Source organism: Myodes glareolus, chromosome 19 (assembly GCF_982192425.1).
Source record: "Myodes glareolus chromosome 19, mMyoGla1.1, whole genome shotgun sequence".
NCBI classification, from domain to species: Eukaryota; Metazoa; Chordata; class Mammalia; order Rodentia; family Cricetidae; genus Myodes; species Myodes glareolus.
The window spans coordinates 29483907-29555543 of NC_142044.1; the positions used below are offsets into that span (position 1 = coordinate 29483907).

The 71637-nt window shown below is 48.8% G+C and overlaps 1 protein-coding gene across 1 annotated transcript; it reads right to left on the reverse strand.

The window, feature by feature from the left end:
* Window positions 1-268: 268 nt before the first annotated feature.
* Window positions 269-46685, reverse strand: Ndrg1 (N-myc downstream regulated 1). The gene is made up of 16 exons (XM_087898831.1): window positions 46528-46685; window positions 35119-35199; window positions 34060-34095; window positions 22168-22273; window positions 20162-20282; window positions 17610-17672; window positions 16841-16901; window positions 15507-15593; window positions 13609-13665; window positions 11743-11846; window positions 10257-10313; window positions 9428-9479; window positions 8702-8749; window positions 7674-7709; window positions 5374-5425; window positions 269-2064 (listed from the first exon to the last, which is right to left on the reverse strand). The coding sequence occupies exons 2-16, from the start codon at window positions 35179-35181 to the stop codon at window positions 1823-1825; spliced, it is 1185 nt and encodes a 394-aa protein (XP_087754957.1). The 5' UTR covers window positions 35182-35199; window positions 46528-46685; the 3' UTR covers window positions 269-1822.
* Window positions 46686-71637: the final 24952 nt, after the last annotated feature.

The window sequence follows — 71637 nt, forward strand, 5'->3', positions numbered from 1 at the left end:
GGCATAGAAATGGTGATTGTTTAGATATATTGGGCTAAAGGGATGCAATATGTAAATTACCTTCACCTGTTTCTTCTTTCTTCAGTATTACTACCTGAAAGTTTGACAGACAGTGCCATTTCTACTGGTCAGTACCAATCTATGGCAAAGAACTTCAGACGTAAGGGGCACACAGGGGCTCTGGATGTCAAGGGTAAAGCTCCACCCCTTCCTGTTTCACAGTGTCCCACATACCCTCACAGGGAAGGAAGGAAAAGACACAAGCCACTGCAAAGTTACAAATTTATTGGTCTGGAAATAAATACAAACATCTCATTAAGAAACTGCCCTGGAAATACGTGTACAATGGTTCCTTGTCCTCATTCAGGCCCCCTGGTCTGGATTCCTGATCTTTCTATACAAGGCTGGAGGAAGCTTCCATGGTAGGAGTTGGTGGGTAAACTGGTCCTTGCCTCCCAGGCGTGATTACTTTCCTCTAGCAAGTCCAAGGTCCTGGAACTCACCAGGCCTTGGTAACTGACTCCCAACGGTCTGATCTGACCACATTTCCTATAGGGAAGTCCACGGTTAGCCACGGTGAGAATCAAAAGACAGTAGTACAGGGCGTGGGCATTAGGCTGGCATCGCCACTAACCCAGTCAGCAGAAGGGGCAGGAAGAGGGGCAGCAGGAGAGGCAAGTGAGTTCCCATGGAATGCACAGCTTCTGGAACCACCTTCTCAGCCCATCCCCCACCAGAGTACATGGTTCACTCTGAAGAACCAGCAATGGGCCAGTTGAGAGCCATTTAGCTATCAAGTTTAGAGCCAACCCCAGATGTCAACAACGGGAATCGAGGCTTGACTCCGTCACACAGGATTCCAGGTCACAGGCTGGTGTTCACTGAAATCACACCCACCAGATTCTAGCACTTGGGTTCTTCTATTAATTACCCAATCCTATGTCTACTGCATCCCCATTCCTTCCCAGCCTAGAGACTCATCCCAGACAAGGATCATTGTCACCTGTTGAGTTCTCTGTCTCAAGGAATGCAACTACAAATCAAAACCACCTTCCCCAGGGACAAAGGTGTTACCCACTCATTCACACTATGGGATGGGAGCCAAGGACAGTGGGGCGGATAGGCTGTGGGGCAGGGGTCTTAAACCACTGTGACACCCAATATTTGCTGGATTGCTTTCTTTACATGGCCCGGATTTTTTTTTTTGTACCAGTCTCCCCTGCAAATTAAAAGGTTATCAGAAAAACAGGCTATGGGTATTGGCATCCAGAACTTTAAATCTAATTCCTTCAAGTGAACTGTGTGGGTGTGGTTTCTTCTACCTGCCCTAGGTCCCACCTCTTTCCCTCCTCATCTTGTTTTTCCTTCTTAAAATAAGGCGCCCAACTTCCCTGCCTCACTCCCCTTTCAATTCACAAATAAGTTTGTTTCCAGGAATGAGTTTAGTGGGGAGGAAACAGGAAGCAGGGCGGGGGTGCTGGCAAAATGCCCGTGAACCAGGATGCTGGCTCAGCCTGGGCTCGGGGCCAGGCAGTGTTACAGCTCTACTTTCCTTAGTTTTGGCAGTTTGGTGTCTGAGGATAGAGAGAGGGGCCACGGGGCCGCTTGCTAACAGAACAGAACTCTGAACTGCTTCTTGCCTTTGTCCACCACCACCCACTCTGGTCCCGGGTAGCAGCCTGAACGACTTGGGTCTGCCACCGCCAGAGTTCATTTGTACAAAAGCAGCTTTGGATTAATACCGCATTAGCGCAGGGTGGCAGGCAGGGGTTGGGTGCTAAGGGAGAGCCCACCAGTCCAGGACGACTGATGCGCAGACTGCTTAGCAGGACACCTCCATCGACTTGGGCCCGGCATTGTTCCCAGTGGCACCCGAGTTGGGGGTGATGTTGAGACGGGCGTCTTCACTGGTATGGGAGCGGCTCCGGGACCCCTCGCTGGTGTGTGAGCGGCTGCGGGGACCCTCGCTGGTATGGGAGCGACTGCGGGGGCCCTCCAGGGATGTGACACTGGATCCAGAGGCTGTGCGGGACCGCATCAGGCGGGTCATGCTGGCAGAGGGCACTGGGAACATAGAACACAATGTGGTTAGGATATGGGAAGCCTGTATGTTGGGAGCCACCTGGAGGCACAGGTGGTCCTGCAGTTTGGAGGTAGCCACGTGGGGCTGAGCACCCTTGCCTGCACATGCTCAGACCAGCAGAATGGCATTAACCAATCAGGACAGCGTTCAAGCCGCTCCACCGTTTAAAAGCAGCTGCCTCGGGGCCCAACGCTCTCTCTCTAAGCTTTCTCTCGTCCCTGCACTATCTTCCCTTCCCCCAATTTTCCTCAAGGGAATGCTCCAAATAAAGATGTGACCAGAGAAGGAATTCTCGTTTTTGGTGGCGTTCATTCCTGCTGGACAGAATGGCCCCCCGCACCTGTACAGGTGTGGGACCATAGCCCTGTTTCAGCCATGGTGTCCTTCTAAGAACCCAAATGAACACCCCTTCCCTATTGCTTTCATTCTTAGGGCCATCCACCTTCTATGTCCCTCACAAAGGGCCTAGACATGGGAAAGGCATACAATGATCACATGGCAAGAGACCAGAGCCGCTATGGGTATGAGCCAGAGTTTGTTATGTGCTTATTAGCTGGGTGGCTGCGGGAGAGTCACTTCTGAAACTTTCCTGTCCCTGTCTGCAAAATGAAGACCTTCGTATGGTCACAGAACCTCTTCAGCAATGTACTGTTAAGAGGCAGGAGAACATGGAGGCCAGCAAGGCTAGTCTCTGCCCAACCCAGGGAGGATCCAAGGTCTCACCACATGGTTTCTGTGGAGATGTTAGCAGTCTGTCTGCCTTCTAAGATCCTGCTAGCTCTCAAGCTCCAGCAAGCCCCCAACTGCCCATGCCACAGCAGGACTGACAGAATAGGATAGAACAACACGATCCTCACCCTGTCTGGGGCTGCAGCGCTTCCCCCCAATCCATGCCCACTTAAAACCTCAGAATACGACCTTGTTTGGAACACTTCTTAGAGATATTTAGTTAAGAAGAGGTCCTTCTAGATTAGGGTGAGCCCTAAACCAAAAGCAGTCTCCTTAATTTAAAAAAAAAAAAAAAGGATGGAGACTAGAAAGATGCGGCCACAAGCCACACAAGGCCTCTGACTGACGCAGTCAATAGAAGTCTGCAGGCAAGAAAAGGTCTTGCAAAGTAAGCCAGCTCTGAGCACACTTTGGCCTCAGACCTGCAGCCTCTAAGCTTTTGGGGAAATGCGTTCTTGATATTTAAGAGCCCTATCTGGGGGAATCTCTTAGGATACTCATTGGGGGGACTAATGCCACACCCCAATGAAGCAGTGCTCTAGAACAGACACCCAAATTTGGATAATTGGATTAGTTCTTGCTCAGTGGAATTCCCTCCTTAAAGAGTCAATGTTGTTTTATTTCTTTCTGTCTTTCTTCCTTCCTTCCTCCCTCCCTCCCTCTTTCTTTCTTTCATTTCTTTTCTCTCTCTCTCTCTCTCTCTCTCTCTCTCTCTCTCTTTCTTTCTTTCTTTCTGGTAACGCTCCATTTAGCCCAGGCTGACCTCCAACTCTACGTGTCTGAGATGACCTTGAACTCACTGACCGTCCTCCTGCTTCTGCATCCCAACTGCTGAGGTTACAGAAGTGGACCCCCCAGACAACTGACAGCCTATTTTTAATTCAGGAAGAACTGGGGTCAGTGCACATCTGTGGCTCATATGTTTTTTACCCCGAGTCTCTATTTCTCCACCCAAATCCGTGAGTCTTGATGACCTCACCAGGAAATGGCAACTTCCTACCACACCAGACACACAATGGACGGGGCCAGCATCACAGGCATCACAGGCAGGCACTCTATGAGCTAGAGCCTCCTCTTTTGGCAACACCTTTGCGTCTGTGGCTCTTTCTATTATCTCTCCAAGGCCTATGGGAAGCTTTGTCAGACTGAACTGGGGGACGGATGTGAGACAGATTTTGGGAACAACCAAGGCTCAGCTTTTGCTTATTTTCCTTCCAGAACACACAGCAAACAGGCTGTGATACACATCCAGCAAGGGAAACTGGACTACCGGACAGTTTTCACCCATTTCCACTAGGGAAAGCATGCTGGGTGGAGGGGGAGGTCCACAGGCAAATGTGCTCTGTTGGTGAGGGACAGCTGGGGACGTGGACCTTGTCTGAGGCCCTCACATCAGGCTGCCTCACTCTGTCCTGCTGAGAAGCAAGTGCGGGCGAAGGCCCATGGGGAATTTATAGTGCTTCACCAAATAGGCCCAGCTGTTTCTAAATGGGTGAGTGGTGTAGGGAAGAAACAGGAGGTTAGACTTTTCCAGTGAAGAAGGTCACATGGACGGTAACCCTAAGCAGCAGGCAGGAGGAGCTGCATGAACCGTAACCAATATGCTAATCAACCAGTGTCCAGTGTCAACCAAGGCGACCCAGCCAAACCTGTGAGTCCTGGTCACAGCTCGGCATTTCTGAAAAAGAGGCCGCATGGGTGACACACTCACTCTAAGCTTGAAGCAGGAGGAAAGAAGTCCCTAAAGCAGGATGCTCAGTCCTTCAGTTCCCTGACTTAATGGTCTAGCAAAAAGGCATTGTGCTTTTGGTCTACAGCACTCTGGTCTGTCTGACATGGGGCTCAGGTTTCCTCAGCCTTCCAGAGATGACTCCTCTGCAGCCTGTTTATGCCCTCCCTTGTAGGATTACTGTGATGGTTAAAGGAAGGGAGTGGGAAGATGTACTAATCTTCCTCCCCACCTTTGCTACAAACTCTGATCTTCTGAGCAGATGTATTCAGAAATAGGGGCATTCCTTGTTCAGCTGCTGGCCATTGTTTTTTGAAGGGGAGGGGAATTGAAAGGGACAGTTCTAGCTCAGTATAGCGGTTCCGCTCTATAATCCCATCACTTGGAATACTGAAGGAGGAAGATATGATGAGTTCAAGACCAGCCTGACCAATAGGGATATTCTGTCTCACTCCTGCCCCCAAATAATCATTAAAGGATTCCCACGCAAAGCTAAATAAATGTCGGATCCACGGTTCATGCATATATAATGGCGTCTCATTTAGCGGGCTGGATGCACGATGAGGTCTCCTGCGACCACACTGCTCAGAGACACCGTCACCATCTTAGCTTATGTGAACATCCTGTGTGCTGTGTGTTGCCTGGAAACTAAATTGGTTACTGAGTCATTCCTCATTCAGCAATGCATGGTTGTGACGGCTCCTTTCTCAGACCTGCCTAACGCTTAAGAACTGAAGCCACCCAAGATGACAGAGCACCCCCCCTACCCCATATCTCTAGCTGTGACATCACCATCCCCACATGTGCCTGGCGCCCAAGGTGTCATACTTACTGTATCCCATGCCCTGCACAAAGTACTTGAAGGCCTCGGCAAGCTTGGCGGGCTGTAGGAAAGACAGAGTACACACGGTCAATTTCTGGAGGTCCAGATCATCATAGGCCACCTGTTTCTGCAAGCCAGAGCTCTGTCCAAGACAGAGCCACCCCACGTGGGCAGGAAGAACATAAAGCCAAGCGATGGCTATGGAGTCCAGAATCAGCTTTGGCCAGGAACAAACATCTCTAACCTGCCTCATGGCTGAAAAAGCATGAATAAGATGCCAGACTTTCTGGGTCAATGACCTCAACTGCATATAGGGTCAAGTCAGACTCTGGGCTTAAAGCCCAGTCTCACAAGCCACCTGGCCAGCTAGAGACTCTGCAGAAATATCTCCAGGAAACCTGGCACCAGACTGACAAGGTCAGTGCTCCTGAATGCACACAACATAGATGAGCAGATGGGGTGGCAGTGGCCTACCTAAAGACCAGAGCTGATAAGTGAAGGTCGCATGGGCGAATCAGTTCCTCCAGGCCAGGAACTATGTGCTTGAAGTGGTTCACATCAGGTTGATGGTAAAATGGTTGGGTGAGTAGAAAGAAGGACAGTGATGGGAAAATATTAGTGGAAAGAAAGGATGGAGGGTGGAGAAATGAAGGGAAGGATGGAGGTAGAGAGATGAAGGAAAAGGGCAAAGGGATAGAGAGGAGATGGAGGAAGGGAGAGATGGAGGAAAGGAAGTATGGAGGGATGGCAGGCAGGAAGGAAGAAATGGTGGAAGGAAGGAGGGATGGAGACGTGAAGGGAAGGACAGAGGGAAGAAAGAGAAGGAAACTGGGGAAGAAAGCAGAAGCATGAGCTAGAAGAAGGGAAAAAGAAAGAAGAGATATAAAAAGTCAGATTGCACACTGATGGATGAATAAAACCAGGATTGATGGGTAGAGAAAGGAAGGGGAGAAAGATGGATGGGCGAAGACATGGAAGAAAGGAAGAACAGAAGGAAAGATGAAAGAAATGGTTGGCTAGATGGATGAATGTCTATTATCACTAGCTGGGTTACGTAGGCTATTTCTGGTTAAATGAGGAGGCAGTGCTAAGGCCACCTCCAAAGTCACTGTTTCATCTGTGGGATTCATTCAACCTAACTGGGGACCAAGGAGGTGCTGCTAAGGGCACATCTGTGTGCTCACTGTGTGCCTAGTGGCTCAGTCTTCTCACAGTCAGAGGCCATGCGGTCACCACCCTGCATCTACCGGCACCAACTCCTGCCACTCATCAGCAAGGAGGCAAAGAGCCTGGGTGACTTTTAGCCTTGCAAAAGTTGTCCCCTGTAATTTTGTGAGACGACAAGCAATGGTAAAGCAGGGCATGACTTGGCTGCAGAGAGAAAGGACATCTGTTCAAGATGGGCTGATTTTGAAGAGGGGGCCAGCAGGGCACCACTGGCCACTGTTACCATAGGTAACATTTGCTTCTCTCCAGCCTCAGTTTCCCCTTAACATGCTGAGCTGAAATATCTGCACCTATCTACAGCCTCTGAGAACTACAGCAAAAGTGTAATCTGAACAAAAGTAAGAAAGTCTTTTGCAAACACGCCCAGCCTGGGAAGGGACAGTGGGAGGGTTTACATGGGAATCAGGCTTGAGGCTTAATTTTCACCAGTGTTTAAATAGTTTTAGTCCAGGCCCAGGCTAGATTTGTCCTGGTTGCAAGCAGATAAAGACAGCAGGGAGCAGGTCAAGGACTGGAGGGAGATGAGCAAGCAAGCTACACAGATGCAGGGATACAGGTTCTCACACACCTGGACACATGTGCAAGTAGGCACATGAATGTACATATGTGCACACACAGACACACATGTCCAACTCTTATTTGTGCATGTATACATACAGGCATGCACATACACAAAGAAAGATATGCCTACACACACACACACACACACACACACACACACACACACACACACACATTTTGGTGCCATAGTCTCTCTGTCCCTCTATTCTGGGCTTGAGCTCCCAGTAGCCCCTGGCTAGAGCAAGACAGCCAAGATTCTGACCCCATGGCCAAGCCAGGTCCATCTGGCAAATCTCTTAAGCCTGTGGACCTCAGGGTCACCCAATCCCCCAAGCTGCTTGATGGGGATCTAGGAAATCCACAGTTATAAAGCACATTTTATGAAGAATATATGCATAAAGTGCCATTGGATGCCACGCAGAGGGAGTGGGGAAAGGGGAGTTCTTAGGTCACAAAGGTGCACCCGCCCCCACCAGTGGATGGTGACAGGTGTTGAGTGAGAAAGCCACCGTTTCACTCACCTGAGAGATCTGCGGGAGGCCGCCACAGTCTGCCATCTAGAAGGGAGGGAGGCTGGTTAGCACTGAACACCTAGATCATAGCTGTGGCAGTCAGCTCTGCCCCAGGATTACCGACCTGACTCTGCTCTGGGTGGGTTGGTGGTGGGTGGGTGCTGCTGTTGACTGTAATCTATTGTCTTCCTTGGCAACTACTCCTTGAAGCTTACACACAGCAACAAACCCCTACAGACCACTCCATGCAACCCCTAAAAGCATACCTGGCTCAACTATGTCATTTAGGAAGCCAGGGCGGCTTAACTTTCAAGATCCTGGCCTCCAGAGTATAGCAGTGGGGAGATCCTCAGGAAGGAGCCTGAGCCTGTGGCACAACCCAGGCACAGCTGCCACACACAGGTGGCTTTAGGGGTGCAAACATGCCCTGACTGCATGCTGTGGGATTTCTGCAGAACTCTAACCCAGCACAAGGTAGCAATCACACTGAACTCAGGAAACATTGCCAGAGGAGACTGCTGAGCCTCACACCCTTTCACTACACAGGGGTGTGGTGTATCCCTCTGGTGCAGGGATGTCCTTGCCCCATCCTAGGAAAAGGAGACTCTGGTCCTGTGTCCCAGTCTATCTTCCCCCAGCTGCATGTACAGAAGTATGTAGCCCCCCTGCAGTATGGTCCCCAGAATGGACCACTTTGTTTTGCAGCCTCAGATTGGCTCCAAGCTTGCTTGCTTCCTTAACTAACTCCCCATCCCCATGTTCCTTTCTTTCTTCCCTTTCAGAGGCAGGGTCTCAAGTACGGTCTAGGCTAGCCTAGAAAAAAAAAAGTTGTGTCGTCTGGGAGGGCCTCAAACTTGAGATCCTCCTGCCTCTGCCTCTGGAATGCTGGGAACCCAGGGATATGCACGACACCCAATTCCAAATCCTCACTTTCAAGGCTCTAACAACAGTCCTGTGCTTCAACTAGCTCGGCTCAGGTCTGAAAACATTTGGGGGCCTCTAAACTATGCCAGCTGCAGCCCTGCTGTTGCTCATACCTTGAGCAGGGTGGTCTTCGTGGGGTCCAACTTGGAGTTGCATTCCACCTGCACAAGAGGAAAGACTAGGTAAGTACTTGACTCACAGCCAAAGTCAGGAGTGCCCTGGTCTCCCCTGCACTCCGCCCCACCATCTGGAACACCCCTGTTCCCTCAGTCATGAAGAAAGAAGGTGGGCATTGGTTTGTTAAACACGAGTGGTTTTGGAGCCTGGCCCTGCCATGACTAGCTCTGTGACCGGGAGACAAGCCAAGTAGGTTACACCCAGCTCTGTGGAGCACTGGAGAGGCAGAGCAATGGTCTGGACTCTGAGTAACAGTCTCACGTTACTCCCATCTCCCCAGGTGTGGGGATGTCCGAAAGCAGGCCAACCTCTCTGTGTCTCCCTAGCACTGCAGGTGGGAATTAGAGGAGAAAGCTCTGCGTGACCCAGCTTCAAGCATTGTTTTTCTGCTAAGGGAAAAGCCCACCTGCTGCCAAGACTGGGGAGAACACCTATCCATGAAGCCTAGCCTTAATCCTGCCATGTGGATGAGGTGCCCATGGACAGCTGGAGGGCAGGGGAGGCCGGTGGCCGGGCAGCCAGGACTGGGGGCCACACTGAAAAGCTGACCTGAGCTATGCTCCAAGCCTGGCATGACATTTAAACAATGTCCTTGCATCGGGAGGGAAAAACAGGGAGACTCATACAGGTGAGCATCTGGGGTCTGCTGAACTGATACTTACCACAGCATCCACGGCAGGAGAGTTGTCCCCAACCACCAGCAGAGCAGGGCACCTGCACAGGACAGGGAAAGAGGAGTCATCCCAGGATCCAGCTCCAGGTTCTGACATGCTAGTCTCTGGGCTGCGGCAGGATTCTAAAGGCTACATAGGTTTCCTGCACCTTTTGTACCTCGATGTCCCTACGCTACCATCCTCGGTTTTGAACTTTGAATAAAGAGGGCTAGCAGTTATTTCTACCTTAGTAAAAAAAATGCCAGCCCAATGACTCCTGTGTCTTAATGCTTTCGTTCCAACCCCCCCTCTACCTGGGGAAGGAGGAACAGGAATTTTCCAGGGATTATGATGAACCAAAAAACATCTGGCATGAATGACAAAAAAAAAAAAATGACACATGCCAGGTCCATAAGTACTTGACAGTGTGGTGCACAAGGGGAACCATAGAAAGACACCTTCACTGCCAGCAGAATGTGTCAGCTGCAACCACTGAATACTAACTATACAGAACTCTCTTCTGCCAGGTCCTGTATCTTTCAGTTCAAGGCTTTGGGAAGCACAGCCTATCTCAGTCACTGGTGCTGAACGTGCTTAACAGAGGCAGTCAGCCTCCTGATTCAAGGGTTCCAGTTATGGTCGCAAACTTCCTGCCCCATGTTGACTCCAACTACACAAGGAGAGGGTCAAGTCAGATCCCTTGGGTAAGATACGGTCAGCCATCTCTACCAAAGTGTTCCATCCTACGGGGGCATTTCTTGCACCCAGCAGAAGCCTGCACCAGCATCCCTGAGTGAAGCATGATAGCCTGGCCACAGAAGGGAAGGAATCCACTCACTGCAGGGTGACGGTGTGGGTTCCAGGCATTGGCCGCTCAATCTCTAGGTCCCGCCGGCTGTAGACAACATGAACATAGTTAGCATTGGCAGAACTGTCCCAGAAGCCACTCCCACCATGCCAGTACTGGAGATCCCACCCTAGACCATTCTAGAAGAAGACCCACAGATCATCTTTACGAGGTCATGTAGCTCTCAAGACCCCAGGACCACTTAGTGTCTATAGAAGTAATTAAGAGTCAACAGGTCTCATCTGTTTCTAATGAAGCCTTCCTCATTTTTCCTGGAATTTATCGGTGTTAATATTATTTCTACAGGGAAACAAAGCAGGTCTTCACTAGGTGTCCCTGACTCCCTGTCCTCATAGCTAGAGCCCCCACCCACCACCCACCATTGCAAAATCTCCAGAATGGCCTCCTGGCACCCCTCCCCTCCACTCCTAACTGGAGGATGTCCTCAGCAGTTCTGAAGCCTCAAACCTGCTCTCTATGTGTCCCAAAGCCTGCACTAGTGTCCCACTGTGCTAGCAGAGGTCCAGGCTGGACCTAATCCCTGCATGTGAACACCTGACCCCTCTGCCCTCTGAAGTTCTGAGACCAAAGCCAGCATTGCAGCATTCAAATCATACCACGCCACTTCCTAGCTGTGTGATCTTGGGAAGAAGACTAAACCTTTCTGTGCTTTTGCTTCCTTTCCGGGAAATGGTATCATTGACAGCCCCTTTCCATCGGCTGTTGTGCGGGCACCAGTTCATTCCTGTGATTCCCACTGTCCAGCCAGGAGCCCATTCCCCTCTTCTTGGTACCCATTTGTATCTTCAGACAGCAGTGAGAACGCCACAGGTCTCCTGCACTGAGACGCTGACAGGATTGCGAAAAGGGCACCAAAGCCCATCAGAGAGGCTTAGTTCATTGCAAATGCAAACTCACTGCGAAGAGGTTAAGTCCTAGGCACTGTCCTAAGTTAGATGCCTGCAGGGCTCACTCCTGGCCCTGTGTTGGAAGTGTAGCAGAGGTGACTCTGCAGGCTGCATGAGTGCGTGGTCCAGAACCTGTCACTGATGCTAACAACCCTGTGCAGTCCCCTCCCCAGGAAAGCTCTGAACAAGGTTCTCAAGCTTCCCAGCAGCCTCCAGTATTCTGCATTCCCACAGTATTTCGCTCTGTTGCCCAAGTCTACCCACAGCAGCTTCTACTCTTAGTCAGCTTTGGGCACATGCCGCAACTCTCCACCCTGACTGCTCAGCTGGGTCCTATTCACCTGGTCCCACAGTCTGGATAGAAGCATCAGCCAGAGCCTGCCTGGCAGAGCTCACTCAGTGCTAAGGGCCAGGCAGCATCCACCCAGCCGTTGTCCTCCCCAGACTCCACTCTACTAACCTACAGCTGTACAGCCCTGGCCTTCATTTCCACTGCAGGCCTGCTGCAGGAGGCGGGTGAGGACCCCTGTTAGACATGGCCGGGCCCACCCCTGCCCAAGGGCTCTTGCCTGTTGTAGGCGCTGATGAATAGGTGGAGGTTGCTGGGGTTCATGTCATTGAGGATGTGCTGGCGGTATGTGTGCACCACCTCCGCATTGTTGTGCATCTCCTCCTGTGGGGACAGAGGGAAAGGCTTGTCACCACTGAAGCCACAGCGGTAGGGAGGAAGAGCATGGCTGGGGCAGAGACAGCTGTGATCTAGGTTCATGGCATGTCTGTGGTGCCCAGTGCAGATGACTGAGTGACAGCGACGGGCACCCAGAAGGATTCTACCAGGGCGGCCCTGTTTTCCCTCAGGAGCCTCATCTAAACTCAGGATTCCTGCTTCACGGTAGACCTCCGAGCAACCTGCTCCTGTCACTTAGGGGATCAGAAGGAACGAACCTTTGCCAGCAAGGAGGCTAAGCCATGACAAAGACACCCTGGGGAATCTGACCAAAATGAACAGGGGCAACTTGAGGGCATCGGCCAGCCTCAAAGGACTTGAGGACAGTCTGAACTGCGGGATGACACCCTCGGGTTGCTCCGAGTCATTTCAGCTACAAGCCCAGAGTGACACCAAAGCAGAGGGGGATGTTTTCTGCTGCCCTGAAACTCAGGGGACATCAAAGTGTCGTCACATTTATTACCTCAGCAGCGGAGAATGCTCCATTCAGTAAACGGTGCATCACGGAGTCTGGGCAACCAAGGGGTTTTCCAGACATTGAACGTGAATGTGAGCCAAAAGTATACATCCTCTCTCAGGGCTGTTGGCTCTGAGTGAGGCCAGCTATGTGACATCAGACAGAGGCAAAGACCAGACCTCCCACCAGGACACTGCAAGGATGCCTGCTCTGTCTTCAGCCCATGAAAGAACCAGGCAAGGCCAGAGGCTTAGGAAGGCAGATGCTGCAGACAAAGCCACAAGTTCAAATCCCAGTCATGAATTTCTTGGCTTGGGAGATCTTACACAAGTCATCAGGTCTAAATTTTCCCACCTAAAACTGGAATGAAGGTATGGTCACAAAGCTTCTGAGCCGATTCTGTGAGCTAATCCCTGACAAATACTGGAGATGAGGTCCCACATACACAAGAAACTGATCCCACAGACATGTACACTGCAGACTTCATTCATAACAGCCCCAAACTATTACAAATAAAGGCCCAGCACAGGTCAATAGAAAAGCTACGGTATGTCCACTGAGTGAAATATTACACAGTGCCAAATGGATGATGGCGTCCAAAAATGTAAGTAACCTCTAACATAATTATGCTACAGCCACAGAGAAGAGAGTATGGGACTCACGGACAAATCTAGAGTGACAGAGAGCAGACCAGAGGTGCCTGGGAGCAGAAGAGGCTCAAGGACACGAGGGTGTGTGTGAAGGGCATTTCCGCCATCTTCTGAGGGCTGACGGATTTGATCATATTTATGTCGCACATTGTGCTTCAACAAAGACAGGTTATCAAGAAGCTCCATCCCTGGCTTAGGAGCCACTGGTTGTTGATGGTTGATGGAGGGAAGGAGGGGAATCAGTTTTCTTCAACGATGGTGCCCCAGGTGGGCTGCCCATGCCAGCGGAAAGACCTACCAGCAGGATTTAGTAATTTTTAAAAGTACAGACATTTAGTTGGGAGAAAGAGCTGGAGGGGAAAAACTCAGGGTACATTTGATCAAAAGACCTTGTACACATGTATGAAGTTCTCAAAAGGAGGTGGGTAGAAAGCAGTATGAATGGCTTGCTGTGAGCCAATATTACACAGCAATTGACAGACTCCAGCCTGGGTCACCCCTTGATGGTACCTTGTGTGTGCCACCTGCCCATGTGGCCCTGTGCTGGGTGCCACATGGTTAACTGCTCAGCAAGGACAGCAAGACACCCCCCACCACTCACCTTGCCGAAGAGGTGGGACACGACCATGTCTGGCAGGGCTTGGGTCCATCCTGAGATCTGTGCAGGGCGAATGTAGAAAAATTGGCAAACTAGAACTCAGCAGTAGAGAAAGAAAGCCAGCCAGCCCAGGGCCCTGGGGGCAGAGTAACACCTGGCTCCCCGAGCCTCACCCAGGTTGCCATGACAGCCTGGCCAGAGCTTGGCTCTAGGATGGATGCCATAGACCAGTTTAGTACAGGCCTGCTCACTAGCTTAGCACTATTGAGAGATAAGGGGGAACATTTAAAAGGTTGAGGCCCACAGTAGGCCTCTAGGGCAGTGGGATAGTTTGTTTTATTTTTGCCACCAGCCACCGGCTGGCCTACTGCCATGATTTGGTCTTGCCATAGGGACCAAATCCTCCAAACCTGTGAGTCCACACAAACTGTTCCTCAGCAGAAGACAGTTATCTCACACAACCACTTGTGTGGCAGAAGGGCTCCTGTCTCTGGTCCCCTCCTGAAGGTACAACCCAGGGCAGACCAGGCCTGGCTTTCCATCCAGTTCCTTCTGCTCAGAGCCCACAGAGAGGAGACATCCAGCAAGTGGGGTGGAAACACAGCCTAGCGAGGCCAAGCTTTCCCTGCTCCCTAGGCTCACCAAGGCCTCAGTACCGTGGCCCCATCACCCCAACACATGACCTCCCTTCTCCACAAGGCCGGGTGCACTCGGCCCTAACTCCTCCTCCTCCATCATTCCCCAGCTTCTCCCCTTCCGTCCAGCTTCTGGTCTGTGAATTCCTTGAAGTCTCTGAAGTCACTAATGACTCCCCACAGCACCTCCAAGAAGACTATATACAGCAGGATCTAAAAGCACAGCGGTATGCAGCTGGTGCTCAATAAATGTTCAGACCATGACATAAAATCCACTAGTTCTACAATAGGAGCTGTATAAAAGCTATGTGTGCACTGTAGGTACACAACAGATAAGGCAGATATCACAGGGGATAAGTGTTTGGGGAGAGGTGGTAAGAAAGATGAACATTTGACCTAGGATGCTGCCTGGCTTGACGGCTGGCTGAAGCTACAGAGTACCGGGCTGGCTGAAGACCCTGAACCTCAGGTCTCTTGGTTATAACTGGAGGTGTTAAAAAACTAAGTCATCAGGACATAGCAAGGCTCCCACAGTAAGGATCCAATAAGACAGCCAGGCATCGCAGACTCTGTCACTTACACCTGGCATACCAAAGCCCCTCGATATGTCCGTCCCTCTGGCCGTAACAGACATGGGGAATTCACTAAAACCACAGCCTATTTCAGCTGGAGGTCAGTGCCCCAGCCGTCCTTGTTTGGCTCAGAACAGCTAGGCAGCAGCCAAGTGGGCCCAAATGGAATGTCCCTCTCTCGGCGGGAAAATAAAATAAAAACCAGGAAGGATGCTTTGCTCCTGGCTGCCCTACAGGCAGGGACAGGACTATCAATGCTTTAGGAAGATCCACAGCATCTAGCAGACAGGAAGGGGGGTGGGTACAGCTCATGCCCTCTTCCTCAACAGCTGCCCAAATTAACAAAACCACCATCCCAATGAGAGACCAACCACTCTAGCCAGAGCGGCTTTATCCCACCCTGATTGGAAGCTTCTCCCTATCCTTGGAAATCACTGGGGACTTCACAGGAAAAAGAAAAGCATTCATTACTTAAAAAAAAAAAAAATCAACAGATTCAACAGGGACCCTTGGGACAGCAGCCAGGGCACAGCTACTTAGATCATCTGAGTAGCAGCAAATGGTTGCTAGCCTAAACAGGGCCAAGGAAGGTTGCTCTCTGGGGGTTGGGAAAAGGGACAAATGGGACCAAAAAGGCACTCCCCTGGGGGGAGGCTGGGACTCCACCTGCCTGCCTTGCCCTGTCAAGTCTCACCTTGGAGGCAGCCCAATCCATCCAGCCTTCCGCACAGGGGTTCACATTCATGAGCACGAGGCCCTCCACCATCTCAGGGTTGTTGAGCTGTAATCAGAGACACAACGTGAGCTATAACCAAGAGGAAAAAAAAACACTGAGGCTTTGAAACCAACAATAGTGGAAACTTGGGGCAGGCATGGACAGCTGTGGACAGCTCCCTGGCATTGTCAGTGCGTAACGGAGGGTCTAGCTCAGGCAAAAGTGGATCAGGTCCTCACGAGAGCAGAAGGAAGAAGCCGGAGAAGAAAGACCACGATCATGCCCCTTCACCTCACAGAGCCTCGGCTATCTCAGATGTCCAGTGGTGCAACAGCCAAGCCACACTAGAGTGAGAAGGGCCCAGTAATGCCCTCTGGCTCTGTTACCTGGAATGCGCCTGTATTTAGGACTCTAAGACCCATCCAGCATCTACTCGGAGCTGACGCCCCAGCTCATTTGCACTTTGACAGCATGCGTGAGCACTATCGAGGCGCTGCACTTAGCAGGCGTCAAAATACCTGAGTTGGATGACATGAGCCACTTTAGGAGAACTGGCAAAGTCATGAAGGTTACCCATAGTGTTAGCAGTGGGCATGTCACATTCATGTGTCTGATTCTTATGTAGACTCCACCAGGATCCCAGAGGACCTGGGTCACAAAACCCTGAACAAACACAAGGCAGGATCAGAAGAGGCTAAACCAGCCACGTTTCCTGCTCAGGAAACAAGGCCAGTGACTCTGTCTACTGGTGGCATTTCATCTGTTAGCGTGAAAGCATGAGGTCCATGCACAGGTACCCATGTGGCACATACCACAAGTGGCCCCAGTGGCTCTCCCTTGAGAAATGGAAGTACAGCTCATTTCCTTTTCCTGTTTGTTTTTTTTTTTTTTTTGATGGTTTTAAAATTTTACTCATTATGTATTTGTGGGTCTCTGTGTGGGTCTCATACCCGAGCATGCAGATAGACACACTCAGCATAACCATGCAGAAGCCAGGGCGAGGCACAAGAGTCTATCTCTGTTTCTCTCCACTGTGTTCCCTTGAGACAGGGTCTCTCATCAAATAGGAAGCTCACCTTTTAGGCTAGGCTGGCTAGCCAGAGACCTCTCCAGAGTCTCTACCTATCTCCAATCCACTTCATGCTGAGGTTACAGGCACCTGCAGCCATGCTTGTCTTACATGGGTTCTGGGGATTTGAACCCCAGGCCTCAAGTCTCTGCACTTGCATAGCAACACTCTTTCCTACTGAGCTAGCTCCCCGGCACCTAAATAATTTTTTAAATGTAATTTTACAAACTGTAGAGAAACTTACTGCAAAGCGGGTCAGGATGTAGGCGCCAGCTCCTGTCCCCATGCCGATGACACTCTTGAGCCTGGAAACCAAACGGACATTCAGGTCACTGAAGGTAGACGTGATAGAGCCCCTGCTTACCCCTATCAACTTCCCTCACTTGCTCCGAAGAGCTCTGCCCCTTAGATATCTTTGCTGAGGATGCCAACAAGCTAGCTCATGCCATGAAAGGCAGGTGGCCCTGGTATGCCCTCCAAGTCCAGAGTTGTGACCTAGGGAGCCTCATCCATCTTGATCCTTTCCCCTTTGCTGCAGCCAGGCTCTGAGATGCAGAGCGTTTACAGGAAGGCCCATGAAAAATTTGCCTCACTCCACTCCCATGCCTTATTCTGGACTTTGAAACTTGGAGTGAGAACAAATTGGGCAACCATGGGGTTTAACCCTAGGAGAGGCTGCAGTGAGAAAGGAAAGGGAGCTTGCAAGGGCAGAATGAGAGTCTAGAGACAGAAGCCAAGCTCTCAAGAACACTATTCCAGAAGGTTCTATGGGATAAAAAAGCAAAGACAGAGTGGGCATTGGGGCCACTCAAGAAACAAGACTATGATCATAGGACAAAGAGGGATGCTGAGTTGGGAGAAGCAGTGGGTACTAGCCGCAGCAAGCTCTTTTTTGGACTCATCTGAGAACTTCAACCTGCATTTTAGCAGTCAGGCAAAGGAAGAGAAGGAAGAGAGCAGCTGCCCTTCTGACCAAGCTGACAAGCTTAGAAGAAAGGGTCCCTGACTCTTACCCAAACTGGTGAAGGACTCCAGGAAGCATTTCAGCCAGCTGATCCATTGAGGGGTACATGTACCTGTGAGAGACATGGAGAGGCAGAGCTTGAGAACCCAGACCCTTGAAGAAACAAGTTATCCGTATCAGGATATTCTGAAAGCCCAGATACCAGCTGGCTCTTTCACGGAGCAATACAGGCATGGTATTCCCACCCCTCGGCATCCACTGTGTGAGGACACTCCCCCCTAACCCTGCAGCTTCCTCTGCCTTGGTCCTACACCATTCTTATCAGCTACTTGTGAACCACTTGGCCATCTAGACTCAGAAGATGACAAGCTGGGAGATCTGGCCTATCTCTGATGAGTTTCAGGGAAAAGATACTGGGAACAGATATGACACAGATCAAATGGCATCTCACAGCTGTGGGTGACGTCGGGAAGAAGGATCTGAAACCATGCAGTAGTTCTGGATGGGCACATAGGTCAGGTCCTCTGTGGGGAAAGGGGCCCAGGGGAGCCCAGCAGACAGACAGTACAAAGACTCATTGGTCAACAGAAAAGAGTGTGATGGGTGACCTGAGTTAGGAAAAGACACCAGGGAGGACATGGGTGCTGGGAGGATATGAGAGCAAAGGGAGCCACTCTGTTAAAGTGGTCAGGAAGGGCTTCCTAGAGGAAATGATGCTGAGACAGTGCCAGAGCCCAGTGGGGAAATGGATCCTCCACAGGGAATGTATGTGGAGGACTCGGAATGAGCTGGAAGGAGCCCAGATGATCTGACTTCACTTAACTGGAGCCAGCTTTAGGAGAAGGAGCAAGGACATGGGAATACTTTGAGAGAGGCCATGCCTCAGCTTGGAATCTCGCAAGTACAAAATGGAGAAGCCCCCTAACTATGAAGGATTCCACTTCCTGTCAGCTTCCTGGGGCTGGGCAGACAAGAGATGAGTGGCAGATTCCCAAGCAGGAAGTATATTCCAAAAGGGAGGAGACAGACACTTACTCCCAATCCTGCTTTGGTGACAACCAAGACAGGGAATGTCACCTAGTCTCAATTCTAATGGGCAGGGGGAAGCCACATCCTGTTCCAACCGCGTTCTTTCTACCTCAGGCACACTGAAGTAGCCTGGTAAACTTGGGGGCACACAGCCTACATCTTAATCTGCAGATAAACTTCACATTTTTCTCTGAGAAAGGCACGCCTAGGAGCATTATGAGGCCTTACTTGGGGAGTAAGTAACATGACCCCCTCCCCCATCTCGCAGACACTTGTCCAGTCTGACTTAGCGGAGAAAACCCTGGTATTGTTAGCTGATTAAGAGTTCACTGTATCCCATTGCTGAACAGGTTCTTTAGGCCTGGTCCTGTCTCTGAGGGGCTAGGTGTCCCTTCCCTTCTCTGACAAAAGTTAAAAAACAAAACAAAACTGGAACCAGTGACAAAAAAGGGCATCTGTACCCTGGACAAGGAACCTGGATTCACCAGAGACAGAAGCCTCCAGTTCAGACCAGAGGTGAAGCCCAACTTTCCATCCCTACTGTGTGGCCTTTCGTAAGCTCTGAAGCTCTCTCCATGCCTTAGCATCTTCACCAAGAATAAGCTGAAAATCCCAGCCACAGACGACTGGCTGATAAGGGTTAAGTGAAAATGACATTTGTCATTGGGAACCATGGCAGCGGTCATGTCCCTCCCTCCCCTTTTCCTTTTCCCTGTCTAGGGTTTCTCGACTGCCCCTTTGGGTTTGCACAGGAGAGACACAACTATCTCAAGCCAGCCTAGCTGGCATGTGGAGTCAGGGTTTACTGGACACAGAATCTCCATCTTGAGAGAGGAAGAATACTGGAGAATGATGACAACCACACCATGTTACAATGTATCCCATCAAATAGGGCTGGAGAGATTGTTCAGTGGTTAGAGCTCTTGCCCCACAAGCATGAGGATCAGGGTTTGGATCCTGAGAACCTCTGCAAATCCTGGGCAAGCTTGATGGCCTGCCTGTAATTCCAGCCACAGAGGGTGGAGACAGGGCATCTGTAAAGCAAAGCAGCTAGTGAGATTAACCATTATTAGTGAACTCAGGTTTGATAGAGAGACCCTGCCTCAATGAATAAAGTATATAGTGATTGGGAGTGATTCCCTACATCAACTTTGGTTATCTACACATAAATGTATGTAAGTGCACATACACCCACACATATAAAAATGTATACACACATAAGTGTACAGCACACATACACAAATGGAAAAAGGGACAAGTTAAAGGGTAAATGCCATGTTAAACACACAGTAGCCATAAAAAGTTGTTGAAATAAAACATATTGTCGAGTTTTCTTTCTTTCTTTTCTTTATAAAAACTTTTTTGTAATGAACCCAAACTAATCTCAAAGTAGTAAACCTGCTGCCTCAGTTTCCCAAGCACTACAATTCCATGTACGCACCACCATGCCCAGCTTAGAAATATTAAATCTAGTTTTTTTTTACCATAGCTAATTTTTATTTTATGCTGATTGATATCTCCCACTCCACCTGCACCCCCATCTGCTCCTGGGGTGAAGGTCTCTGCTCTTACCCCACTGGAAAGGAAGGGGCACCATCCTGTTGCCCGGGGGCATCCACATGGCAGACAGCAAAATGTTGTGTGATCTCCTGCATGTCCTCAGAGTTGAAGAGGGGGTTGTAGCAGGTCTTGTCTGCAGGACATGAGAAAGAAGTTAGGAGAGGGGGCTACAGCAAAGCACACTCAGTTACTCCTTCACTTAGCAGCAGCAGAGGGAGCTCCCAAGAATGTGCACCTCTGTGAGTTCGAGGCTAACCTGGTCTACACGCAGAAAGTTCTAGACCACAGTTTCACATACTGAAACCCTATCTCAAACGAAAGATTTAATTCTTCCCACCTCACCCCCAGGCCTCCCTCTGGTGACAGAGGCAGGAAGAAGTCAGAGCTAAGATCTGGTAGAGGGTAGAACTGGGTGGGCTTTAAGTTCCTTGATTTCCTCCTCTAAGGCAAGATCGCCACTGGGCTAGTAGTACAAGGCATAACCACTTCTCTGGGACTTCCAGGCTGTAGGACCTGGGACATCTCTCAAGGCACACATGATTTTCAAACAAGAAGTATCCACTTGGATCTCCCGGAATGACCCCTCCATACACACACTTGCTAGGGGGCTGACGCAAAAACAGCCAGCTGTGTAACTGAGACTGCCCTCGAATTCCTGATCTTCCTGCCTCTACCCATAAGGACGAGGACTACGGAGAGGTGCACCACTACCACCACACCTGGATTTTTGTTGTTTTCTGTAGCTCAGGTGGACCCGTAACTTACTATGTAGTCTAGGTGAGTCTCCAACTCGCAATGATCCCCTGGCCTCAGCTTCCCAAATGCTGGGATGACAAGCATAGGCTAGCAAGTCTGTTACTTCCTGTCATCTTAAAAGTCAATGAGCCAACACTCACTACAACACTGTGTATAACACAGTTAAGTTCAAAGAGCCCAAGTACCCACCATCCAGTGTTGGTGATTTGAATAAAAACGGTCCCCACAGGCTCATGTATTTGAATGTCTAGTCATCAGGAAGTGGTATTATTTTAAAAGATTAGAAGGATTTGGGAGTGACCTTGTTGGAGTAAGCGTGGTGTTAGGAGAAGGAATGTGTCACTTGGGGTGGGCTTTGAGGTTTCAAAAAAACATGCCAAGCCAAGTCTCTCTCTCTCTCTCTCTCTCTCTCTCTCTCTCTCTCTCTCTCTCTCTCTCTCTCTCTCTCTCTTCTTGCAGATCAGGATGTAGCACTCAACTAATTCTCCAACACCACTCCTGCCTACCTCCCTGCTCCCTGCCATGACATGGACCAAGTCTCTAAAACTGTAGGCAAGCTCTCAACTAAATGCTTTCTTTTTATAAAGTTGCCCTGGTCATGGCGTCTCTTCATAGCAATGGCACAATGACTCAGACATAAGGTAGTGCTGAGAGTGGGGTATTACTATACAGGCCTGACCATGATATTTGTTGAAGAAATACGACTAACAAGTGTTATTTCTATTCAGTAGGACTCAGAAGTAAAAGACTGCCAAAGGCCAGAGCACATAAAAATCTTGAAAATGTGGACATGACCAGTCATGAGCCAATCGTGAAGGACCACACACTGGAGGGGTGTGTTTATGTGAAAGTCTAGAGACATACAGAAAAAGACAGAGTGTCCTCAGCAGGGCTGGGGAGTGTGGGAGATCCGGGCAGTGGGGAAGGGGACAAGGCTTCTTCTCAGAGTCACTATAGTGTCCTAAAGATGTTTGTGCTGAGGGCTGCATGGCTCTGTGGTGATATTGAAGTCTGATGCACGCATTTTTCAAGTCACTATAACAGGTTGTTAGGTGGCAGAGTCACTTGCTTCCCGTCTCCAGAGCATCTTGTCCTAATAGCTTTGGACCACACACAGTGTGACTCAGGATTTTCCAGGCTGAGGCAGGAGTTCCTTCTGGAATAGCTCCAAGAAGTCCCCAAAGCCGAAAAAGAAGCTGACTACCACCAGCCCTCCCTTGCTGGCATTTCCCTCCCCAAGTGACCCGGCTCTCCAAACTCACGGTTCATGCCAATGTCGTGATACGTGAGGATGACTGGACGGTTGCCCTTGGGAGTCCCACACAGTGTGACATGCAGGGAGCCATGGAGAGTCTCAATGTCCTGCTCCTGAGGAGAGATCACAGACAGAGGCTCGTCAGGTGAGATTCACAGCAGCAGTGTGGCTGACTCATTGGCGGCGATGGACACCTGCCATGCTCCCAGCTGTTCTGAGGATGCCCCAAGTACACACCTCCTTTGGTCCCCCAGAGCTCTGCACTGCCAACAGGAGATGTCTGAGGTCAAAAGAGGCAGGGAAGGGAAGGGAAGGGAAGGGAAGGGAAGGGAAGGGAAGGGAAGGGAAGGGAAGGGAAGGGAAGGGAAGGGAAGGGAAGGGAAGGGAAGGGAAGGGAAGGGAAGGGAAGGGAAGGGAAGGGAAGGGAAGGGAAGGGAAGGGAAGGGAAGGGAAGGGAAGGGGAAAGGAAGGAACCCATTTTGGATTTACCACAGAACCTGCAGTGATCCACCTAAATCCTCTCTCTCCTGCTCCACCCTGAGGCCAGTCCTCAGTAATCCATAGTCCCCGCCCCCCCCATGCACTCCCATGAAAGCAAAGAACATGTCTATCCTTCTTCTGCCCTCAAGAAGACAGGCTCTACCTTGGTTCCAAGCCCCAGCTCCCTGTGGGCTGATTTTCCCTGCCATTGTCATCTGAACCTTCCCTTGTATCTACATGGTTGTGAGCCTCAATGACCTTTTGTGACCCTGACTTTGTCCCATGCCGTCTGTCCTCTTTGCTGTCAATCAAGGCTTCTGAGGACCCAAGACACAATCTCCCGGGAGCAACAGCTTCCTCCTCTGATGTGGTTAGCTCTTGGCTGCCCTCCCTAGGTCATCTGGGGACACTGAGGCCTTCCTTGTAGCTGGAGCATTTCTCTCCAGGCTATCTCTTGCAAGAACCCTGTGGGGCTATGTGACACCTCCATCTACAACTGGTGATCAGAGACAGGCAGGTGACACAGAGTCAGGTGCACCAGTCAACCAGCGGTGTTCCCCTGAATCTTTCACTCCCTACACGCACAGAGGTTGGAAACATCAGAGTCCTCTTGAAACCTCCAGGCCACTATAGACCAACTTGCAACAAATGTGAGACTAAAGGACACCGAAAATTCCAGGTGCCACCAATCTTCTCTCAGAATCTAGGACCCCCCACAGCCTCTTGAGGCAAGAGACAAGAAACAAGATTGGCCCTCATGGTCTAATGTGAGAGGAGAAAGAATTGGGGAGTCACTCAGGAATCATGGTCTGGGAAGTCACCTTAACTTGTCTTGGGAGCAACCTCCCTCCTGCAAGACTTTGGGAGACCAGAATAAGACTGTGAAGCCCATGGGGACAGGGATTCCCCGACTGGGGCACTCTTGGAGCACAAACAGACATGTATGCATATACAATAGAGTACAGGGCTGTGTACTTGTACAGCAGTGCTCATGCCTATACTAAAATAGCAGCCCACATGTGTGTCTAGGAGAAGAATGCATCTGGGTGAACTAGTACAACATGGCACATGGATGGACAAGTACAGCAGCAAGCATGGATGTATGACTAATGCGGCTCACACGAATGTACTGGAACGGCAGTGCTCACAGATTTATTGGTAAAGCAGCACACATAAATATACTTTTACAACACTGTACATGGACATTCATGTACTCGTTTTAAGTGGAGCAGGGAATGCTTGTGTCCTAGTATACAGTACGCATGGATGGCTGTGAACAGTACATATGGATGTATTGGTACAGCAGCACACATGGGTGTACGAGTAATGGAACACACGTGAATTCACTAGTACAAAACGGAATGAGCCTTCACTCCAGGGTCCCACCTCCAGAGTATGGTGTTTGAGTGCTATGCTTTCTTTTTTTGCTGTTTGCACATACTGGAGATGGAACCCAGGGCCTCGCTAGCACCCACAAGCCAAGTACTTCACCACTGAGCTACGTCCAAAGTCCCCAGTATGACATCTCGCCAAGGCTTCACCCGAGGTGATTGTGGTCATGCACATCTTAAATCCCAGTGCCAAAGAGGGTAATGCAGGAGGATGGGGAGTTTGAAGACAGCTTGGACTACATACTCTCAAACACACATGAACACACATACACTCTCAAGATCTGGGCCTGTCCCCACCAAGGCAGAGAGATGCAGAGGGTCCTAACCCTGAAGATTTCTAGAGTGAGCAAGCTCAGAGCCCTCCCCTCCCTACTCTATGAAATAAGAATTTGAACCTGTGGCAATGTCTATGAGAGAGTGATGATACACCCAGCACAGGCAGGCCTTGGCACAGGCACAGGCAGGCACTGACAGGCACAGACAGACCCAGCCAGGTACAGGCAGCCACAGGCAGCCAGCAGAAGACACAGTCAGGGATAGGTAGGCACAGAAAAGCAGGGACACTTAGCTCCTGGTGTACCTCGCACTGGGGTCTCCTGATCCATATTGTCACCACCAAAACAAGTCCCCTCCCCCCAGGGAACACAAAGTCCAGTCCTGCCTCCCTCCCCCCCCTTTAATTTCAGGCTCAGCACTTCTTTCCTGCCTAGAGCACTCTCTGGAAAAATCCATAGGACAAGAGCATCAGCCCAGCCCCATGGGACACGGGTTATCTGCTGACCCTGAAGCCACCATGGTAACAATGGTCCATTGTAGGGCCACATTCTTTATTGTCTTCGGGGCTAACCCACATGGTTCATTCTAAAAATAGGCCAAGCCAGTCTCTCTGTGGACACTACCCTTCAAGCCCTTGTCCCATTTAATAAGCCTTCAGGGCCTCAGCTCTCAGCAGGGAGAGCATGTCCCCAGCACAGGAGTCTCGGCAGCAGCGATGTGGGGGAGAGATGAAGCACAGCCAGGCAGAGGGGACCTGAGCACCCACTAGCAAGAAGACCAGCTTTAGGGACAGAGATGCATATCTGACTTTGGCTAACCTCTTCAGAAGTCTTATAGATTATGATTTTAGCTCAAAGGGGTCTCTCTTCCACCCAAGAACAAAATACTACCCTGGTGTGGCTTCCTGTTCTACAGAGATGCTGCCTGTGCACAGCAGGGCTCAGGGCGGTAGGGACATCAGAACTGTGTGCTGCTCCACCCGTCCTTGTCCCAGACAACAGGCAGCCCCCTGTGCTGGGAGTCACTGGGAGATTCTTCTGGCTGGGATGCTGTGGGACCGGTCTCTTGTTCCTCCAACTCTAGAGTCTCACACTCAACACTACAGCAGGTCAGAGGCACAGAGCATGAGACCCGGCTTAGAGGTCACACAACTAGGAAGACATGAGACAAAGGCCATCTCTCACTTGCTCTGAAAAGGCTAGAAACGCTTTTTCTTGGGGGCAGGTGATATGAAGGTGTCAGTGAGGACCGTGGTAATCACTCCATCTACCGCAGACCCTGCCTCAAGCTTCTTCTCGTGTTCTCATGGAAACCACTGACTCCACTACCTAACGACTGCCACCATCCTGCCTAGGTGAGGAGACCGGGGCTGAGAGAGGTCAAGTCACTTGCCTGAAGTCACACAGCTTCAGCTTTAGCAGGAGGGCGGCACAGTGTTTGGACTAATCTTGGATTTAGACAGCCCGGTTCAAAGCCTGGTCTCTGAAGGTCCAGTCTCTACTTTGTGCAGGTGAAGGAGTTTAGCAAAGCAGTAAACAACACAACCCGTCTTGTGACTTCCTGGGGGCCACCTGCAAGCTGGGTCCCTATTTCTCTTCCCAGCAGCATGAACCCATGTGTGGTTACATGAACACATGGGAACTGGGAGTAACTAACACTGGTCCTTGCTATCCTGCTAAAGCAGGCATGTGTTCTCAGTGCAGGACACACATCTGTTCTCAACACACCTGTCCTCGCTGCCAGGCACGTGCCTTTGGGACAGAGTATCAGACACAGAAAGATCTCACCACAGGCCCACCTGCCTATAAAGGCCCTTCCCACCACCACACCATGCCCAGAACACACACACACACACACACACACACACACACACACACACACACTCACGTACACGCACCCTTGTTCTCTCGACTGTACCTGATATCATCACAGGTACCCATTCATAGCTACCTACCCAAATCAGACTGGGGACTTCCAGAGAGAAGCCCCGGCCCTGAGACAGAGAGGGTCCAGCCCAGGTATTTAGAATTCAACGGCCCATACAGCCAATAGACCAGCGAAGAGACATGTTCTTGCTCCCAGTCTACACTGCCTACAAGTAGGGAATTAGCACTTAGGGATACCTCCAAAGAAACATCCCTCTGGCTGCCAGACCTGGCCTGAGAAGATGAACACTACAACAGACTCACTTCTGGCGACCTGAGATGGGGAGTATCTGATCTACGTGAGAATCCCAACTGTGTACCAACCTGAATATGTCTAGCAAATCTCTCCTTTCTCGCCGCTCTTCTGTGTCCAAGGATGGTCAAGAAACACTGCTCTAGCATGAGAAATGCCAGCAGAGCGCTCTGAGGTTTCCCGGGGACTTTGAAAACTAACAGATCAGTACTGGAACTTTTTTTTTTTTTTTTTTTTTTTTTTTTTTTTTGCTTTTCTTCCTCGCCCTTTTACCTGCTTCCTACCCAGAACATGTACGGGATGCTCGGTGAGTCAGCAGCTAAGTTATAAACATGAGGTCAGAAGCTACATACTTGGAAGGATGGAGCAGGAAGATGGAAGGAGTCTGGGGCTGCGTGATAGTCATTTCCTGCTAGTTATAAATAGCAACCATGCTTGTTTAGGGAGCTGTGATGTGAGAGATAATAACCCTAGTGTATGTCCACTATGTGCCATTGTTATAAGTTATCAACCATATCTGAGAACCCCTGCCCTTAACCATAAGCCTGGGGCTGCTCTAATTTCATTTCTGCTGTGACAAACACCAAAAGCAGCCTAGTAAGAAAAGGGTTTATTTCAGCCTACAATTCCACATTACAGTCCATCCTGGAGGGAAGTCAGACAGAAAGTTGAAGGCAGGCCTTTTTGCTATTCTGCACAATGCTAAGTTTCCAAGAATCTTAGGCCACAGTAAAGGCATGGCAGGGAACACAGAGAACACTGTTTGCAGGCTGGTCAGCCATTTTGCACTTAGCTAACTTTCTTATATGGTTCAGGACTACCCATCTAGGGAACGGTGCCACCCAGTATGCACCGGACTGTCCTACATCAATTAACAATCAAGACAATCCCTGACAGACATGCTCATAGGATAGCATGAGATTCTCTTCCCAGAAAATTCTATGTCATGTCAAGATGACAGTTATTCTAACTGAAACAGGGGGCAGGACAAACCTGCCTCTCCCCAGGCTGTCACCACAACTGAGACCCAGAAGTGCTTTGCACACGGCTACCTCTCTCCATGTTGGCTGTTATGGCAACTGCAAGAGAGGCGATTACTGAGGAGACAGAGTGGCTTAAGTCACTGGGTGGATAATCTATGGCTCTAGACACCAGCTGCTGCAGCTGCCATAATCTCATTCTTCCCCAAAGGACCCAGGCAGACACTAGAGGATGGTGTTCTCCCAGATTCTAAGGCAGTTAGGGGTATGGACCACCCACCACTTTTCCAGACCAGCAAGCCGAGGGTCAAGTCACACCACAGTGGAGACACTGGTAGACGAAACTACAAGGACGCAAGGCTCAGCCACCCTTTGTATCACCATCCCACTGAGACAAAGAAGAGAAGTTACAGGTTATGGCTGTTCAGGCTTTGCGTCAGCCCAGGGTACAGAAAACACCTAAGGTCACAGTGAAAAGCCAGAGGCTCCAAGGAGGGCAGGCGGGGGAAGAATGTTCCTGGGACAGGGAAAAGAAAAAGGAGTGACCAGCTGCTACCCACAATACAGTGGAGAAGCACAATGGTCTGCGCATAGGATCAAGGGATATGGATGGAAGTCTGGCCACGCCCTTTGAGGTAGTGACTCCACCCCCTTGTTTCAGATAAGAACTAAGCCTTGGTGAAGAGAAGCAGGCAACTAAAGACAGGGCTTTCTGTCCATGGCTCTCCAGTTACCAGATGTTGGTCTACCTGGGTCAGCCTGACAGATCCTGACCTGGGGCAGACATGTCGGCACCGCTCTAAGCCTTGGCCTAGACAGTTTTCCTTTACTGCTCCGGGGGGGGGGGGGGGGGGGATGTTGCTAGGAAACCCCAGAGCAGGCAGCCGGCTCATTTCCCCCATCCAGATGTGCGTCCCTGCCATCTGCCAATGGGGTTTCTGAATCCCAGAAGCTTTGTTGGGAAGTGAGACCAGGAAAAGGAAAAGGACAGGAAATGGGGGATTAAGAACGCTTAGCCTTCTGTGGGAATTCTGCCCCCTCTACCCACAGGGAATGAAAACAAGAAACAAATATGTACAGGGAAAAAACCTAGTCCAAGATGGTTGCTTGTCGGGCTTTCCCATGAGCTAATGGGCTTGCAACAGAAGGGGAAAGACACAGACTCCAGTCTGGCTTGCTCCAGTGAGACAAGAAGCTGCAGGAAGGAGGAATTGAGCTCAGGACTCCCCGAGGCCAGCCGCCCTGTCTGGCCCTCTACCCTCCAGGAGGCCCTGTAGGGAACAGCTGCTCATTTTCCATAGTGTGCTGTATGCTGTGTGTGCTAACATATTTCCATGGAAACCAAATCAGATGAAGTCATTTGAACAAGCGCAAGGCCTAGGTAGAAGGCATTAGCTGCTGAAGACCTAATAGCAAAAGCCAATCAATCTATAGCCAGAAGTGAGAGAATGGACTTGAGGCCACCTGCCACCTTAGCCCCCAAAATACTTGCAGAGGAAACTCTGGCTCTGGATGCAGGAATTGAGTCGGTGTCAACACCCATCTCATCACGATGTGACTTCCCTGGAGTCGTATTTATGATGTTCACACAAGGAGAGCAGGGGCATTTCCCTTACCAATGACCACTTGTGGAGATCACAGCGCAGTTTCCAGATGACATTTTGTGTTAAGAAGTGAGCTCTTTCAACTTCACTACCTTCCTGGACTATTGTGTTTTCAGGAGCCAACCTGGATTTAAACTTAGGACTATCCCGATAGTACCCCTGGGCATCTTCATATAGATCTCTCTGCAAAGATAGGTGACTGTGTGTATGACCTAACTAAAGAAGCCCTGAGACAGCCAATGACTTAGATAGACGGGTCTATCTGGAGCACTGGGGCAGGGCTGGACTGTCTCAAAGGCATCTGCCGGTTTTGATCATCTTAAATTCCGGAATCATCGTCAAGGGAAATAAGCTCAGGTCCCACACACTCCCACAGCCCCACTCATCAAACTTAACAGAGCCATCATCCTCTGAGGACAGCTGTCCCAGCAGGACCAGATCAAACGGTATCCTTCCTAAAGGCACTGTAGGCTAGCAGCCACCAGCTGGCACACTTAGAGCTCCAGACACCATTTAGCAAAGGGACATGCATCAATACGAACTCAAACAGTGCCCAGCTCAGACAAACATACCACTCCAAGGTAACAATGACAGAGACATAAAGCCCGCGCCACTTGGTCAAGCAGTCAAGTTCTCTCCAGAGAGAAGCTATCCTGCATCTTGGTGACTGTTTTTTTTCTGGTTATCTCTGAGCTACAGAGCATACATTTCTGCTCACTAAAAGGGTATGTCAAAAACTTAAACTCTCAAGACCATGGGAAAGGGGGTGTCAGTTAGGTTCACTGAAAATGCCAAAGTAGGAGCTGTTCTACATGTGGGAGCCCAGACTGCCTTCTAATGGGCCTGGTAGGCAGCTGAGTTCCTCAAGTCAACTCCCATGAGATGGGAGGAATAGGAGGTGGATGAAGGTAATGGGTGGATGCCAAGAAGGCCCAGACATCCTAAGCCTCATACCACCTCCCCCACCCCCAAAGACTTAACCAGAAATCAATGGAATTGCGCAAGCCATGTGGCTGGCTGGACAGACCAAAGAGGTATGGCAGGGGTGAGCCACAGTGCAGTCTTAAGGACAGGGGATCCCCAAGTCTAGAACTATAGGAAAGTTCTTCAGGGGAGAGTTCCAGCCAAGGTGGACTCATGGAACCACCTGACCGATGCTGGCATGGTCTCATCACCCATGAGCAGGGACAATGAGAAGATAACACAGGTCCCTGAGTTTTCATCAAGAGCACAGGGCACCTGCCCTGCTTGTCCATGGACATCATGGCAGACAAGTGACATCATTTTACTACAGGATGACAAGCTTCGGGCTTATGAAGCCATGCGAAATTAGCTACAGCTGCCATGTGTCCCCATTTACACAAGGAGCTTGTAAGCAACAAACTCAAGCAACGAGAAATGGAGGTGGAACGGCGGGGGAGAGGGAACATGGGCTTTTAAAGTTTATGCACTTACTGCCACCAGACCGCACACTTCAAAGTGGCAAACACGTTACGTAGTCTGTGTCTTTTACCACAGTGAAAATCAGAGGAAACTCACAATATATGTTGGGGTGTGTTCTGTTTGAACTAGCACTGTTGTTATAGCCCCAACTTCACCCTCTCTATAACACAAAGTCACTTTACAACGGCTATAGACTTTCCCATATCACAAATGAGGAAACTGAGGGACTGGGTTGGTAACCAGAAAAGGACAACTGGTTCTTGCGTCCCACTCTCTCTGAGTCCACACAGAGCCTTTACTCTGAGAACAGATAATTATTAGACCAATCATTCACTGAGCAGAAAGGCCCACAGAGCGAAGAAAGCAAGTCACCAGACTCTTATCAGGGAGAGGTTTGTATGGCTCAGCCCTGATGGCACAGGAGGGCCCCCAGGACTCGCACTTACAGCTATGTTCAGCCCACACAGCCAATTAAATAACCAAAGTCTCAGGGGACAGTGTCATGGCTCTTACTACCCTGGGATAAGAGGACATAACGATTAGAAACAAGATCGGGAGTCACAAACTTAGCCACCACCGATATACAACTTCTGCTCTTACTCTGTCTCTCTATGTTTCTAGCAGGCCAGGGTTGAGTAAGATAAACCAAAGTCCTCAGGATATTTCATTGACCTCCGGCTCAACACAGTACCTGTCCGTCCCTGAGTCATAGAGAGTGAGATGGGCGGTGTGGAGTTCTGGACATTGCATACAAAGCAAGGAGAGTGAACATACAAGCTTAATACCTAGAAACAGTGATCCAAAAAATGTGCACTTCTGCCCGTGTAGCCAAACCTGGACCTGGTGAGACACCCAGTGCTACCACTTTGACCTCTGCTGAGCTAGGTGGACACAATGCTTCTCCTGATTGTTGAGGAGTTAAATGAGGTACTGGCTGGGCAGCCTTTGGTACGGTACCTTGCATATGAGAACAGGCAGTGGCTTTATCAATACCACCCAGACATCTGTGGGTCTGAGACAGGAAAGGACAGGCTGTGACACTGCCTCCTACAGCAACCACAGGGTGGCCTCTGGCAAGCCACTCTCCAGAACTGTCTATTCCCCTCTTAACAAGAATGTGGGTGGAACTGGGGGCACCAAGAGCTCCGCTTTCCTTGTAGACCAAGATATGTGTTCTGCGTGCTGGGCACAGCCAATGAAATGACTCTCCCAAATCCTCAACCATCCGATGAGCAATGGACCAGATCACAGGGAGTCAAATGGGATATATGTAATCAGGCAGTGGTGGGGGTGGAGTGACAAGCAGCCCTCAGCGGGCCCCTTCCTAGATCCTGTGCACCCAAGGAGCTGCCCCATTCCATGCATAGCCCTCTCCTGCTTCTGCAGGAAGGCCAGTGGACCTGCCTACTTGTTTGTCTCCTATCTCTGATGGGATGAATACTGAATGCATACTACCTTACTAATTTGGGGGGGAGGGGTTTCTCCTGACATCCCCACCCATGATCCTTAGAAGCATGTTTCTGGCCTGACCTCATGTCTTTTCACCCACCAGGAACACGTAGATAAGGAAACTGGTGGCTAAAAAGGCCTGGATCTTAAAGGCCACTTCTGCCCACTCTTCCTTGCAGGTCACAGTCTTTTCTTCAAGCCACTACTGGGAGTCCTACTGGTATCCTGGCTGTCACAGGATGGGAGGCACAGTCAGGAGAGCTCCACAATAGCCCCAGGCATGTGTCTCTGCAACATCAGTCATCACCCAGGCAACATGGAGTCTCCCAGCAAGAAATGACACAGAGCCCATCAATTCTTGGCCTTCTGACTGAGATTAAGTGGGGATGAGAAATTTGTACCCAGGGCTCTTGTGGCGATTGGATGAGCACTTCTCACAGTTGAAGTATCAAATTAAGACTCAGAGTGCTCGTAACGATGCTTAGTACACAGTTAAGTACTAGAACGTTCTCATGTTCATTGGACGAAGCTTACTCAGTAAGGTGAAGTAACTCGTCAAAGGCACAGAGTTTGACAAGTTAGCTAAAACTAACAGTGTGGCATACTCTTAAAAAGATCAGTTTCTTCAAGATATTGAGGTCTGAACTTTGCTCTAATGTCAGGCAAGTCTCGGTTTGGGTGGATTCCACATAGTATGCAGAGATGACAGCCGCACTGGAAATTTATCAGCTACAGATAGAGACTGGAACAGCCAGGGCGCTGGGAACTGGGGCTGTGTGTCCAGGAGACTCCTCTGGAGGGGAGAAGGCTAAGCTGCTTCCAAACAGGAGCCCTGGGGTGGAAACCACAACATGATCCTCCAGGCATCCTCATTTTGCTGAGGGTACAGGCTTGTGAGAGCTCCTAATTCCATGGGCACCCCCTCCAATGGAAACAAGTGTCGTCTCTGTATAGCCTTCAGATGGTCACTGTCCTTGGCTCAGGGCTACTGCTCAAGAGCCAAGATGAGTGTGTGCTTGTATGATAAAACTCCTCAGGGTCTCCCACCAGCTGCACAAGTGTGGGCTAGACTATTTACCTCTGCTCTGGAGGCAGACATGTCCCCTGCTTTACAGCATTATTGGGGTTCAAAGGGAAATCTCTGCACTGTGAAGGTGCTACCTTTCTTAGTGGACTCTGAGCTTGAATACAGCAATAGCTTAATACCCCCTTCCTGTTGCCAGCTACGTGGGACAGGTTGTCCTCACAGGAGAACAGGCAGAAGCCATGGCCTCAGACCCATGCTGGGAGTCCCTAGAACCCCAAAGTCAGAGTACCCTGCAATCAGATTGATACTACACTCTCAAAGGCCCATCGCATACCTTCCTATAATTTATGGGGACCCATGATGGAACTAAGCAAACTTCTAACCCTTGTTCTAATTTTTCCATTTCCTTCTAGAGTCAAGGTCAGAATCCCTACCTCTATGGGGAAGGATGAGTGTACACCAGAGAAGAAGACCCAGAAGGATGTCATGAATGTTTCCTCCATGAATGTCAAAGTCAAGATGCGAGGGTGGGAATTGGTGGAGATCTAAGTGAGCATGCCTGCAGACAACCTATGTGTGCCTATCCCACCCTCCATGGTACTCATGCTTGGGAAGGATGGCACAGGGCATTGTTCAGACCAGGGTTTCTCCACTCTCGATAGATGTCTTAGGCAAAGCTGGAAACACATCCCTGACTAACCCTCCAGCTGGTTCTGAGTGGGCTAGATACTCCAACCTTGGGTAAAGGACCCTAGTTTCAGATTTGCTAACACAGCCAACAGTCCCACGTCCACTGGACTTCTGTTATTCCCCCCACCCCAGCTCTCCAGGGCCACACAGCAGTGTGTCTATCTGCCCTCCTGGGGGCTGCTCAGCTCTCGTCTCCCTGGCTGGAACTCTGACGAGCTTCCTCCAGGGGAAGCTACAAAGTGTGGAGATTGGCTGAGCTCATTCCCTGCTCTCTGCTGGCTCCACATATAAACAGCGATCCACTTCACACTGATGGGAAGAAGAAAGGACAGGCATAGGCGGACCAGTGGATAAAAATGGAGCCCCACACCCTCTACTTGCCTGGACATCGAACTCTTGCAGGAGGCCAGTGATAGTCTGCGGAGAGATGACAGAGTCATGGTTAGTTTCCCTGGTTAGAGACAAACATCGGCTCTCATGGTCCTCTCTGGTGCCTCTCTGCTCAGTGGGCTTCCCTTAGTCCTTGCAAAGAGAGACTGCTTCATCTCAGGGAGCAGCAGCCCCATGGACAATTGGCCCATCTGCTAGGTCCTTTTCTGAGGACAGATGGCCAAAAGAGACCTGAAGGTAGAAATGGGCACTGCCTGAGTGACAGAACACTGCAAGTGGCTATCCAGTTTATACAGACACCCGTGAGCTGGACTCCCGGGATGCAAGTGGGGCCATGTCACTTCTGTGCTTGCAATTTCCTCATGCCTGTCAAGGTCTGCACTCTGTTTTTAAATCAGTCTTTTGTGGGGGACAAGGGGATAAGGGAAGCTTCAAAGCCTTTCCCTCAGTCTATACATAATAAATTTCATCCCAAACAGCTTTCATCCTTGTACAGTTTTCTGTGACAGGAAGGCTTGACTCCACTGAAGCCAGGGCAATGTGGTTCTGGGAGGACCTGGAGCCTCACTGGTCCAGCCAGCATCTGTTAAGGATTGCTGCTGGCTTATTTTCTGAGAGGAATGAATGCAAAGCGTAGAACGCCAGGCGCCAGGCGGAGCCATGAGCCTCCAGTACAGAAGATGGCTCAGCAGTATCTAATGCCCAAGAGGCCAGGGGGACAAAGCAGGGTGCTGAGGCCCACAGGGGCTGGAAAATTGTAAAGCAATTGTAACAGATGCCCTGCTGCAGGGGCTGTGACTGGGTGGTAGACAAGAGCATCAGGAGTCACTAAATGCGGATCGAAACAAAGGGGATCAATGCCCGTACTGTGTGTGTGTATGTGTACACATGTGTGTGTTTTCCATTGATTAGTTTATATGTTATGCTCTTGTTCACATGTGTGCATGTTATGTACAATGAATGTATATTCATAGCTATGACTGTGTATGCCATGTATGTGTGTGTCTACTACAAGCACAAGATGGAGAAGTATGAAGCAGCTTCACTCACCTCCCCCTTTTCCACCAGAGGCTTCACCTCGGCGAGGTCCACATCCTGTAGCTCACGGGACATGTCCCTGCTATTTCAGACCTACCAGGAGAGAAAGACCAGGAGATCAGCACTTCCCAGTAGGATAACTTTTTTGGAATAAGCTAATAATACATGAATGGAACAAACAGAAAGGCCAGGCCTCCCACTGCCCCCCCCCCCCAGCTCTTACCACCCACAGTCATGCCCATGCTGTGGGCTACAAGGAAGCCTTCCTGCCCTCAACCTTTCCCAGGCTTCCTAGCAGAACTGGGTAGTAGATTTCTGAAAGTGGAAACAGGTTTACAGTCACAGCTACAACGAAGCAGGTGGATGGAGAACCAAAAGCAGGCGCCACATCTAGTCCAGACCCATCAAGCACACCTCATGCTTCATGATACATTCTAGAAGGAGACCCCTTTACCAATCCCAAAGACAGACATCCTCAGATTAACCATCAAGGGACCAAAAAGCCCCTAGGTATCACCATATACAGGTGCTATATATACCTCAGGGCAAGAGGATTTCAGGTAGTCTGACCACAGTGGAAGAATAGGACATGGGGACAAACCCAGGCCAAGGGTCTGGCAGGCACTGAGTGCTTGGTAGGATGTGGGAAAAAAAGAATCTAAAGCGAATGGTACTTCCTGAGCTAGACCCCATCCTGGCAAACAAGAGTGGCAATAGGGATCTCCTTGGCTCGCACTGGGACACATACTCCTGTAGGTCAACAAATAAGGGCTACAGAAATAGACAGGCACAGAGTTCAGAGCTGCTGGAAAGTCTGGCCTACTGGGCTTGCAGGGAGAGGAGAGGGCAGAGGGTGATACCCACAGACCTAGGAGATAAATACACAGACTTCTAGATCCAAAGTCAAGTCGGAAAAGTAAATGCCCACGGAGAGCAGGCATGGATGAGGCTCAAAGAATTCTGGAAAACACGAACGGAAGTGTCCCAGAAGGTACACAGAGTTCTGGGGCGGAGGAGAAAGCCAAGACTCAGGTCCAGGATATGGTCTTCTCACCACCTACAGGCAGAGTCTGAGTTAGAAAGAACCCCAGCTGCTCAAGGACCTGTAGATCTTGCAGCAAAGGAAGTTAAAATCTCCAAAATTCCTGAGAACCAGCTGCCCAAGCCCACAGGAACCCTGTGACCCTCATCTACAGGTCAGCCTGCAAGAGCAGCCACTCTAATACACACTGAAGCCAAAACATGGCATGCCGTGGGTGGATGGGGTGTGCTGGTCTAGGGCCCCAACGTGACTCTCCCCAGTAGATAACCACCTCACAAGAATGTCTTTATGCAGCCTTTGGGGTCTGGGATCCAGAACATTTCAAAAACAAAGTCAGTTTTATATCTGTGAACATTCCTGGGCCTCGGCCAGCTCAGAGGCAGCAGACATGAAAAGCTATGGTCTGAGAGTCTTGCTAAATCAGCATGTTTACAGTCCCGAGACCTTAGCTGTGGGATGCCTCGCCTACACAGCCTAGAGAGACCTTCCAAAAGCCCTGGGCTCTGGCAACACCAGCTCTCATGCTGAGAGTGGAGGGCTTCACAGTTCACAGGGATCCTGACATCACTTTGCTCAGCAGAGAGCCCAGGGTGAAGCTGAGGTCTTCAACTTGCCCACAGGGTGGGTTCCGACAAGCCCTCTTTGGCCCTTGACTGTGTGAACATCACCCATCAGGTGGCACCCTGCCTTGGGCTCTAGCTTCCCACCTCCAGCAGGGGGAAGCTTCAATTCCCCTTGGTTGGTCACTGACCCATAGAACAAAATGCCCTGCGCACTTCCTCTGTGCTTACAAAGACTCATCACACACTGTAGCCTAGCTCAGTTCAGTCAGTTCTCCCAGGTTCTAGAACATAATGCCAGCCTTCACCAGCTCTCTCCTGCTTCAGAAACTAAAGGAGATCAAAGTATAGCCTCTGGTTCCCTGACTGAACTTCCTGATTCACCCACCTTACACCCTTTCCCCTTTCCCTAGACCACAGGATGAGAAGAGCAGAAAGATGGAACAGTCTCCTGAAACCTCAAGCACTTGCCAGTCTGCTCCTTGGAGCCTTAGAGCCCTCTTCTGACAGGGCTTCAACCAACTCAAGACCTGACGGAAGCCCAAAGGTGAAGAACACTGAGTATCATCTCCACTACAATTGACTTGTCTCCAAGAGACCCTTTTGCAGTACTTCAAGACCTTTTTTGTTTGTTTGTTTTTTCAAGACAGGGTTTTTCTGTGTAACAGCCCTCGTTATCCTGGAACTAGCTTTGTAGACCAAGCTGGCCTCGAACTCAAGAGATCCACCTGCCTCTGCCTCCCAAGTGCTGAGATTAAAGGCATGTGCCACCACTTCTTTTGATTTTCATGAATGGAATGCTCCTGGGGTTCATCTTGAGGGGTAGAGGCCAGGGACACTGCTAAAGATGCTCCAGTGCACAGGACAGTAGCACGGTAAAGACCGCCTGACCCACGATGCTAACCATGCAGAGCGTGAGACATCCTTGTCTGGGTGAAGACTAAGAAGCTGGTGGGGAGAGACTACATCTTCCAGCAGGCCAGGGGGCATGCTTGGGGACAGATGTTCTACATGTGAAAATACCTGTGCTATCCAGGTCACTGTTTCCCAGTAACCAAGACTGTGCCATAACCAGGACTACAGACACTGGGCTACCACAGGCTACCTCTGTTCTATATCTCCATCAGCTGCTGGGACCCAGAGAATCATTCTGCTCCATTATCTCTCCTCATAGGACCAATGTGGGGGGTGGGTGGGCGGCTGCATTCCCTAACTGGCTTTGGCAGTCCAGCAAAAGCATCTTCTAAATGTTTATTTTTCAGTATGTTTCTGTACAAAGATAGTCTTTTTAGGACAATCAATGTAGAAAAACAGATTAAAAAGCATCAACAGGAAACTTGGATACAGCCAGGGCTACAGGTATGGACATTCTATGGATGCCTGTACTCCTCTCCATCCCTACCCATTCTGCTTTGCCCCTCCAAAGTAGCCTTTAGCCAGCAGCTGAATGCCACGGGCAGCTTACAAGGTCCATGACGTAGTCTTTGTTTCTTTCTGAAGGACATTATTAAGAAGTCCTCTCAGGATGAGGAACGAAAGCAACAGCAATGTTGAGGAGAATTTTCCATGTGACGGGTCTGCAGATAGAGCCATGACTGCTCCTAGGTACTCAGTCTCAGGACCTCAGGCTTGTGTGTGGCCCTCAGGCTCCCTCTGTAGCCAAGTGGCCCATCTGTCTGTCCCTTCACAGCCTGACTCTCTAGGATCATGAACAACTGACCCTCCAGTGTGTTTTAGCACTATGACATTCAGACCCTCAGGATATTACGATGTCCAGAAATACCACTGGCCCTGGCTAGCCACCCCCTCAAGCTGTGACAACCCCAAATGCCTGCCGACATGGCCAAATGTCCCCTGGGTGCAAAATCAAATCTGTCTGGGATTGGCTGAGCTCGGTATTTCCTGGTATGAGGTTGGCACCCAGAAACGTCAATTAGACTCAATTCTTTAATCCAGTACACATTCAGAACCACGTACTCTTGCCTCCAAGTCTAATGACTTCCGCTCACACAACCAGCTGCAGGGATTAGAGGAGGAAGAATCTCCTCCCAGTGAAAGTCTCCTACAGAGGTGGGGCCCCCCCAGGTCATACCACCAGCTGGCAGTCTGGCTGGCACGGCTTCTTCCTGCCCCACCTGCCTGCTCCAGGGGTTAAGGCCACCTGGAGTTAAATAGCAGGCTGTGGAGCAGACTCTAGTATTACCACCAGCCTCAAAACCCACGTTGTCTGGAGCTGGAGCTCCACCTCTGTGTGCTCATTGATGTGCGCATGATGCCAGGGACATTGTAAGACCTGCTCCCAGCAAGCAGCAGGGCTTATCCTCAACAACGGATCTGCAAACAGCTGTTAAATGAGCCAGTGTCTCTTCCTTCCCGAGTTGCTGGGGAGTCCCTGGGGCATTATGAGGACACAGCCTGTGCTTTACACATTGTTAGTCCCGGAGTGGCCTGTGCTTTACACATTGTTAGTCCCGGAGTGGCCCGAGAGGGAGGAGAACATGTAAAAAATGTTCAGTAAATGCCAAACAGGTCTCAGCGCAGCACCATGAGGTCCCTCTGATATCAGCAATGTTTGACCATGAGTGACAAGGCTCATGAAGGCTGGGCAAACACATCTTGGTCAACAATGAACAAGAATTCAAGGACTCCTGGCCCAGCCAGACCAACATTTGCTGGGAGCAGGTAGAAATGCAGCCCTGGGCTCAAAGGGCAACTTGTCGCCCCCTTCCCCAACCCAAAGTCACGTGAGAGTCATTAGGCAATCTCTGAGGATGGTGGGGACAGAGTCTGGGATTCTCAAGAACCCTCAGAGAAGTGGCAGGCCATGATTAGGAGTTCCTAGCATGGGAATCATGTCACCTTCTTGCCTTATGACTCCAAGTCATCACTCCTAGGAGCCTCAGTGTGTCCACTTGCAAAGGACTGACAGGGCCCATAGGTACAGGTCCATTCCACCTTGATTTAGGTCACAGTTCTGCTCTCTCAAGGTTGTTGTCAACAGGTGTGGCTAATATCCAGACCTGCTATTTCAGGTATTAAGAAGTAGATCTGTTTCTACCTCAAACAAAAGTCTAAGGATCCAACTAGGTCCCTACTCCCTTAGGGAGATAAGTATGGATTCCACCCAGGGAGTGGTTTGCCTCCAGAAGGTTTTGGTCTAGGGTGTGAGCATTACTTGTCTTGTTCTGACCACAGACTGTTTAACTAAGAACGTAGACCATAATCCTTCAACTGGTCTGTTCATTTCCTTGCATCATGTTAATGAAGTTTTTTATCTTAGTCCTAACTTTTGGGGTCGGGGTATTTAAGCAAATGGAAATTAAACATGGGTAATTTTTTGGTATTTACTGGAACTCCCTCCTGATACTATCCAATGCTTTTGCTTTATTATTTTTACTTGTGTCTTCGTTCTCTTTACTTATTTTTCTAATCCCCATGCCCCTACCCTAGTAAATGCTATCCTTGTCGAAGTTGATCTCCAACAAAGGATGCATAGCTGTCCTTCGGACACTGCCTAAGTCCGTAACAAACTTGGTACACATGGGAACCCAGGTAGGAAGGCGTAGACCTGAGACCAGAGTGCCACATGCATTGTGCGCTGCTCTGGCTGAATGCCTCTGCCTCACTCATCCTCTTCTTCATCAGGCCTCAGATCCCTCACTGCTGAAACTGGGTTTTCTACGTAATTCTATCACTCCTTGCAGCTGAAGCTACTCTGTGGAGCTCAGCCTTCTGCTATTTACCTTCTTGGGCAATTTCTCCTGGATCTCCTAGATTCCCCATGGGATGAAACAAGAAAGACCCATTCATGAACTTCCAGGACCCAGTCTCCCAGGAAGAGTATCCATGGAAACTGGACAGCATGAAACCCCACATGGCCACACCACAGTAAGCGCCACGGGTCACTTCATGGCACCCCACTCATTTCTGTGTTCAAAGAAATCCTCGGCAGGGGCATTGCCAACTTCACAGAAAGGAATCAGGAGCCCTGTGAATGTCCCTCATGTGGCTTGCCAACAATTCCACGTCTCAATCCTCCAGCCTGGAGAAGGATGGCCACATCTCACTCCTTTGCTGGAGGCAGACAACAGGCCCTTGGAGTCCTGTATTGAAGCAGAGAAAGGAAAACCAGAGGGGACCAGCACTGACTGTTACGTCAGCAGCTGGCCCAGATTCTGCCCTTCAGGTAGCAGTCACAGAAGCATGGGTATTCCCAGCCTGCCCTTTACTGAGCCTGGACTGAAGATCAGTGTGTGCTAACAAGGGTTGCATAGCATAATATGGCAACCCCAGAAAGGTTTGGAAGGTTGTCTCACTTCTATGTTAACCCAGGAAAAACTACCTTGGGACGTGCTCGGGTTTCCCCCACATGCCTGTTGGGGATATTCCTATGTCAATTGAAAGTCACTCTGAAGTCACTTTGTGAAGCACTTGCTCTCCTGGTGTTTTCTGGACTTTTGGAAGTAAAGGTAATGTGAAGGGTGAGGCGGTGGAGGCCTGAACTAGCTTTCTTATGTAATCCAGCTCGCCAAGACTGCTGTGGGTGGTGCAGGGGGATGGGCTAGAGCTTAGGGACAGTATAGAATGGGGTGGAAGATCTCAGAGAGATCCAAACATCCTTCCCAGAATCTTCCAGACCAGGGTTCTTTCAGGGCCTCGGGACTCGGCACAATACTGGGCATCACTGACTGGGTCCATGTTGGAAAAATGAGACAAGGGTAATAAGGAAAAATCATCTGTTGCCAGGCAACCAAAGCTCCTCCATCCCCCGTGCATCTGTGGGGACTGGAACTTTTGTTTTTTAGATTGAACCTAGTATGTGGCCAAGGCCTCTACCACTATGCTGCCGCCATCTTTTTCTTCTGAAACAGTCTCAAGTTGCACAGGCTGGCCTTGAACTCACAATCCTCCTGCCTCTTTATCCCAAGCAGCTGAGATTACAGGAGTGCACTACCTGCTGAAAGGGTGTGTGTACGGACTGTATTCAATCAGAGTAATGCAGCAACCAGCCATGAGGTAGGGCAGAGTAGAGGGCGGGCTAAACAGAACAGTGGGAAGAGGGAGTGCCTGGAACCTGCCCGTTCTAATCTTCCCACAGCGCTCAGTGGTGTCTTGGCACTGGAATTCTGGCAGTTTCTGGTTTGGCAGATGACTGTCTGAGGCATACACCAGTAACTGGAAGTCCGAAGAAGGACACTGGTCGCACTAGAGGACTATTCTGTGAATCCGTGGGACGGGTGTAAGCTGTGCTGGCAAGGTTGAGACACTTTATTGACACCACAGAGCCAGTGTTAGCCTAGGACGGAAATGGGTCCTCATACCGAGCCCTTTGTCCCCAAGAACAGACAGCAGGCTGACCACCCTCCCTAATGAGATCCTTCCCCCAAACGGCTCTATCACTTCCACACTCCAGGACAGTCCCTTATAGTTTTTCCTGTACAGATGGGCTGGTTTATTGCCCCCATCAGTGGAGATTTCCTTCAGATGCACATGGGGAGAGTACTCAGTGAGAGCCAGGCTCTCGGGCCCTGGGAGGGGGTATGGGAGAGAGACAGATGACAGTGTGGTCCCACAGGACAAATGGGAGCAGGGCGGGCACTCACCCCAACTGCTAGCCATGGGAGACTCTGGAAGAAAGGGCAGAGGCTGGCTAGCTGAGGAAGGCTTAATGGTTTCTTCAGATTTAACGGTTTCTTCAGATTTAAGGAAAGGGTGAACCTATTTTAAAAAATCAACTGTTTCAGGCAGCGGTGGTGCACTCCTTTAATCCCAGTACTCAGGAGGCAGAGGCAGGAGGATATCTGTAAGTTTTAGGCCAGCCTGGTCTACAAAGCAAGTTCCAGGACAGCCAGAACTATTACACAGGGAAACCCTCTCTAGAAAATATTAAAACAAAAACAAACAAACAACAACAAAAAAGCAAACAAACAAAGGATGAACTGCAAGTCCCCAGGTTCATGAGCCTTTCTTTGGCCCCCTTGGGTAGGGAAGGGCTGGCTAGACAGACAGTCCTGGACAGTCCAGGGGTAGGCAGTGGACACACGGGTCTACAAAACAGATAGGAAAATAAGAAACTCTGGGTCCAAAGAGGCTGTTTGTAGGCCTCATTGTGTAAGCATGTTTTTTTCTGAGATGCCAAGGCAGACTTCCTCATATTCTCCCTAAGGGCTTGAGTTCTCCCGACCCTAGAGGATTAAGTTCCATGCCAACACCTAAACCCAAATTCTGTCCTCCACCTCTGAAGTGGACCTCCTGTGGAACCACAGTGCCCCCATTCTGCATCTCTACAAACCCCCTTCCCATAAAACAACTGGTGGCCAGGTTTAGCAGCTCCATTTCCCAAGAAGAGAAAGAGCAAGTGAGAAGGGCTAGCCTAGAATCGGAAGTGACCAAGAAGGTCACAGGGCCTACAGTGTGTCCAACCAGGTTGACCACCCACCCCATAGGCTCTCTGTGGCCTGAGGGGCAGGGGTAGGGTTTGGAAGTGGTTGGGGGTGAACGCATTTGGCCCAGATCCACTCACCTGATTTTGAACAAGTGCCCAACCTGTTTTATAACCTGAAAGTTAAGACTCTCCTACCTCAATGTGTGAGCCAGTATGCTAGACGACAAGGCAACCTAGGTAGGCAAGAACTAGGAATTGAGCAACTATGAATTTCCAGACCCAGGGGGGCAAGCAGGTGTGACAGGTATGGCCTCTTCGCGTCTGCTGTCCTCCAGCCTCCTGGAGCAAAAAACACTGCCTGGGGGCAGTGCCTAGTACCTTCAACCTAATCCTATTGTTTAGCTTTTTGAAGACTCTCAAAAAGAAAAGTCTAGGTCCATCGGGAGTATTCAGACCTGGCTAGGGTTATAACAAACGGTGATCCAGACCGTCAAGGAGGTGGCTCTAGAGTGCCCTTTGCAGTTGTTATGGGAAACAACCACACAGTGCCCCCTCCCACCACATGCTGACCACTGGCCTCACTTCATACAAATTAGCCTAACCAAGTTCTACACACTCAGACGAGATTGCTTGTGTTATTCTCCCTTTATAGAAGGGGAAACCTAAGGCACAAAGCTCCTGCACGCTTCATTCTGCCCTGCTTTCGCCAGGCACCTGGACACACACACACATGCACATATAACACATATAACACATATTTTTAAGGGCTGACTCAAAGCGTTCACTCAGTCTGGTTCTCCCACTTTTAGATATATAGCTTTACCCAGCCTTTGGGTTTCACATGGACTCCATAGAGATAATACAGCACAGGCAGCATCTCCGTAGAGACTGGAAGAACTAAAGGGACCCCAGGAGGCTCTGTTCAACGCATCCCAAACTTCCTTCCTAGCCTGTATTCTTCCTGCTCTGGCTAGATCCAAGGATGCTCGTTATCATGGTGGCTTAGCTCCGAAGTCACAGGACCTTTGAGGCACACCTTAAATGGCTCCTCTGGAAATAGGTCTTAAGGGAAGCCCTGCAGCTGTGGGGACATCAGAAAAACACATCACCTTCTTTCTGCTCCCTGCTGGGATGAGCACAGGCCACCAGGGGTCAATGTACCCGGGGGCCCCAGCACTGTTGGGGGCGGGGTGGGGAGGCAGCGAACTCAGAAAACCACCAGAAAAACACCCAACAGTTCACTCTGATCCTTGACTCGTCCTCACTAAACTGACTTGGCTTCAACCTCAGCACCTGATTTAAATGCTTTTAAAAGAAAAAAAAAAAAAACCACTTCTACTCTGCCTTTCCCTCCAGGTGACCTCACCTGAAGCTTAGTAAAAAGACAAATTTTCATTCACATTCTGCAGCACACAGGCAAAACTCATGTTCCGTGCCAACCAAGAGACCTCTGAGAAGGGACCCTGGATGCAGTTTTGGCTCTCGCTGACATCAACGCTGATCTCTGATCTCAGGTCACATCTCGAAAGCAGCGAGAGACGGGACAGGATGGTGAATGAGCTTGGGCTTCCTTCTCAAACAGCCCAGCCGGTCAGTGGTTAGCCTCTCTGGTTTCCCTTCACTGGGAGAAGGCTTGCCAGGGCAGGAGACCCTATAGTGGACCCAGGAACCAAGCAATTCCTCCAGACATAGGATTGCATCAGATGCCTACCTGCGACCAAAGGAAGTCAGAGCAGAAGGCAGGGTTGTCCCAGTCATTTTTAATGTATGTGTGGACCCTTCCTGTGAGCCAGGCTACCGTCCTAGGTGTAGCAAGCATCCTCACCCAAGTACCGGAGTGCTGCTGGCTACTGGGAAACCAAGCCCCATCAAAACAAGAAGGTATAGGTGGGATTAACTCCCTGACATCATCAACTATAAAGCTCCACCCCTTGAAGCTTCTCCAGCCCTTCCTGAAAAGTCTCCCTTAGACGTTTTTTTAGCCCCCCACCTCCCACCCCACTTAGTACCCATCCTGGCCTGGAGCTGGTTGAGTCACCCCACACACCAACAGTGGTCTGTCCCATCCCCGCCACTGCCCAAGAAGTTGAAACTAACAAAATGCTAGGATTTTTAACTGGAAGAAGCAACCTGGAAGATTTGCTTTGAAACTCATTTCACTCATCAGTTCACTTGGGGGTAGTATAAGAGAACATGGGGAGGGGAAGTGCATTGGCGAGTTGAATTTCCCACCTTCTACAGGAGTTTAAAGGACACAAACAGGCTGGCATGCCTGTGAGGAAGAGCTGAAGGCTGTTCTAGGACATGGACCACTGAACTTCCCTCTTTCAAGCCCAAAGGGTGGTGCTTTGGGGATCTGTGACAACTGCCAGCAGGGGCGACAGATAGGGAAGAGGGAAGGTGGCAGAGTAAGGAAGCTATCTATCCACGAATCCCAGCTTCAGCTACTAATTTGACAGAGGCGGTGACAGCGTGTTTCCCCCGAGTCTGCAGCATTCCGCACGCCCCTCCCGAATCTCCCCCAACAGGCTGAATCAGAGACCGCGAAGGGTCACCCGGGAACGGACGAGCAGCTCCAGCAGCACTCCGGGCTAGAACAGCAGAGAGGGCCGCCTGAGAGAAAGAAAGGGGAGGGGGTGTAGGCGGAGGCGAAAATGACGGCACTCGGAGCTCCAGCCGACTTGGGGGCTTCCAGGTGCCCAAGCGACCCTGGCGGCCACCTCTCCCGCGCAGCCACAGCGCCAACCCCGGAATACCTAGAGGGCCGCACCCTGCCCGTACAGCGCTCGCCGCGGACACTCGCTTTGGCGCGTGCTGCACGCGCCGGGACACACCCCGGACTCTCCCCCAGAACACACATGTTCTCTCACACGCACAGCTTGGAAAGCACGCGGTTCTGCGACGGGATGGGAACCTGGCTCAGATCACACAGGTTCGGGACCAGGCTCCGAAGCAGACAATCCTTGCCCCCTTTGGCAGAATTCCCCCTCCCCCCCGGCCCCAACACTGCTCACCCCTACTCACTCCGCGGGAACACGCTGTACAGTCAGTCACTCTTTCCTTAGCCATCCCAACACCCATCCACACCCCTTCACACTCTCGTGTACACACAAGGTGTTCCCATGAGCCTACTGGACAGAAGTGTCAGCTGTGACTTGGGGGTGACGCCAGGAAGGACCCAGGTGTTCCTAGGCTCTCCGCTCCAATTTCGACCCTTTTCCCCAGTTAGAAAAAAAGCGAGACAGAACATGTTTTTCCCCCTTATAGTAATCGAAACGCCCTCCAGTGATGCCAAGAGTCCCTCTCCCGCGCCGGCGCCATGAGGTCCTCGCAAGGGCCACCAAGGCAGACGGGGAGTCTAACAACACCTCGAAGACAAGCCTCCTGAGGGTCCTTGTAATGCTCCGGAGGAAGAAGGCATACGAAGGGCTTACCTAATGAGCGAGCACGGAAAGATGCCAACAAGGTTGGCGGCGAGGTGCCCAACGTGAGGTGAAGAGAGAGGCGAGGATGAGTGAGCGAGCAATCAGGCGCGGGAGAGGATGGCCTGGCAAGCAAGATTTGTTTATGTCCGGGCGTAGGGCGATTTTATAGGCGCCGGGGCCCCGCCCCCAGGGCCTTGCCCCTCCCCGACCCTCGGCTCCCTGCGCAGCGGGGGGACACACCCCTTTCCCGGGCTCGCCCCACACTGCACCCAGCCTGGGCTGGGCTGGGCGGGCTGGAGCCGCCGCCTGTTGCGCAAGCCTTTGCAGGGGCGCGGCGGGAGGGACTGCCAGGCCCGAGCTGTGGCTCCTCCCTGCAATCCCCTCTAGGGGCCGCGGCGTGCGCTGCGGACGTGTGTGCACCGAGTGGTTGTGTGTGTTCCCGTGAGCGCTCATGCGTGTGCCTGCGGGCTTCCTTGTGTCTCTGCGCGGCCGCGTGGCCCCCATCGCCTTCTTGGAGTTTCCTAAGCTTTATGTCGGCGCCACGCCCTTCTGGGCGGCACCCCCACTTCCTGCGGGTCTCCACGTAGTCACTCCGGAGCCCCATTTACAGCCAAGGCTCCAGACTTTCTCTCCAGGTTTCTTTCCCGCGTACCCTAAGCTCTGTTCATTCTCTAGGATCCTGACGGCCCACGACTGTGCCCTTTCCAAGTCTATACGCAGCAACCGGTCCCGAGCTACCGTCTCCCTGCTACACCAACCTGCATGGTCAGCAGTGAGAACTCTACAGGCTGCCTTCATGGTCACCAGAACTTGCAGAGTTCCAATCTTTCCAACCGTGGTCGGCCCTGGCGTTGGTGCTGTTCTAAAAAAAAAAAAAAAAAAAAAAAAAAAAAAAAAAAACCAAAAACCTTGACCTGCCTGTTATCAGATTTTCAGCCCTGACCTCCACCTGAGACTCTCTTGGGAGACTTGAGACTCTCTAGGGAGGCCTTTCTTAAGCAGATGGATATCCTGGCTACACCTCAGAGCAGCTTAGTCAGAATCTTGGGGAGTGTTCACCAACACTGGGCTTTTATAAAGCTCCCCAATGGGTGCAGCATGATGTCTCATACGGTGAGAACCTAAATTCCATGCCCAGAAACCAAAATGTAAAAGAAGAGAACCCGCTACCATATGTTTTCCTCAGACCCCACATTCCCCATTCCTACTAAATAAACAGGTACTACCCGATTGACTCTAATATGAAGCCACGTTGAGAACCTCAGCACCCAGCACCAAGAAACATTGTAAATGGAGAGACTGAGTCACAACTAAGCCCAGTCCAGTCATTGTCTCAAGGCCACCTGTTGAACCTCCCTGGTTCAAGTGACCTTCTCCTCCCCTCCTCCTAAACCATAACCTCAAGGCTCGGTACCCACACTCCTGTTTGCTCTAGATACCCTGGCCCTCATTCTGTTGGTCTAGGAATATCTAGGAAGCTGCTTTTTGAGCCTGGCCTGTGCAAAGGCACTGGAAAAGAACTTAAAAAGGAACGCCCTTTGTTTTGAGAGTATAGCAAAATTGAGCCCTAAGATTCCAGTGTCCCAGGACATCGGTAGGAGATGGCTAACCTGAGATTATTCGGTATGTAGCTGTACTAAGCACCTACTATATTCAAGAACGCCCTGGACCCTAGGGCCATGAGAGTAAACCCTGGCATCCTTGGGAGCAATCCTACTGGTTAACAAATGCCACTAACAGCCATTTCCCCAGAATCTTCCCTGTTTTGTCTTTCAACAAACGTTTATTGAGTACCGACAGTTTGCTCCTTGTCTATGAGTAGTGCCTGTCCCATTTGAAATGCTGACAGTGTTGTCGCCGTTCCCAGCAATGGGAAATGTAGCATCATTGTGGACGGAAGGAAGGCATTTTGCCAGTAGAAGCCATTTCCTGTCCATTTGAGGAAGTCTTCCTTTGGGGCAAAGCATGTAGAACAGCCCAGGCCTGCAGCTGACGTCTTGAGTATGTTGCATGTGGGAGCTGGGTCTGTGTGGAAGAAGCCACACCTTCTAGGCAACCTGCATCACTAAATCCTCAGCAGGACAAGCTGGTCATGGTGGCACCACCTGCAATTCCATCCCTCAGGAGGTTACAGCAGGGGGATTGCCAAGACCAGCATGGGCTATGTAGGAAAACCTTACCTCAAAACAACAACAGTAAGAAACCAGGGTCAGGAGAGTGGAAGAGCGAAGGGCAGAAGGAAGAGGAACCACTGGACCCTGGTGTAAAATTTTCATAGCGGTGACCTTCTAACCCCATATCCAAATCACCTTGGGAACGTTCTGAGTAAGGCCCATTTGAAACTCCACACACTGTTAAGTTGCCATATGCCAAAGCGGCCATCACTTCCGTTCCTGATACAATTGATTGACCCATTGAGCACTGGGTGAAGCACACGCGTATGATTACAACACAAAAGCATGGGTAAAAGACTGCCCTCATGCCGTTGTGTAGGCGCACCCAGGACAGGAGAGGCTGGCTCTCAACATAGGTCAGCCACCAGGGAGCTGAGCCCTGCCTGGACACCCACCTCCCCAGTTCAGGCCAGCTGAGGCAGCAGAGTCTGTTGAGCTGAATGTGGTTCTCGCTGCACTGAGCTGTTGGGATGAGTCTGCTTTCTCGCTGGTCAGCAAGAGAGTTGGATTTGCTTAGCAAATACACACAGGCTGCCAACCCCGCACAGGGCGAGATTAGATTTTCTAGATTAATGTGCACTGGAAATTTCTACTGGGCGACACCTTAGATTTCTAGATGGCTATGGGACTCTTCTATTTCTGACTTTCTTTCTTGTAGTCTGTTGTGTACTGGGATTGGGAGAGACCCCAGGGCTAGCTGGTCTCCCGGGGAAAAATGTGGCGATCTTTGGTGTCTTGTACCACCTTCCTTTCTATCTTGGGTTCTATGAAAATGAGGAACAGCTGTGAGTCCCTGAGAAATCTCTGAAAGAAAACTGACTTCAGAGTGGGAAAAGCAGAGGCTGCCCTTCCAAGCACAGAGTCAGGACTTGGAGCATAAACGAAGAAGTGACATGTGGTCCCCAGGAAGGTAGTGGTCTCCGGGCTTACGTACTGACTTAGCTGAGCTTGCTAAAACAGCCATGACCAAGTCTCACAAGCTGGGGAAAATAGAGCCACCGAGACTATTGTCCCTCAGCTCCAGAAAAGTGAAGCAGGTGTCAAGGCACAAAATGGGGCCTACTCCTTGGGAAACCTTGTCTGGGGTCTGGTGCTACTGATGATCCTTGTTGTCCTTCCCTCTGACTTTGGGTCTCCTAAAGTGTTCTTCCAGAATGACCTCTATCATAGTTATGTACTGATTCTTACGTGTGTGTCTGTGTGCATATATGCAATGTGTGTGGGCACATCTACTACAGTGATTGTACTGTAGTCCAAGGACAGTTTTTATATGTGGTTCTGTATGTGTGTGTGTGTGTGTGTGCGCGCGCGTGTGTGTGTCTGTGTGTGTGTGTGTGTGTGCTTCATGTGTACAAGTACCTAAGGAAACTCAAAAAGGGTATCAGATCCCTTGGAGCCAGAGTTACAATTAGTTGTGAGCTGCCTGAAATGGGTCTCTCTGTCCCAGAGGATGACTTTGTGGAGCCAATTGTCTCCTTCCATCTTTTTATAGGTTCTGCAGATGGAACTTGAGTTGACAAGCTTGCATCGACTGGCATCTGCCTTTACCTGCTGAGTCAGTTTGCTGGCCCTATTTAGGGTGGTAAATTTTGATTGCTTACTCGACTGGATCTGGACTCCACTAAAAGACAGCCTCTGATTCCATTGGTGATGTGTTTCCAAGAATTATCTGACAGAAGACGACTCTCCCTGAGCCTTTTTTGCTTCTGGCTGGCCAGTGAGTCTATCCCACTGTTTCTGTTCCCGACCTCTCACTGACACTAAAAGCCGTTTCTTAGGCCTTCAGTGTAGACCGAAGAGCTCTTCAGGAGTCCTACAGGTCTCCATCAGCAGATCAGGACCGCTGAGGTGTTTAGCTGTGTAGACTGAGCACCAGCTAGGCTCTCAGCCTCTCCAGCATGCAGCCAGCCATTTGACAAGGCTTATTCTATGAGGTCTGTCCCTCTAGAGAAGTGTGACTAATGCAATCTCATTTTAACCAATCATCAGAAAATGAAAACAAGCCACACCAGCTACTTCCCAATGCAATACTGTTCACAAAGTCTGGGGAAGTGTACGTTTGGAGGTTACTATTCAACCCAGCATATGGTTAACCCGGATTTAGAAAGTGTGCATAAGAAGATTCCCGGGAGACCTGCTCAGTAGCCTGCTCAGGAAACCATGAGGTTGGCACAGACCTTGGTGGCCGAGGAGGAAGTCAGAAGAATGGAAGAGTGTAGTCCCAAACACTCTTGGGACTATGACCCAGACGTTGGCTATGACCTTTCCTACCTTGAAGCTGGGTCATTTCCACTCACCTTTCACCTACCATGTCACACTCCTATGCCTCACTTCAAGGAGGGAGGAGCAGGAAGCAGGGAACTGTTAGCTTCAGGTGTGGATAGGGGGAGTGGTGGACAAGAGAAGTGTCCCTGGAGGAAGGATGTGGGTGGAGCAACAGCTTGCAGGGGGGGGTGAGGAAGATATTTGCAGAGGAATGGCTAGAGAAGCATGCAGATAGGGAGGGAAAAGCTTGGGTTACTGGGGGTGGTCCCATTGCCCCAAAAGGGGAGAGGGAGGCAGTCTTGACAGGAAACAAGAACCAGGAAATGTGTATGAGGCAGGACCTATTATTTAAGTAACAGCTGGGCATGGATGTTACCCGAAGATCTCTACCTAGAGGGACGAAACTCAAAGCAGAGTTCCAGACCACACAAAATAGACATGTCAGGTGCTGTCTTCTTCCAGTGACTCGGACAAAGACAGGGACAATAGAACCCTCCTCAGCTGAGCATGGTGGTGAGGAACTGGAATTCCAATACTAAGAAGACTCAAGTAGATCTGCTTGAAGGTAGCCTGATCTACATGGTAAGATTCCCATAGCCTGAGCCAGCCCTGTCTGACCTGTTAATCTTTCTCCAGAATCTATACAGAATGAGGGCTCCCCCAGCAAACCTTCCTCCATCTCTGTCAGGCAGGCTTTTATTTAACTCCACCCCTGTCTAGTGATAATTTACAACTCACCAGGTACAGTGTGGGGGGGAACTGAGAATAGCGAGATTAATGAGCATACACATTTCTTGCTCCCATGAGAGCCTTTATGGCATGACTATCAGAAAAACAATCGCTATGAATCTTCTGAGGTAAGACTCCAACACCCTAGGCAAAAAGACCCAGGAGTCTATCCTGCCGTGGAGATGGAGGGAGAGGCCTCTGGAAAACAGCATCTGAAGCTGCCTGGGTAAGAGCAGGTAGCTGTGACCTTATCACTTCTGATCCCGGAAGCCAGTGGTTCCCGACCTTCCTAATGCACCCCACCATTAAATTACTTCATTGCCATTTCATAGCTATAATATTGCTGCTGCTGTGAATTGTACTGTAAATGTCTGATATGCAGGATTTCTGATATGCAACCCCTAAAGGGGTCACAACCCACAGGTGAGAAACGTTGCCCTAAGTGTCCAACATCACTGTCTCGTTACTTAGAATTATTTAATACACACCTGACATAAACATAATTTTAAAATGTCCTGAACAATAAAGAGGGGATTGTTCGGGGTGTTATTTATTTGTCTTGTTCTTAGTGATAAAGCCACGGCCAGATCTTTCTAGGCCTCTGTCTCTGTAGGACTCACTGATTCTCCGATCAGTTAGTTTTACTTGGCACTGGCTTTGTTCTCAGGCACCTCCTTTACTGATTAAATTACACTTAACGTTAGGTGATTCCAAGTCAGTTAGAGACTTCCTGATGGCTGCTGAAGGTAGAGCCCCAGGCTTTGTGAACTTGACACCCACCTATCCAGAGCTCACTGACTTTATATGCTCTTCCTTCCTAGCTGGCCTTGCCTGACTGGATGCTCCGTCTCCAACAACTGTCCCTTCTAGCTGAACATGACTGCCTGCTACAGCCAGTCATGACAATCAATATCTTTTGACACCTCCACCCTGTGCCTCTACAGGGTGGAGCTTACTTACTCTTGAACACAGTATCTCCGCCACCCCGGAAATTAATCAGCATATGTAAGGTGAGCATTCGGCGGTGTTGGTTAGTTTAATGGAAAGAATACAGGGAAGAAGGAAGGAAGGAAGGTAGAAGAACGGGAGAGAAGAAAGCAGGAAAAGGAAGAGAGGAAGAAGAAAAGGATAGAAGAAGGAAGGGAGGAAAGGAGAGGCATAGAAGGAAGAGGAAGAGAAAGAAGAAAGGAGGGGAAGAAAGGGAAGGAATAAAGGAGAAAATAAGAAAGGATGAAAAGAGGGAGAAAGGAAAGGAGATAGAGAGTAAATGAAAGGGATGGGGGGTAGGAAGAGAAAGAGGGGTGCTCTTGAGTCTCATTACATCTACGATTGGCTTAGAGCTACCCCCAGTCGTCCAGGTTCCTAGATGTCACAGCTCCATGGCATTTCCCAGGTTTTAGCCGATTCTTTGTCTCCAGAATTGGCTTTATTGTATCCATGGAGATGCCCATTGAGTCCCAGGAGCTAATGAACGTCTTTGTAAGCAGAGAAGTTTATTCTAGCCTGACTGTTGTCCCACCTGGTTCCAGGGGCAAGGTTACTAGCTCTCCCTAACGTGGGGCCTGGCCCAAGAAAAAGCAAAGGATTTTCACAGCGAACAGGTAACAGGAACTCCCCACCCTGATCACAAGGCAAATGTCACCTGCCTGCATGCCTTGTGATGAGTTATATGTCAGGCAGCCCCGCCTCTTGCTAGACCTAGTAGTAAATTCCATCTTGGTCAATAAGGCATCCTGCAGGATATTCTTAAACCTGGGGAGTCTGGTGTCTTTACTCCCCTTTTCCCCACTACACTCATTTATTTCATTTTACTTCATTCATTCAGTCTGTGTGCTCCTGAGTATGTGGCCTGTAAGCCTCAGGGATCCGCCAGTCTCTGCTCCCCTAGCACTGGCCAGGATCATAAGCACACAACACCACTTCTAGCTTTTGTTTGTTTGTTTGTTTAGGGTGACTTCTGGGGACTAAACTCAGGTCCTCGTGCTTGCATGGGAAAAGGCTTCAGTGACTAAATGAATGTGAATGGCTGTAAGAGTCACCAGGGCCAGGAACCTCAAGCTCAGTGTCTTCCTGAACAGGCATGGTGGCACTCACCTCACCAGGCACCGAGGCAGTGTGTGCTTGTGATACCCTCTAGGGTCCGAGATCAAAGAAGGGGGTTTCTGTGCACATCACCCATACTGAGCAACAGGAGCAGAATACTCACCCCTGCCAGCCACAAGAAGTGACACACAGCAAACGTCTTTGTCCGGGGCATAGTGCTGGGGCCCTTGGCCACCCTGAACATAGGCAAAAATAGGAGTGACCAGAGGAGAAAGCATCAACCTTTATCTCAAACCCCAGCAGAGATTTAATGGAGTGGGTAGAGTTCAGTTTTCAGTCCACTGCAAAAGCACAGAAACTGAGGACCACGTCTCTAAGATGACCAGGAAGTATAATTCTCTGCCAGGGAATACAGAGGACCTCAAGGCACCACAGTTGCTAAGCAGCCGTCTGAAGATGTGATCAGGTGACTTGGTCAAATAGCAAATCCAACCAACAATCCTGTTGTTGACAGAGGGAGCCAAGCCAGGAGCCACTGAGAAGACGAAATATGTCACACGGGCACTACCGTCTATGTCCTACCAGGGTCACGCCCAAGAGAGGAGTGGCCCCATTTGCCTAGGACACATGACCGTCCCTGCTTTATTGCAAGTCCAAGCTCATATTTGTACAGGCAGACGGTGACTTTGCCTCTAGCACACAGAATGTCAATAGAGCTAGCCTTTAATCCAAAGCTTCCCATAAACCAGGAAGTGCTGTAAAAACAGTGGGTAAATTCATCTTAGAAAGTCTAAAGGTTTTAGGAGGAAATTCTTTGTGTGCAATTCCAGCAAATGCAATATAACTTACGTACATACACACACACATGTATGCATATGTAAGCATATACACATACACAAATAAATACAGCACATACATATACATACATCTGAAAAATAAATCACAACAAATTATAAAATATAAGACTCACAATAAAACATAAAACAACCTATTACGTAGAAATAATCTTTATTACATTTCTGAGTTGCTCCTTCTAGAAGTTTTTCTATACCCTTGCATGTGCGTTTATGTGTAAACTATTTATACTTTTATAATATTTAAATGAATTCTTAGAGAATTTCATGCAATGTATTTTGATCATCTTCACCCCCAACTTCTCCAGACAAACATCTAATTGTGAGATTTTTTTTTTTTTCGTGACAGGGTCTCGGGTAGCTGAAGCGGCCTTGAACTTCAGATCCTCTTGGGGGCACCTGCCCTGTGCTGAAGATTGCAGACATGTGTCACCACCCCCAGTTTATGCAGTGCTGGGTATCAAACCCACGGCTTTGTGTGTAATGAAATAGTTCTCTCTAAACCAAGCCTCACTTTCAACCAAAGTATATATAGCTTTATTTTTGTAACTCCCCCTTTCCCTATAACCGCACTTTAGGTGTGTGATCTATATTTAACAGATATACCCACACATCCTTTGCACTCATTACAAAATTGTCTGTGCATAAAATAAAAAAACAACAAAAAGCATCACACTTGCGTGTGCGGTGTAATGAAAACTTTAGCTGAGGAATATCAGGATGCAGCAACCTCCTGGGAGAGACAGAGAGCAACGCAACCCCCCACCACTGTGTCTGCTGACACCCTCAGGGACTTGTGACCTTCCTAAGGACATATAGCGTCTGGGTACCCCACAGTCCACTTCCTGTGTCTCTTGCTGTCAAACCTTTGACTATTCCTGCTTCTGGACTGGCAAGCCTAGTCCTGCGTACTCCCACACATACTTTAAAAGAGTATCTTGAAACTTCTTCAGGTAGACTCCTAAAATGGAAATCTTTGAGTCAAAGATCTATATGACTTTTGAGACATTGTTGCACTCAGCCTTCCAAAAGCCACCGGAGGGCTGTGCCTGCAGGCTGTGCCATCCCTGTCTCCACTCAGATGCCTGCTTGCTTGAGAGGGGAGAGCCAGCTGGGCAGTGGTGGCGCATGCCTTAATCCCAGCACTTGGGAGGCAGAAGCAGGCAGATCTGAGGTGAGTTAGAGGCCAGACTGGTCTACAGAGTGAGTTCCAGGACAGCCAGTGCTACACAGAGAAACTCTGTCATAAACAAACAAAACAAAAACAAAACAAAAAAGATGGGGGTGGGAGAGCCAGAATCCTCCTTTTGACTCAGTGCATTTAATTGTCTTCTTTGCTGGAGAAGTTAATGATGTTATTTACTTCATGTATTTAACCCTCATGGATTGCAAACGAGAGGTCCCACTGCTCAGCTCCCAGACAGGAAGTCAGACTGAACCTGAATATCAAGTCATTAATTCTAGCTGGGAAGATGGGGACAGGGACGGGTGCTGTGGAAGCTAGGCCACCTTGCTCCCGCCTCTGAACTGATAAGAGGCTAGCTGAGGAGAAAATCAGGAAAGTAGGAGATAATTATGGCTTTAGCTATAAAGAAACCAGCACTTGTGCCACACCTGGTGACCGCTGGATGTGGCGTTAGAGAGCCAGGGCGTCTTGCTGCTGACTTTCTCCAACCACCCTATGAAGCAAGAATTGCAGTTCTCAGACCAAGGAACCAGGTTGAGAGAGGACAGGCAGGTGACTTGCAGGGGGGGCCTCTGAGTTAATTTCTAGAACCTGCTACCTGGGCAGAGAGATACTCTCAGCATCTCTAGTGGTCACGTGGCATGAGTGTCACTAAATGTTGCCCAGAATGCTTTTCCAGATGATTCTCAGATGATCTACTTCTATTCCTCCCCCTCCCCCGTCAGTGCTACCACTGCTTGTCACACACAGCTAGAACTGGATGAATGTTCCTCATTCTTTGATGGCACCTCAGAAGGCCTGAACTGAAGGGCTTTCAGAAACAAAGGCTTTACGGGCTTGCCATCATTAAATGTCTGCTGGGAACTCCAAACGCTCAACACTCACAGGAAGCCGCCTGACCACCAAGGAAGGGTTGTGGCATCACCCTTACTTAGATAGGGAAGCTGAGCAGCAGACAATGCAGGCCTTGGACCACCAAAAAATCTCTATAGAATATAGAAATAGCTCAATACCGCACAGTCCCAAGGCTGCTGTAAGCCATTTTCACGTCATCATCATAATCTTTACACCTAAGAAGTGAGAGTTCCTTTTTTTTTTTTAAATTATCCCCACCTTATGAATGGAAATACCAAGACTGGAAGTAAACAAACAAAAATCAAAGACAAACAAGCCAATGATCATTTGCTCAAAAAGTCCCAGATAGCAAGCAAAGCTGGCACTGGGAGCCAGGTATTCTACAGACTCCCTGGCAGTTTTGTCTTATGATCCCTAAACCCACAGCCAGTCACCAAGTCCTCAACTCCTATGCGCAACTGACTCTGAGCACGTTCTTGTAGGCAGTGTTGGTGGGAAACGCGCTTAGAGCCTGAGGAACCTGACACCCACAGAGAGTACACCTGGCCCCAGGGACCAGGTCTCATGACTAAATCCGGTCCTACAAGAATTCAGGCTGCTGCTACCTCCTCCCTAGCCCCTGGGCAGACAGGGCCTGGACTCTGAAGAATGATACAGGCTTAGTCACCAGGTGAGTAACCCTGGTGAGCTTCTTTGAGCTGCTTATTAATAGAATGGGGGCGGGGTGCTTGCTCAGGGCTAGTCTGACTGCTTGGGAAGCAGGGCTGGCTTGCTGTCTAAATTTATGATGTCACTTGGATGAATCAGGCTTTGGGTCACCCCCCTTGATCCTCTTCTGGCAGAGGGCTTGGCCTGCCACTTCCGGCACACCTCACTTCCAGAGCAAATCAGTGCTTCACCTGCCCCTTCCTGCTAACTGACGTCATCTGTTCCCAGGCTGGCTGCAGCACCTGAAGCCTCTAGAGGAAGACTTGGACTGAGTCCTAGGAGACCCTGACTGTACTATCCAACACCTTTAGACTTCAGTTTTCTTGTCTTTGTAATGGATTTACCAAGAAAAAACTGCACGTAGGCACACAATAAGTCGCCAGTCACCACCATGATGGGTATGAGAAGGTGACTGTCAGACTGTTGTCACAGGTCCTAAACGACCTTGCCCTTTTATTTATTTTTACTTATTTACTTATTTGTTATTGCTTCTTTTAATCGTTGCGATTATAATATATCGTTCTTCCTTTCCCTTTCCTCTTTCTTCATTAATTATTGTTACAGGCATCCATATATGCATATACATACATACTCCTAAATATAGCATAAATCTGCATACGATAATTTAAATGTATTTGTTTTCAGGGCTGAACATTTGGTATTCCATAACAACTGCTGTGCTCTTCCCTGGAGAAGACTGTTTCTCCCGTTTTCAACATTCCTTAGTTGCCTGCAGTGCTTTGCATAGGGTTGAGATTTTCTCCCATCCACTTTAGCAAGCCTATTGTGTGTAGACAGTCAGGTTGCTCAGACTGTGGGTATAACTTCTGATGCTATAAGGAGACACAATCCCACAGCAATTTCCCTGGCCCTCAGGCTAGTCTTTCTTTCCTCTCATTTGTTTCTTTTCCTATGAATTTTTTTGTTTGTGCTTTGTTTTGTTTTTTTTCTTTTTTTGCATCTTCAACAGTCCTCAAACCAAGGGGGATGACAGTCTGATGAGAAATGGTGAAGCAGTGCGTATTCAACAGTGGAGTTCATCTTATTTTTAGTAGAGTGTTTGAGAAGAGACTTCCACCCAAAGATTAGAGTTACCGAGCCCCAATCAAGACACAGCCCTTGCTGGCTTTTGTTTTGGTAAAACCGAAGGCATGAAAGATCTGGGCCAAGAATACCAGAATGGAAGGAAGGAGAAGTGAAGTGGAAAAAATACCACGCTGTTCTGGGACGGGGCAGACCCAGGTGCTGGGAGCAACTAGGTCATCTCTTCTGTCTTCCATAGCAAGCCAGGGGAGGGCTGCTGTGCCCCCAGCCTCCTTTCCTTGTTTCTTGAGACCCTTCAAAAAGCAGCCCTGCCCCGAGGCCTTGGATACATTTTGGTTCCTCTTGCACAGTCTTGGTATCTTAGCATTAGTTGGAGAACTGGAGTGTTCCACTCCTAACTCCCCTTTAACCAGCCACTGAGTCAGCAAAACACGACACACATCCACACCTCCACACGTCCACACGTCCACACTGACTTCCAGAAAACAAAGGAATGGAGGTTATCTAATTGTGTTTTTGTTGGTTATGGTGTTGGTAGTATAATGAGGTTCTGGAGAGTGGGTAATTTATAAAGAAAGAAATTTATCTTGGCTCAGGATTCTGCAGACTGTTTGGGGGGTGGGGGGCATCCAAGAATAGAGCCTGCATCTGGGAAGGAACTGGTACTGCCTCAGTCTGTGGTGAACACAGGCTGAGTACACAGGCATGGAAGAGTGCACCCTGCTTTTAAACAGCCTGCACTGAAGGCGTGTTCACAACAGTAATTCAACCATTAAAGACGTGAAACAGAGGGATTAAAAAAAGTTGCCAGCCAGCTTTATATATGGTCTGAGAGTCTGTTTCAACTTCAGCACCTCCAGAATAACCCAACCTGATCCAGAGGTGATCGGTTCAGTCCCATAGAGCTAGGACTTACTCCTTCCTACGAAACACTAACAATCCATTCTTGAGGTTCTGTCCTGAGATGGGGCAGGTTTCTGGATGCTATGAGCAGCTGGGAGCCTTCTCACTCCCATGAGACTGAACTTGAGGGTAATTCTGGGTCCTCAGGAGGGCATAAGCTATCATGACCAAACACCTCCCACTAGGCGCCTCTTCTGACACTGCATTCAAGACTGAGCTGTGGCTTTCATGAATATGAGCCATAGTCACACCATAGCAGATGTTTCTCGAACATAAGACTTGGAGGCCCAAATTCCGCATTCCCCATCCTTGCACTAGGGTCCTGCACCCCTGCGTAAGGCAATTACCATGAGGTCCTCACAGAAAGGGGAGACCAGAGGATTTCTGCGCTGCAAGAATAGTGCCGGGGCCAGGAGGGAGTACTGTTCTCCACAGCTAGATGTGGGCTGCCTCACTCAGCAGCCAGTTGCCACATGCTTAAGTCAGATAAAACGAAGAGCCGCCACTTTAGCATCATTTCCACGGACTGACAACCCATTGGCTGTTGGGCTCACCAAAACACATTTCAAACATCGGAGAAAGTTGTACTAGTTGACGGGCTCAGGAGCCTAGCAAATTCGATCTAGAATGACACAGAACAATTCTTTAGTGAGCTCTGCAGGAGGGGGTGAATCGAAACAAAGGACTTCATTCCATTAGACAAAGGCAAAGTCTCATGTTTTTAGGTGCAGTTTTATTTCCAACCATTAAGGCTAAAGAAGAAACCTTAAAAAGATGACGTTAGGCAAAAGTTACCTGACGGAAGAAAGTGTGTGTCAGTCATTTTCTGGAGTAGGAGGTCTGGGCCGCTGTATTCTCACAGACACTTCCCTCCACAGGTCCCTTCCTTGGAGGCCTTCAGGGACATTATCATGGGTGGAATCTCCACTGCCCAGGTGTCTCTGAAGGCTTTCTAGGACAAAGTCACATAGTCATTGCATTTTCGTTCTGAGGTCTACTCTGCCCCAAGGGTGCTGGCTCTTGGAGAAAAGCCTCTGGGTCAGGAGAGTAACCTACCGTCTCCAGTCAGTGTGCTTGTTAGCCTAGACTCATCTGGGGAAAGTCTCAGTGAGGGATCGTCCACATTGTGTTGACTCGTGGGCATGGCTAGGAGGAAGTGTCTTAACTAAGTTCACTGATGTGTTGTAGGACAACCCAGGTTACTATGGCAAGCCTCATTCCCTAGGCAGAACGTCCTAGACTATATAAAGGTGGGGAAATGGAGCCGAGCATAAACAAACAAGCAAGCAACATGTGTGTGTGTTCACTTCTCTCTGCTCTTGATTGTAGAAGTTATGACCGGCTGTCCCAGGTTCCTGCCTCTGAGACTTCCCCACAGCGATGGGCTGTTATCAAGAACAAAGAGCTAAGATGAACTCCTTTTTTCCCTATGTTGCTTGTTATCAGAATCAGGATATACTTTAGCACGGCAGCAGAGCAGCTAGGGTGGTCACGCTGCACCCTAGAGGCTTAGCAAATGTTGGCTTGGAATGGCTGCCTGTGATCTACACAGCTCATTGCAAAACCCTTGTCTTCTCAAGGAACTACCAACTTTGGACACAATCCTCCTCCACGATTTCCAGATTGCTTACTGAACAGGGCCAGACGCCGGGAACAGAGCAATTCAGGGCTGAGCAGAACTACACAGCTGGCTTTGTAGTTAGAAATCAGAGAGCTGCGTGCTCAGTGACCAGAAAGGAGGAAAAGAGGGTTTAGGTGAGAAGCTGATACCCCATACAGAACAAGGAAAACCTGTGTAGGAATTTGAAATGGATAGATCCTTCTGTCCTAAGGGTTTTCTCATCAGTGACTGGAAATCATGTGGAGATGAACGTGCACTAATCCATATGAGCTTTTTTTTTTTTTCAAAATCAGAATATTGAGGCTCCTTAACAGACAAGTTCAGGGAAAGTCCTTTGGAAAGCAATCCTACAGGCCAGTGTGAAGAGGAGCACTGCTCAGAACCCAGGCCCTTAAGTAAGCCAGACACTGAAAAGTGGACGGACTCTGAAAGGTCAGAGGTCCACCAGTCTGGAGGTCGCTCTCTGGGTGACCACCTAGTCTTGGGTACTACTCGGCCTCAGTCTGATGTGGTTCCAACTTTAGAGACATCACATCTGCCTCTCAGGCTGTAGGCTCTGTCTGCCCTGGCAGCTCAGCTCCACCAGTAGCTGCCAGCTCCCTGGGCAGGGCCAGTACCCTGCACTGGCTTGCCCATGTGCTCCCTCACGTTCCCCTCGTCTGCCTCGTTCCCCACACAGTCTGCACAGCCTCCTGACTTGCACATAACCTCTGGCCTGAAGCCAGGTGTGTCTGGTTTGACTGCCGGCTGGGCGGGTGACTGTGAGCATCCCTGCCCCCACTCTCAAAAGAAACCCATCATTTCCACACGCAAGCCCTCACTTACAGTTTAGCTCTGGTTTCAGACACTGGTAGTTCCCTGGCCTGGGTAGATCATTCTGTCAGTGAAGTACTTGTAGGAACGTGGTTGCCCATGCTTGTAATCCCAGCGCTGAGATGGTGGAGACAGGCATATCCCTGGGACTCACTGACCACCTGCCCTAGCTTACGTGATAAGCCCCAGAACAGTGAAAGAGAGACTTTGCCTCAACAAACAAGGTACATGGTATCTGAGGAACAACACCTGATGTTGCCTACTGGCTTTCACATGCACACACACACACACACACTCACTCATACACACACAGGCAAGTATACCCCAGCACACATGTGTCTCCACACGTATGTGAATACACATATACACACACAGCTCACTAGCTATGCAGGGACTTTAGTCGTCTCTCCCTCCCCCCCCCCCATCTCTTCCATTGAACACTGAAGCAGCATTCATTGGCTCGTTACTCATTCAGTCAGGCAATTGTCCAATGGGATCCCTACAATGATTGAAGTTGTCTATCCTCCTGAACAGCAGAGAAAGGGAATAGAGGATGAGTCTTGACTAAGTCAGGAGGCCAAGTTGGGAGGTATCAATTGGCATAATTATAATGTGTGCCCGCAGAGGCCAGACCCTACACCAAGAGCCTTGCCTACCTGAAGTCACAGAACATTCTGAGGAAGGTGATGTTGTGACTCTAATTATAAATAGGGAAAGTGTGCTGCTTGTCGGCTCCTAGGGCAGGGGTGACTAAGTATCTGCAGTGGCGGTGTAATCCTGGGAATAGATTTCCTCAGTTCTTAAGGCTGGAGTCTAAGGCCAAGGTGTCAGCAGTGCCGGCAACTCCTGGAGCTTAAAGGTGGTCCTTGCTTCATGACTCTTCAGTCTTTGCTCTGCATCTGATGGTGTTCAAATGTCATTCTTTAGAGACCCCACCCCCACCTACTGAGTTAGCTTACACCATTAACCTCATTTTAACTGGGTTTACTTTTGAAAGACCATACAGCAGTCACGTTCTGAGGACCTGGGAGTTAGACTTTATCATGAATTTAAGGGACACACAGTTCAGCTCATATCACAGTTAGCAGGTGGGAGAACCCAGATTTGACCCCAGGATGGAACCCCCGAAGTCCGTGTACTGCCTGTCGCAGAGAGGTCTCCATAGGCTGAAAGTGACACTGAGGTCTGAGACCCTGGACCTGAAGAAGGGTGCCTGGTGTGGCTAGTTTTTATGTCAACTTGACACAAGCTAGAGTAATTTTGGAAAGAACTTCAACTGAGAAAAATGTTCCCATCAAATTGCCATATGGGAAAGCCTACAGTGCATTTTTGTGATTGGTGTGTGAGGTCCCAGCCCACTGTGGATGGTACCACACCTGAACTGGTGGTCCTGGGTGATAAAAGGTGATAAAAGTAAGCCATGGAGAGCAAGCCAGGAAGCAGCATCCTCCATGGTCTCTGCCTTGAGTTCCTTCCCTGACATCCCTAGATTATGGACTATTAGCTGTAAGAGGCAATAAACCCTTTCCTCCCAAGTTGATTTTGGTCCTAATGTTTCATTACAGCAATAGAAACCCTAAGACAGTACCCAAAGCAAAGGCTTTCAGAAGGTGTAGACTTTCGTGACTATAGGTGGCCCTCAGATTCCCCCAACAGTCCACATGTCTGAGTATCCCAAACTCCCCACATGTTCTGGTGCCCAAATCTGTATCTTCTTCCATGATCAAAAAGGTCAGGGATCTTCCCCTTTGCTCATCTGTAGCAGGAAGGCAGACAGGGTGCTTAAAAAGACAAGGGTCCCTTTTCACCCATGCTTGGTAGCTACTTCACCTGGAACTCACCCAGTGAGAAGAACACATGTGACCAGTGGCAGTTATCTCTAAGAAGAAAGACTGACTGTACACGGTCCTTCCCAAAGACCTCAGAGACATCTGGTTATAGTCCAGCTGAGAGTCCTCCTGGTAAACAAATCTGGGACAAAGTCCCAAAGCTGTGATGGTCAGCTCTAGGCTTCCACAAGGCTTGTAGGCCACCAAAGCCACAAAGCCGAAGCTCATTCAGAACAGAATCACAGTCACCCTGGATTCCAGGATGGTGACTCAGAGGACTGCAGGTAAGCCCTCTGTCTAAATTTGTTTTAGGACGAATGAATCTCTTAGTAGGAAATGAATGAATGAATTCCAAGCACAAACGCTTGGTTTTCGACCCGTATCACTTAGGAAAATATCACCAACCCTCATTCATTCTCCTGCCCCTGTAAACGCTTGATCTTTAAACTCATTCCCATCTAGAATGAATATGCTTCTGAGAGCCCTGACATGTGAATATATTTTGACTAATAATTAATTAGAAAGGGTTAAAGGCTAGGAAATATACTTAAAAGAAAGGAATGCAACTATCAATCTATTTCCTGATTAATTCTGTCAAAGATAGGATGTCATGGTTGGAGCTCTCATAGCCATGATGCAGCATGAAATGACTTTAGGTAACAAACTAAAGGACCAGAAACAACAGAGACAGAATCTAGTTCCTCGATACTATAAGGTACCATGGCTACCATGGGCAGCTCCTCTTTACATTTGGAACACAGGGAAGAAGTATTTCTCATACATTTTATAAACTACTGTTATTTTGGAGTTGTTTCTTTTTAAAGTGTTCACAACTGATAATCTGAAATCCTCTGGGGAAATTAGCATGGCTCTCAAGTGGCAGGGGAGCCACATAGTCATGGGCTCAGGCTAGATGCCTGCAAGCTGTTGATAGGGTGTGTCCTTTTTTTTTCCTCTGCCTTCACTGAGCTAGCCAGGCAGTCTCCCTGGATTGACAGGGTTTGGGCTTTCACCACAGATAGGTGGGTGGCTCCTGCTAGGGTTAGAGAACCTGTGATTTGCAGCAGACAGGCCATCCCAGGCCAGCAGCACGTTCATCACGGCCTCACCTTTGCAAGGTGTTTCTGCATGCAGGGGCAGGGCTGCTGCTGACTCAGACTTCCTGGCCTCTGGGTTGCTGACTGCAGTCGAGCGGCACTGTTAGGACCTGCATCTGTCCACTAGCCCCAGACAAGGACGTGGAAAGTCTGAGGGCCTGGGCAGGCTCATGTCAGAGCAGAGGACCCAGCTTTCCCTCTGGCTTGCGCTGGTCTCTTCCCACTGCCCATGTACTGAAGCTGCCAACGTTCCCACATTCATTTGGGTAGGGGAAATTTTAATAGCTTGCCAAACAGACAATGTGAAACAGAATACAGGAAGGCAAGGTCAAGGTGCAAACCCTGTCATCCCTGCTCATGGAAGACTGAGACAGGAGAACCAGAGTTCTAGGCCAGTCTAGACTGTATAATAGGTTCTAGGGCATTCTGAGGGAGATCTTGTTCCAAAGTCATATTAGTAATAATAACATAATACTGATAATAAAGATACATACATAAAGAAAAAAGTCTTATTGTTATAATCTTATTGTTCTTATTATTCGAGTTCCTCCAGTCTTTGAGTTCCCTGCCCCCATCATCATTAGTTTTGCACATTCCTTTCCTGAGTGTCCCACAGAAAACAAACTCATGAATACACATTGGCCACTTCTATTAGGTAGAATTCAGCATATGGTTGCTCAGACCTTCCATCACATAACCAACATCTCAGAGCTCTCCCAGTTCATGCTATGAAAGGCTTCAGTCTTTGGGGTATTTGAATATATTCCCCTGAATGAATGTGCTAGAATCATTTCATCTCTCAACAGACATCCTGTGTGTCCCCAGCTAGCACACAATGCTGTAACTAAGCAAGATGAATAAGTATCTCTGTGGGTTCAAAGGGTATGCACACACTTGCAACTTGCTGGTGCAGATGGTCCTAACTGACAACAGTCTAATTTGTTTGATTTTCAGGATATGTGGTCTTTTTCTGGGTTAGCAATGTGTGGTGAGATCTTCTCTTGGGCAGCCCAGAGCCAGCTGTCGGGTATCTTCCTCTATCTCAGTCTAATTGCCTTGAGATGCGGTCTCCCAGTGAGCTGGAAACACATCTTCTGACTAGGGTAGCTGGTCAGGGTGCTCTCAGGATCTGCTCGTCTTGTCTGTCAATGCCGGGGTTCTAGGTAAGCACAGCCATGCCTGGCTTCTTAACTTGAGTGTCCGGAATTTGAATTCATACCATCATGCCTTTACCAAATTAGCTATTCTTGTAGCCTCTTTCTTAGTTTTTAATGAATTTATTGGACCATTATACCCTCACAGGTTAGGAAGTATCTGTCTGGACCAGTGCTTTCCAAAGGACTTATCCTGATTTCTACTTTCACCAGCACTTGACTGATACCTACCCAACTTTAACATGAAAATGCACCACAAATATATTTTAATTAATCGTCTGGGTTTTGTTATTTTATGTCTTGTATCAAGCTATAGATACTCTTTACATTTTAAAAAATTGTTTGATTTTTGCATCTTTCTTCTTTTGCTATGTAGCCCAGGCTAGCCTTGAGCCTCTGAACCTCTTGTAATGGTTTTCCAAGTGCTAGGATTATCAGTATGTGCTACCATGCCTAGCTTTGTTTGCAAACTTTTGTTCCTTCAACCGCTCTTCTTTTGGGTTACTAGTCCTTTTCTTGTTTATTGTCAAAAGTTCTTTGCAAATTAGGGATACTAAAATGTTAGTGTGCAATAAGAATTGTGAATATGTTTCCCATTTGTTTATCTATGATTTGCTAATGGCTTTTGGTTTGCGATTAGATTTTGTTTAGCTGTGTAAAATATTAAGGGATTTTTTTGTATACTAAAATTTATCAAGAAAATGTTTTATGAGCGTTGGATTGGCAGCTACTATGTTTTGTAAATGATTTACATGTTTCCTGTTAAAAGCTCACTTTGTAGCAATGTAAATGGAGCCTTATGGGAGATCCTTAGGTCTCTCCGGGCATGCTATGGGAAGGGCATACTCTCCTGTTTCAAAAATTGATCTTTCACTCTTGTAGATGCTTTTCCATCCACCACATGACCTCATCACGTCATCTCTACACTGTTTATACTTGAAACTTCCCAAACTATGAGCTACGCAAGCTGCTTGACTGTATAACGTCATCTCTAAACTGTTTATACTTCTTGAAACTTTCCAAACTATGAGCTAAGCAAGCTGCTTGACTGTAAAGTTAGCCTGTTTCAGGTTTCTCACTATAGCCACGGGAAATGGACCAATCCATCTTCAGCAGGACCTCGTGCCCATGTTTCCTTTGTGTAGCACAATTTCTAATTGGTCTTAATAGTAAAATCCTGGAGTTAGATATTGGGGTAAATGATGAAAGAGAAGAGAAGTATAGGAGCCAGCCACTAGGGAGACATTTTACCTCGACCGAATCCTCAGATCGAAGACGATAAGATTCTGTCTCCACGAATCCTCAGATTGAATGGCGTATTCTGTCTCTACAAATCCTCAGACTCAAAGCCTTGAGCTCCTCCTGTCTCCTCTCACCTGACCAGCTATATCCCTTCCTGTCTCCACTCCCCCAGTGTTGGGATTAAAGGCGTGTGACTCCCAAGTGCTGGGATTAAAGGTGTGAGCCATCACCACCTGGCTCTGTTTCTCTTTGAGACTGGATCTCTAGTGTAGCCCAGGGTGGTGTTGAGCACAGAGACTGATCTGCTTCTGCCTCCTGAGTGCTGGGATTAAAGGTGTGTGCCACCACTGCCTGGCCTCTCTGGCTAACTGGTGGCTCGCTCAAAATTCTAATTCTCCAGGCAAACTTGATTTGTTTTTAGCACAAACAAAACATCACCACAGCTTTGAAATACTTATGGTTCTGATGTTAAAATGTTTTATCTGCTTGTACACAGTTAACCTGTTACCACTTTCCCCGTTATCTTTTTTCTAGGATTCACTTATTTTATTTTGTGTTTATGAGTGTTTGCCCGCATGTGCATTTGTGCACCACCTGTTTGCCTGGTTCCTACGGAAACCAGAAGAGGGTGTGACACCTTTTGAAACTAGAATGACAGAAGGTTGTGAGATGCCGTGTGGGTGCTAGGAATCGAACCCAGGCCCTCTGCAAGAGCAACCAGTGCTCTTAACCACAGCTCCCCAGCTCTAAGCTCGCCCCTATTATATTCTTTCAGTTCCTTTCTCTTCTCCCTGATGTCCCCATAGACTACTTTTATTTTTACACCAAGGATTGTGCTTAGTTCTATTTGCTTTCTATTCTATTACGTTGGATGATTCCTGGATCCATGTCATGACAATTTAGTTAACAGTTAACTGATGATCAGACTTCATGATATACTTAAACACCTGCTGTCATTCCTTCTTTAGATTTTAGAAGCCTTGAGCTCACTATGTAAATGAGGATGAGCTGAGCTTCAAATCCTCCTGTCTCCACCTCTAATGCGCTAGCATTGCATGACATGGGCAGCTATGCCTGCCTTTATGAAGCGGAAGGGATTTCACTCCAGCTTTCCAGCATGCTAGGTAAGCGCTCCTCAGGTCTCCCTGCAGTGAGTGTAATGTGAAAATCACCAAGTCTGCCTCTAAAACAAAAACAAAAGCTTGGATTTTCTTGTTGAGGGTGACACTATGTTTAGAATACAACCTCTATAAAATCTGCCACTGTTGTGAGAACGAGTCTTCCTAGCCAAGGGCAGGTTTTGTGTTGTCTTTGGTTCATGTCCACCGTTGTGTCTTTGACAATGCCTTAGTTTCCTCCACAACAAAACTTATTTCCATTAAAGTTTATTCCTAGACACATAAACATTTTATAGCTGCTGTTCTGTGTGTTCACCCACTATATCTGTTTGATCAGTCAGTCAGTAAAAAGAAATCCTGTTAGGGCTTTCATTCTGAGGAAACGGAATATGGGCTTTGGCTTCAAAGTTGCTGGAAGTGCTGGGGAACAAAAGAAAAGTGGGGTGTCCTTGGACCAGAGAGGTGTTTGCGTACCCATTAAGGACCATTAAGGTACTGCCAGTGCAGTGGGGTCCCTGGGGTTTTCGGTTGCCACACCAAGCTGATGCCACTGTCTGAAGCATCTGCCAGAAGAGTTTGAAGCCCCTCTCCACCCCCACTGCATCTCTAATCCTCCTGCCCTCTCTCTCTGGATCAAACCCGAGGCCATACATATGCCAGGTCAGTGTTCTACCATTGAGCTAGACCACAACCCAATTAACTTTATTCTTAATTTGTTTGCAATCATCTTTCCAAAACCTTGATTACTGGGAAACAAACCTTATTTTTCTATTATCTTGTCCATAGACATTTCAGTATTAATCATTAAAATAAATAGGTATTCTGGGTTGAGGAGACAGCTCAGTCAGTCAAATGCTTGCCTTGCAAACATGAGGACCTGAGCTTCTTCATCAGAACCCATAGAGAAGACCAGGGAGGCAGGGACAGGTGACTCTCTGAGGCTTGCTGACTCACCAGGCTACCCCCACTTAACCAGTTCTGGGACAGGGAGAGAACTTGTCTCCAAAAGAAGGTGACTCATATTGGAGGCATGACATCCAATTTTGTTGTCCAGCCTTTACACACAAATGAATACATAGCTACACATGTACACACACACACACACACACACACACACACACACACACACACACAGTCTGTCTTATTGCTGTGAAGAGACACCATGACCCAGGCAAACTCTTATACAGGAAAATGTTTAATTGGCAGTGGCTTACAGTTTCACAGGTTTAGTCCATTATCATCATGGTGAGACTCGTGGTGACATGCAGGCAGTCATCATGGTGGGGAAGGAGCTGGGAGTTCTACATCTTGACCTGCAGGCAACAGGAAGTGAGCTGAGTGTCACAGTGACACTGCCTGTAGCTGAGGCATAGTGCTCTGGCGGAAGACTCAAGGATGCTGTTTTAGCAGCAGAAAATAGACTAAGGAACCAAGGGAAGGGGCCTCTTGTTTTCAATGTTTCATTTATTAATTAATTATTATTGTTAATAATTAATTAACATTAATATTTTGAGACAGATTCTCAGATATCTCAAGCTGACTTGTACTTACTATGTAGCTGAGAGTGACCTTGAACTTCTGATCCTCCGGTCTCTACTTCCCCAGTGCTAGGATTACAGGTTCCTTCAGTGCTGGAGAAGCAACCCATGGTGTTTTGCTAGGCTGCTCCTCTACCAAGAGCCACATTCCCAGTTCTCGGTTCATATTATTAATTTCTTGTTCTAATGAATTGTGGTCAGAAAATGGTGCATATTATTTTCATTAAGGTTTTGTTTTGTGGCACAGTATATTTCATTTCAGCAGATAACACCAAACACAAAATAAAAAAAATCTGTTTTTCAGATTCAACACTTAAAATCTATGTTAAAAATAGGTTTTAGAGTTAAACTTTTAATCCGATTTTATCAAAATTTTTCTACCAGATAGTAGGTAAATTAAAATAAATTAAAATATGCCAGTAAGAAGCATAGTTTTGTCTATTTCTCCTTTTAGGTAATAAATTTCACTTTAAGAACAGCACTAACTAAACTGTTCAGTTTAGACAACATTCATGGAGGCTTTACTTCACTTGTGAACTAGTCTTTGGTATTACGTGTTTCCAACTTTGTCCCATTTAATACTCTTTCACCAGATTTCTACTTTGCCCCATAGCAAAATTTCAGTCATTGCTTTCTCTCTCTCTTTGTCTTTATGTTGTCAGCTTTAATATTTTCAATGTGCTTTGTCCTGGTTATTTCTAATGCAGCACACTGAAGAGCTGAGGCATTTTATTTGTTGAAACTTAATCTGAGGATTTTTCTCTTTAACAGATAAGATTGGCAAGTAGCATGTAGTGCTAATGTTGTCATATGATTGCATGCAATGATGTGTTTTAATGGTTAACATTTTACTATATTATCTATTTTAATATGTTCTATGTAGTTCTTATAAGAGTAGAAAATGATTTATTACTGTTGTTGTTTTGCTTTTAGAAAAAGATTCCATGTAGTCCCTTATGGCCTCAAAATTCACCACATAATTCTGTGTGACCCTGAACTCCTGGTCCCTCTTACCTTGACTCTTAAGTGTTGGTGTTACAGTTAGTATATTTATCCTAATAATCACCTTCATGTTTATACCTCAGTCTTCTATGTTCATGCCCAGATATCATAATGCATCTCATGTGTGCCTCCTCTTCTCCCTACATATTTTAGCTGAGATTGGTATCTATCTCAAGCCATTACTTTTGTTAAATGTTCTGAAACAGCTATTTGGTTGGTCAGCTCTAAACAGTAACTCTTAGTAACTCTTTATTCCATTAAAGAAGCTACCAGCACAATTACCATACTTACCGCCCCAATTTTTGCATATTTTTATACAGCTCAGTCAGCTCAACTCCACCTCTGTTTTAGTCTCCTTTTACCAGTTTAGTCTAGTCAATGTCCATAACTAATCATGTGCCCACAGTCCTCAGTGGTATTCTGACTGTCTGAAATGAAGTTTTATGCCAGTATTTCCCAGAATAAAAACCATTTTTTTTGTGCCTATTTTAACCTGTCTATGGGTAAGGTTCATTTAGCTGGGTATAAATGCTTGATTCACACTTTGTTTTCCTGGGCATGGTATACCATAGTTTCACAGTCTTCTGGTGTAGAGAGCTGCTTTGTTCTATGCCTTGAAAATGGCGCTGGCTTCCGCTCTTCACCCCTGACTGGTGGACATTCTCTGACCCTAAACATCTTTATTTATGGCCAAATATGTGACCTGGCTGGCTTCTGCATACTTAGCCCTATCCACATTTCCCACGTGGCTTGCTAGGGTTGGCTACCCAGGGGGTATTCAAGCAGCGAGCGGGCTTTTCCCACCCCATTGTTCTACTCAGAAATTGTTCAAGGTCCTGAATAAAGCTTAGGAAAGAGAGCCACATGTGGCATTTTTCTTGCTAGTCAAGTCGAACGCCGCAGCTGGTGCCGAAACCCGGGAGAACTTCACCAGGCGATGCCTC

What these genes read in the sequence shown, in the direction of transcription:
- Ndrg1 (XM_087898831.1), bottom strand. Translation starts at nt 35,181, where the DNA reads ATGTCCCGTGAGCTACAGGATGTGGACCTCGCCGAGGTGAAGCCTCTG. An exon ending in TCACGACATTGGCATGAACC is followed by an intron (nt 20,283 to 22,167) that starts GTGAGTTTGGAG and finishes CATGTCCTGCAG; the next exon opens with ACAAGACCTGCTACAACCCC. An exon ending in ACATCCTGACCCGCTTTGCA is followed by an intron (nt 15,594 to 16,840) that starts GTAAGTTTCTCT and finishes CTCTGATTACAG; the next exon opens with CTCAACAACCCTGAGATGGT.